Raw genomic sequence first — 52616 nt, 5'->3', positions numbered from 1 at the left:
TCGGTATACTTTAAGGTGGGTATTGGACCAATATTTTTGTATGTTACAAACATCAGCACAAACGTATAATACCCTCCCCACTATAGTGGTGTAGGGTATAAACAGCTACAACAGGAACCAAAATACATACATACAGATATATATGAAATGAAAATAGCGACCGCATATAAAAGCATAAACAAATATCTACAACAAAAACGTGCAAAAGTACAAACACAGAATATAAGAAAACCAAGAGTTGACTACATACATACATACATACATACATACATACATACATACATACATACATACATACATACATACATACATACATACATACATACATATCTAATAAATACAAGTATGTACTAATCAATGAATTAAAGAGTCGCAAATGGCAGACGCACCAAAATGCATTAAAACTTAAATACATAATGAAACTAACAGACTTTAAGTGTATTTGTGGAAGAATACAATAACACAAAGTAAATGGTGGAAGAGACGAAGAAAATTAAGAATAAAAATTAAACAATAAGATAAATAATAAAGTTCTTTACTAAAGTAATGTGAGAAAAAAAATAACCGGCAGAAATATCTTAAACGAATGACAAATGCAAAGGAATGAATAGAGAAAGAAGTCATAGAAAAGAGAAATTAGAAAAATAAAGATTGTGTTAGACAGCGGTTTAAAGGTATTATATCATCAAGAGTCTCCCAATGGAGATATCAAATTTTAACAGCTGATCCATATTGCTAAAGCTACCTCTGAAACATTGACTGTAATTTTTTCACCACTACGTTAAAAATCAGGTCTTATTTTCGTCAAAAAATCATTTTTGGCGATGTAGTCTGATTTCGAAAGTTGAGACCACACCATTCCACATACGATTCAAAAGTGTCCAATGTACCCCGAAAACTCACTGTTGGCATTGATTGAAGAAATATTAATGTCATGTGGCCACCAAAGTTTTGCTAAAAACATTAACGAGCCAACCCATATGTCAAATTTGATGGAATCGGTTTCCTTTCTTTCTATCATGAACATTGGACTTGCTACTGTATGTTTCTTTCTGTATATAAAGGCCCTGAGAATGCCTTAAACGATTTCAAATTTAAACTTTATCCTTCATAAAAAAAAACAGAAAGGTTTGTTAAGTAAGCATGGTTTCGAATGTAAGGTCCTACCTTTTCATGTGTAATTGTTATTAGGTTATACAGTCCTCGATTTCACCTGACAAAGGTAGTTTCCTTGTGTAATTATTTTTAGGTGATACATTCCTAGATTTCACTTGACAATGGTAGTTTCACCGAAATTGCCAAAATTCTCAAAAGAGCTGTCCAGCGTTCATGGCAAATTAATCTCTGCTTTAGAATTCGTACATGTTTTTTTTTTTTTTTTGGCTTTCAAAACTTTTGGAAGGGGAGTATTCGCAAATCGTGATCCATTAAAAAAACTTGCAAATCATTTTATTTTGGCGGTCTTTGGTTAATTTTACATTAGCATAGTGTTACCACATTTTCAACCTTTTCATCGTACTTCAAAAATGCTTTATTCATTTACAGCTCTGCCAGCTAACACTTAATGAAAGCAAAAATTGAAATTAACAATAATTTTAATTTACATGTAGAAAAACAGAAAATGTGAAAAGGACATCAAAAAACTCCACCAAACCATTTGGATACAGCATCCAAAAATAAAATCGAAATAAAAAGCACAAAACAACAACAATTATTCAAAACCAAAGAGTATTCAATGAGTATAACACCAACACAAGAACACTGAATGAGACTGGGAGCGAGAGCAATGAAACTGTGATGGGAGCAAGTAAAACGATGGGCTCCATTAGCTCACATCACAAAGTAAACGAGTATGGAAGTGTAAATAAATGAGTATTTCTGGTGGAGACATGCGCTCTAAATACAGCAACAAACTAAAAAATATGTTAGTATGACTGTAGTTGTAAATGTTTGAGTGCGAGAAGTTTGGATACAATCCTACGCTGATTGGCTGCAAAATAGTGCGCTCTGCATCATTGGAGCAATAACAAATACATACAAATATTGAATGCAAGTTTTACACACAGAGGAACCCACACAATGGGGAGCATACATACCCCTCTTTTGTTTTTCTATAAAACCTCATAGTTGAAAAAATGTCACCATTAGTACAATAGAAGAGAGAGAGAGAGTGATTTTTTTTTTTTTTGCTTTAGCCAGTGGATTGTATTCTCTAATTCACAATCTAGCTCTCTTTTGTATATTTCCATGAGTATTGCACTTCTTTTTTTTTGAACTGCAACAAATTACTCTATTGTTTTGCAAGGCGACATGGTCATCTCATAATCATCAGCCACCATTATCATCATTGCCGTCGTCATCTGTTGCCAACTTTTTTCAGCTTTTCACTGCAATTATTTGTTGTTTGTATTGGTTGCTTTTCTCATATTCTATTTCTTTTGCATTTTCTTGAGTTTTTCTTCGTCTTCCTTTTCTTTTTTGTTTTTACTGCCACAACCGAAAAATTGCTTGCAATAAGTACTTGTACTTTTTATTGTTGTTCCTCGAGACGTGTGTTGTTGTTGACTGATTCGAAATGTTGTTGTGTTTTCTTTCAAACATGATTTTTTGCAATTTTTGACTTTTGTTATAGTTGTTGTCGTGGGATTTTTGTCCAAAAATTTATCTTGCGAAACGTGCGTTGTGATAGCAATTAAGTGCGTGAGTGTTAATGAATTGTAATTTTTGACATAAATATGAATTATTAGAAAAATGATGTACGTTTTGCACGTTTTATGGAAAAGCCGTCGGTAAAAAGGAAAAAATTAAAGTGTTTAAATAAAAAATTTTAAATAATAATATGTGAGTTTAAATATTGTTGCTTAAATTTTAACAGTGTAAAGGTAAAGTTTAAATAAAAAACATATAAATTGTTAAATACGATTAGCATCAACATTTGGTGAATAAAATATTTTTTTTATTTATTTTATAGAATGTTACACTATCTGTCCAATTTAATGTCTCGGACAGTTTTTGTCATGTGCCCGAATTCATAAAGAAGAAACTACTCGGTTTTCGGTAGTGTTTTTCATAAAAATTTTAAATATTTTTTTTATATTCTTCTTTGTGAATACGTATCTTAGGGTTGTAGCACTAATTTGCAATGACAGGTCAGATTGAAGTGGAAATATATATGATATCAGTTCTGAATCAGTTATGTGTTCTATAACGTTGTAGGGTAAAACTTTTATTTATAGTGATCTATGAAAGTAATTATTATTTAATGTTCAGAAAATAATTTCCAGTAATCCCGATGTAATAGATGGAAAATATCACTCCTAAGATATTTGTAACAATTCTTGAACGAAAGCCTGTTCTCACCGCTTTATCATGTTGTACAGTTATGTCCTGTGTATTTACTATTATTAAGTAGTGAACTATTATTTTCTAATACTTATACTTAAGGGGTCGTGTGGGATGTTCAGACTTCGTTGCTTCAGATGATTTTATATGCGTTAGGTTCACTTTTTCAAAATCTTTTATTGTCCATTATCCTCTAATGGTCTGATACTCATATGATTCTGAGCTTCATATGAAAACTCTTTCGGTTATAACTGTCTTAATGTACTATATAGTCTTAGATTTAACCATATCCTAATTGCCTTCTGGTTGTCGGAAATACGTCAAACTCTACACAGATAGAAAAAGAAATATACATGTCTGGTACCAAATTGACACCAAAGTGCTTATATTTTTTTCTATAACATCTGTTGTCAAAGTATATAAATACGTAGTCAAAATTGTATGCACATCCGTTGTCTAAATGTTAACAAACGTGTTGTCAATTTGCCACCAGGCGTTTGTATTTATTCAGACGAATCTATTTTAATATTTAATCCTATTTTGTATTGTGATTAGGATGACAGTAGTATATTTCTGTTTCATAGTTAGTGGTTAGTGTTCTAGTCTGGTAGTCCAGAGGCGGTGGGTTCCATTTCCACCTGAGGTACTGGTTAAGTGGCGCACAACAGGCCCTATAGAGGCATTGGTGTATTTCTTCGGATTTGATGTATATACATCCTTCTTTTCAAACTAACTAACTAAGAACATATTTCAAATATTCTTTAACATGCTAGAATTTCTAAATACTAAAAGCAGATGGAAACTGACAATGGTTTGGGATTGTTAGGGTATATTAATACTAATATGTTTTTGTACCCCTGTGGCCTTGAGATAACAATTGGTTATTAAAACGAAACTTGAATAATTGACTAAGGTTGATGTGTTCATAGTTGCCTAGGAATCTATTTATCTTGAAAATATGGAGCGGACTCTATCTATATGTTTAAAAACATATATGTAAATTAATATTTCAATCTTTAAATACTCTTATCTTTTTAGTATAAAGTCAATATTAATCATGATTTTTATTAACGCCTGCTATAATTTTTAAAATATTGAACTAGTTTTAATGTAATTTATAAATTTTCTGATATTTGAAAATACAATTTTTCCACTTTGTATATACATATTTTTTCATGTATTCTGTAGTGAAAAATATACTTATATCCAACGTTACATGAATGTACGTATGAATATCAGGGATGCCAACAAGAACAATAGTATTTTAAAATATTGGGATGCATAAATGTGGTATAAGTACTTTTATAAACATAAATGGAACACAATAAAATCAATATTGAGGTCATTTTCAGTGAACTAATCAAATTATTATGTATAATTTTAAAAAACACACAATTTGCACTTTAGAAGAACCTCCGATAGGTTATTTAATAGTGTTATAGTCTATCAATCATAAAGTCGTAGGTTCTTACTTACTCTGAACATGCGATCGACCCTGGGTATTTCTTATTTAAGATTATAGAATTTTAAATACAAAGTTCCCGAAAATCTTTAACAAAGTAGGGAACTCACATTGTTAAAACCATTGTGCAGAAGTAACAACCCATAAAATAAAAATTCAACCCTCATCTTACAATAGTGACAAAATAACAACAACAATAACTGCTCTAACAATCTTCTCCTACAACAATTGCTCCAAATAACAATAAAAAACACCCAAAATCCCCTCTCACAACAACAAAAAAAAGTTTAAAGTAAAGTAAAAAAAAAAACACAAAAGCGATTGAAATTTTATGAGTAGAAAAAAAAAACAAGGACAAAAAAATTTCCTGCAGGTTAGGTGGGAGTTCAAATATTGGCTAGGAGGTACATTTTAAACGTGCGTACAATGCGAATAAAAAACAGAGAGCATGTTTTGAAGGGAGACAATTGCGGAACATAGTATGAGGTACTTTTTTGTATTTTATAACTACAGGACTTTAAAATATGGCAAGAAGAGGAGACTGTTCTTAAGCAATGATGCTCTTGTTTTATGGCTACGCGTAATTTCTTTTTAAATTGTCGGACGCTAAAATGTCCACATACAGGGAATGATTTTCTTTTCTTTTTTGTTCCTGCTCCATCAGTCGTTTGTCGGAAGTCAATCAAAAAGCGTGTCTCGTACCCATAAATTTACAAACAGTATAATATATAATATTGAACCATAACGATTGTGTAGATTTTAACACCCCAACTACAACAAAAAAAAAGGAAAGAAAAACACTTAACCAAGCGAAACAATTGGCTTTAAAGCAAAAAAAATCAATTTAAAAAAATATATCTAAGTATTTGTAGTACAAAAACTTTTTTAAACTGGTGTTACAAAAAACGGAACGAGTAAAAGTTCATACAGTGAAACATTTTACCGCCATTTAGTTGCAACTTGCAACAACAAGAAAAAGGCCATAATCAGACTTTAGTAAGGCAACAAGTATTAATACTTTTTTTCACGCAGAGAAAAATTGGTAACAGAAATCATATTTTAATTGCAATACCAAATATATAGTTGACACAACCTTATTGTGTGATTCATCATTTAAATGTCCTAATATACATATTTGATTATGCTGCAACAATATATAATGATCCAAAAGTTCAGTGGGATCAATTTATATGATTGTAGCATACTTTTGATTTCATTGCTGAGCTTAACATAATATAGACAAAAGACATGTTAACAGTGATCATAGTATTGTTAAAATTTACGTGTCAACATTATAAAGATTGCTGTAACTATGTCTAACCATATTTTTCTCTAGGTGTTCATAAGCTGCTGTTGCTGATGGTAAGTGAGTGCGTCAGTTTGTATGCGATAGTGTGAGTATTTTTTACGCGGCGTTAACTAAACATTACTTGCGGCTAAATTGTATGATGGCAGCAGTGGTTGTGGCAGAATTATTAAAGAAAAAACAACTTAAGATGAGAACGCGGTCGTTCCTTCAATTATTTTCAAACAAACAATTAAATTAAATCACTTCACATCAACAAGCCTGAAAAAGAAGAAGACTAGCCACAAACACAAAAAAAGAAAACCCACAAACGACGACCAACGTCAAAGTTACGCGTCTTTTTATTTTGTATTACGCTTCTTAAAAAGACGTTGACGATGTCGTTATTTAAACCCTTTTTCTGTTTTACAAACCTTCTTTATTAAGTATGTTGTTTTTTATTTTGATTACCCACTCAGTTTTTTCTTTCCAAACAGATCTGCCACTAAAAGAAAAACTTGGTTTCGTTGATTTCGTTTAGCAACATTATCGTCGTTGTCATCATCACTAGTTTGGGTGCGTTCTGCTGTTAAGTTTTTTTGTTGCCCCCATTCTGTTCTAGTCTCTGAGAATTGTTGGGTTTTTTGTATTTATTGTAGTTCTTGTATTTGCTGTTGTAGCTGTTGCTATTTAAACGTGTGAATTTTAACGCCAATATGTCTGACAGCGTCTGACAGACATGTCAAAATAGTAAAACATTTTAACGTCTCTCATTACAAGTGATTTTCACTGAACTTCTAGCAGAAAAAAAGAATATGGTTTTAGATGGATTAGATTTTTTCTTTGATTTATTAACGGTTTTAAGCATTAGAAGCATTTAACGGTTAGAACTGATTGGTATTAGAAATTTGCCGTAAGTAATAAGAGAAACATAATTATATTCACGTCTATCTCAGTTTTTTTATTTACTTTATCAATTTGTTTGTAATAATAGAATCCCAAAGCATTTCTTCTGTTAAAAAGAAGAACATATCTAAAGATCGAATAAAGACTCATAGTAAGACTTAGCTAGGACATTGTCATATTAAAGTAAAGGTCATCATTATCAGGCCAAATTCTTTCGAAATGAAACCACTTTCTGTTTTTAAAATGGAATTTTCTATGTAATTAATATTTTTTTTTTTTTCAATAAAAAACATTTTTTCTAAAATACGATTCTGGTTTTGTTAAGCTAAATAGAATCAATTTGGAATAAAATCAATATAATTTTATTTATTTGTGGATTGACTACATAACTCCGTATTTGGAGAAGTTAAGACAAATTGGATCGGAATAATAATAGAAAATAGTTTCAATTCCGAGCGAAATGTGTGACAGATAAAGTATTAGAACTAGAAAATATCTTTACCATACACAGATGGGAAAAAGAGGGGTACCAACAGTTACAGTTTTTCATTAACATCCCTTGTCAAAGATAGTTATTAAATCAACAACAAATATACACGACTTAATCAAATCAACAAGAAATTTATAATGTTTTACCAAAGTGACAACGATTTTTTATCAAGCAGAAAATTGCACTGTTAAAATGACGAAGTGATATAAATCGTAATCGAAAGGCGACAACAATGCGTTGTCAAAATTACAACAGTAGTTTTCGAAATGATACCAATCGTGGTAAGTTCTCTTTTGACAAAGTATTTCATTAATTTCGGTACTTTTTAATCGGTTTTCTCGCTCTGTGTAGAGCCTAATATAAGATTAGTTTATCGTAAGTCTTTGGTTATTCATATGACATTTTCGTACGTATTGACTGTCCTTTTGGTGACATATATTAGTCAACATATATAAAATTGTATGCAAAATATAATAATATTTTTAAAAACATGATATCAACACTGTTAGTCATTATCACCAGTATCAATTAAATTGTTATCTCAATTGAAAACCACAATATTTATCAAAATGTTAACTATCTTGTATGTTAATTAAGGCAATGACGATAAAAATGTGAAAGAAAAAATTAAAAAATATAATTATTCTAAGAAAACAATTAACATACAATCAATATACATACGAAACAATTATATTAATAACTTTAATGTGTATAAAACAACAACTATAACAACAAGAATACTAATATTTAATATGGAAAACAATAAAAAAAACAAACTGGCCGCCTTTGATATTGAAAATAAACTGTTATAATTGGCGGCATCACTTTAACTAAACAAAATCATTTTAGGGTTTCTTTAAAATAACAAAAAAATAATACAAATAAGATAAAGGTTTTTTATAGAACAAAGTTTACATTTAATGAAACAAATGTTTTATGAAGACTATAAATGGTTTTTCCCTGTTTAAAGGAAAAAAGTCTTTAATTTTAATTTTCCTTAACTGCGAACCCTTATAATGATATAAATATTTTTGCATTTCTGTTACTTATTTTAATTTTTTATAAAAACTGTTTTCTTTTTATTTATTCATTATTCTTGTTTCTTTTTTTTCTTCTGCTCAAATAATTGTCGGCAATTGTTTTTGACATGCAAACAACATCATCATCTTCACATTAAAAATGCTCGTATGTCACAGTGTTGACGATAAATTGATAAGATCGTTAGAAATATGTATGAAAAAAAAAACTTTTAAATGGTCTATTTGAAGCTCTTTAAGTGCTAGTAGTATGATAATAGAAACATTAATTGTTTAGAAGAAAAAAATACAAATTTACTATTTTTCGAAAATTTTATTTAAACATTTCACTCCACTTGAAATTTGAAAAAAAAAAATGAAAAACTAAAAGCAACACATTTTTTATGCATGTTGTTTAATATGTTTAGTTGAAGAGCTTATAAGTGGTGCCCTCTTTACCTCCAATCCTCCAAAAAAAAAATAAACTTGACTTCAACAACTTAATTGCAATTGTGCAAAAGTATTTGAATGTAAATTTGTTGAACATGTAACAGATACGTATTAAAAAATTATAGTTTTTTTGCTTAGAAATAATTAATATTAAATATTAACGTGATTACAACTTTATATTAATTTTTAAATTCTTAAAAATCTCTTGCTGGAAATTTAAACTACAGGTGTTTACATGTTTTTTTTTTTTGTCAGGTTTTAATAGTGCATGACTTTTCTTATCTTATCTACTTATTTGACGTTCAGTTTTACTTTTATGATTTTTAAAATGTTTATTTAAAATTTATAAAATGCAAATATTAGTCATTTGATTACAGGAAATCGATGTTAAAAAGGGTTATTTTTTATATTTGTTTTTATTTACAAACCTTATCAATAGGCAAATGTAACATTTAGGGTATTCACAGTTTTATTTAAATTTGCCAAGTGAATGTTATGGAACTCGATAGAATAAGAATTCAAGTCATATGAAAAGTTTAAAATTACGCCACACTTTTCCAAAACTATTAGTTGAAAAATATCTAATAGGTTCAAATTTAAAAGCTTTCAACAACACCTTCCTCCTACCACAAAAAAAGAGAAATAAACGAGACAAATCTTACTAAACACAGCTTTAATTAACAACAATTCATTAAACAGACGACGAAACACAAAAAAATACTCAACTAAAACCCAAACAAAAAATTAAAAATATTAAAAAACACCAGCCAGCAATCATCAACAAATTGCCACGGCAAAGGTCAACATCATAATCTGCCATGAAATTTGTTGTTCACACAACTAAAAAATAATAACAAAATGAAATAAAAACACCAGCGTTAAAAATGAGTGTTAAAAGAAAAACACAGAAGAAAAAGTAGCAACATAAATCAAAATTTATTTCAAACACTGAAGTGAAGATGAATTTAAGACAACTTTAGTAAAAATTTAAACGCGTACGCAAGCTGACAACACACACCCACACAGGAGCGCAGAGGCAAACTACTTGCAACACAATCACAATGGAAACAAAACAATAAGGAAACAACTAAAAATTTCATTATTATATAATCTGAAAATAAAGGGGCAATAACTTTTAATATTGGCCACTTAGGAGTTGAAAACGAAATCACAAATAACAACTTAATAATGTTGCAACTAGAGGCAGACAGACACACAGACGTACCAACAGACAGATCACACATTTGTACAAATGAAAATAAATGAAGAATGTTTAAAATTACCAAAATTATCATTATTATTGCAAACAGCAGAAAAAAAACCTGCCACAACAACGGCAGTAGTAGCAGCTACAATAACAAGTGACTATAAAAAAAAAACACAACAACAAGTAGCTTATAATAGTTTATCATCTAAAGCACCACCACGAGCAGCAGAAGCTGTACAGGCAAGTTGCAACATCATCAACAACACCTAGTGATGATGTAGTGTCAATCACTCAATCATCATTCCACAACCACAATCATCACAAAAGTAGACAAAACGTACGAAGTAACAAAAAAAAAAAACAACACAACAACAGCAATAATAACCTTGCAGTCACACATCCAAACACTTTGCAACACAATTGTTATAATGCATTTTTAACCTTCTCATCTTCTTTGACTTATTGCAGTTGCTGTTGTTCTTGTTATTGTGGTCGCCAACAACGTGTGCTAATGATCAAATTATTGCTCCAGGCAATTGCCGACAACGCATTTATTGCTAATGATAGTTTTAGATAAAGTGTCAGTCAATCAGTCGCTGCTGTTGCAACTGTTGCCTCTTCAATTACAACTTCTATTAGTTAAACTCATCGTACTCACGCTTAACTAACGCATTTACTCACTCACTCACTCACTTACACGCAGACCGGTTGATGAAGTTTCAATGCTTTATCATTTAAATTGTAATTGTCAGTATAATTACCAGAAATTGAATAAGAAAATTGCTTTGAATAATTGTTTAACTGCTTTTTATTTGCTGCAACTAAAGCTGCCGTTTCTTTTGTTGCTGATGATGAACTAATGTCACTTAATCCACCATCATCAATGCCGTTTATACAAGTTAAACAGGAATTTATGGGGAAAGATTATCGCCAACAGGAATGTAAAGTTTTAGTAGCAACAACAACAAACACAGCAGCAGCATCAATAATTATGGATATTAATAGTGAGGAATTTAATGAAATTAAAGGTGAGTTAGTGTATTTAATTTATATAATTTTATATACTAAAGTTTAATAAACAGTTAGAGGAATTTTTAAACTACTTTACTAAATTTTAAACCCTTATTTGGTCCAAGTGAATTTTGTCTTCAAAATGCCATTATTTTTTGTTTACTTACGGCATTATTATATAATTTTATTTTCCCACGTCTGTGTTTTCCTTTAAGTGGAAAAATAATGACTCAATCCAATTAATTTTAATGAAGCAACTTGTGTCTTCAATATATGTTTGGGCTTTGAAGAATCCTTTACACCCAGGCTACTATCAGGTCTGTCGTGCACTCTTGTAAAAACATTTATTTTAGCTGTATTGGTATTATCACCCATTGTTTAACAACTTTTTGTTTCCTTGACGTTGTTACTAAGAATTTACAAATGATGCGTCCCCAAATTTGGACCTAATTTCGACTAGAGGAGCCTCAAAATGACAAAGAAAATGTAAAGTTTCACTGTATTTTTTCATGTTCTTCATTCATTAAAATCTGTCAGTCCCACATTGTGTATAATTGTGACCGTAATTCTATTTCCAAGAATTTTAAAGTTCTGATGTAAAATCGAAATAGCCGTAACGAGAACTTTCTAACTCATAACTCCCCATTTGTAAGCGTGATAAGTACTTGCCTTTAATGTCATCCCCGTGTTAAAATAATGACTTCAAATGTTTCTGCATTTCAAAGTAAATTTTTGCGATGTCTTAAAACTTTTTAACACTTGTTTTAGGTTTTAAATTTTATTTCCCGAAAATTCTAATTTAAAAATGTTAATTCTTCTTATTAAATCGTATATCTTTAATTTTGTTTCCCTTCTTACACAAATCGCCTTAATTTCCGTTCGCGTGTTAAAGCTATTTAAAAAGAAGCTGTATACAAAACATAAAATAGACTACTAACTTAATATGTACATACATATGTATATCATTTAATACAAATTTTATAAACAAATGTTTGTTATACATACATTAAAATTTAGTTTAAGATTTTTTGTTAATTAACCACAAATTTGAAACTGGAATAAAATTTGTATTTCTTTAACAAATGATTGCATGTTGAAAATGAATTTCCGGTGGACCAAATGGAAATTATTATTTACATATACAAATATTTGTTTATGAAAAAACTAATTAAAAAAATATATATATAAATTTAAGAAGAAAAAAAAACAATCAAAATTCTTCCAAATTCGTTTACTAACAGAAACTATTTTCTCTTTGGCTGCTCTATCAACTCTTTCAAATCTTAAATACTCCCCTGAGGAATTTTTATTTCTGAATTCACTTATTTAAGCTCAACTGATAAGATCCTTAAATATGCTTAAAAACCATAATTTTTAACAATTGTCTTGTGAAACATAAACAGTATAAAAATTTCACACTAAATTTTCATAATCGAAAGAAAACAACAACATGTTGATAAAATAAAAAAAACACATACATGTTGCTTTTTTAAAATATGTACCCCTTTTTTAAAGGAACAGTAAAAATCTTGTAACAGGGGGGAATTTGAAGAACCTTAACAACATGTATTAACCCTTTTGATGTTAAAGAATGTAAGACAATATGTACGAGCAATAGTTGTTGTAAATGTCTATTTTATTTTCTTAAATTCACTTTTAATACAGCTCATCCTTATAAAGGCCTACTATTATACCTTTACAAAGGACAACCATCCATTTTACAGTTGTAACAGTTAAACATAAGGCAAATTTTTAAAATACATGTTTAAAACATTTTTAAATTAACCCCGCATATGTCATAGAACTCAATTTAAAATATTTGTGTTGTAGTAAGAAATATATTTGTCAAAGCAAAAAGTTGTAACCAGAAAAAATCTTGAAAACATCTTCAATTTTTATTACTTATTAAAAATGCTCCAGGGTGGTTTTGCGGTAACATGCATACAACCCCAAAAAAGGGTTTTATAACAATATATTTTGGCATTGACCTTCTGTTTTTAAGTGTCTTGTCTTATAATGTTTGAGTCTTTTTATGTCAAATTCAATCTGTTGAAACCTATTGTTGGGTTGGGAGTAAGAAAAAAACCTATAAATGTTAACACATTGTAAGTACCTTATTTTGCACTTAATAGGATTTTTTCTGCCATTAATCTAGAAATAAAGGGTGTATTTAAATATTATATTTTCGTCTTATCAATTGAATTATTACACGGATTTTAGATTTTTTTAAGTCGGAGTATAAGTAAAGATTATACTTATAAATAGACTATAAACAAGATTATAAACTAGACTATAGACTAGACTATAGACTAGACTATAGACTAGACTATAGACTAGACTATAGACTAGACTATAGACTAGACTATAGACTAGAATATAGACTAGACTATAGACTAGACTATAGACTAGACTATAGACTAGACTATTGACTTGACTATAGACTAGACTATAGACTAGACTAATAATAATACATGTATTAAAGCCTCAAACGTTTTATATAGGTTTCACAATAAGAAAAAGTGCCAACATTGACACTCCAGCACTTACACATGTTAAACGATTTAATTGTTAATTAAGTTATTAAAAAAGCAAAATACAAAATATAAACATCAAAATAAGAAAAATTAATAAAACACTTGCTGTGAGAAAATATTATATTAAAAAAGAACAAATAGCAAATGAAAAACACACATTTTAACAACTTCATTTATCATTAAATTCCTGGACAGAATCTTTATGCACTTTAATGAATTGAACGGAAATCAAATTAAAAATGAATTTAAATTTATCAATAAAAAACAAAAGAATGTTTTTGAAAAACGACTCAGCTTAACAGCAATTCAAACAAACATTTACATTGATTTCTAGCAAGAAAATGATATTTTGGCTTGATAAACTCTAAAGAAAAAACCCAAAATTTAATAAAATATAATGAAAAGTAAATACCACTGTGATTACTACTGTAAACTGAACAAAAAACATAATTGAAGAATAAAAACAGATTATCACAAAGAGAATAAGAATAATTATTATAATTGCATGCAACTAATTTGAAAATGAACCGCAGCATAACGCATCCTTAGTTGCTGGCAACTGACAACAAAACTAAAAAATTCAAAACCAAAATAATCAAATTTAATCTCAATAAATCTAATATTTTTTACCAACAAAACAATGCCAAAGATGTTCTTTGTTCAAATATTGAAAACGAACGAGTGAGTGAGTGCGTACAAGTGCGAGTTGCATGAATGTTTAATTATTATCTTAAAGGAAATTTAAGATTTTTTCTTTATTTTGTTGTTGTTGCTGCTGCTACAAGTCGCCAACAAATTACACATGCATTCTCATCTAGATGTGAACAACAATAACAAATTCATAGACACTTAGAAAAACAACAAAAACTAATTGTGGTTTAAGGTACCTGTTCGTTCCCAATGATGATTGAATGAAGTTGTGTTGGTAAGGTAAGGGAATAAATATATTCTGATTAAGCAACATTTTATAGTGCCGTTTATCGGACCATAATCTTCTGAAAACTTTTGATATTGACAAAGTACCTAAGTATCGTCTCTCTTACAGTCTGATATATATAGCAAATCTTATCAGAATCACCATAATTTTAAAAACAAATAAATCTGGCTTTTTTAATCAACCATTAGTTTTACCCCTACCTAATGTATAATTAGGAGGCAGAAGCAATCATATCATTTGTCTTTACAGACACTATAGCAAAATTTGAATGATTCTATTATTCTCCACAGTTTTTTCTTTTCATTCATTCTTTGTGCCGCTTTCGAAGCTCATCACAACAACTGTTACTCATTCATCATCATCATTTGACTACCTTTAGTGTATTTTGAATATTCCCTATTTCCATCTACATTACGGTTGCAACAAAACGTCAATCATTTTATGTTTTTTTTTTTTTGGTTGATCAACATCATCATCATTAAGAGTAGTAGATCGGTAGTGCATTCGGTATGCACCTGAAATCTTTAAAAATTCATTTAAGGTTTAGCAGTTATTATTTTCGGATTTAGTTCTTTTATGAATAAAAAATTAGTTTTTTCTTCTGGGTTCTTTAATGTTAATAATAAGGAAATTAGATCCTATTTGCTGCCATCGGTTAGATGAGAGATTTTGTTGATGATTAGCTTGTGAAAAAGAAATTTTAGGCGCTTGATTTCTTTTGATTTTTACAAAAGTGGTGGTTTTTGATATTTTTTTAACTACTTGTGTTAATTTAAATTTAATTTCATTTATATATATTTTTTATCGGAATGAATTATTTTGTTGGTTTTAAGATTTTCAGTAAATCAAACATTTATTTAAATTTGTAACACCAGCAGGAGGCGGTTGATGGTTATGATATGAATTGAGACATTAAAACTCTGCCTTTAAACCAATATTTCTTCCATGTGAATACATTTTTTAACATGAAATGACTGACATCGTACTTGTTTTAATGCGGACTTAGTCTCTATATCGAGATTTCTTATGAAAATCAAAAGAAACTGGTTATTTACTTTACAGTTTACTTATTAGATTCTTGAAATTACTGCTGATATAAATTTCTAAAATTATTTCATATTTGATTCGATTCAGCCTGAATACTTATATCAGAGTTTAGAAAGACTAATGGACCATTATCCTTGTTATTTTTATGATTTACTTGTTCGCTGTAATAACTATTCTGATTTTCAAATAATTTGGACACATCCATAAGGATAATCGGTTTATATAAAAAGCAATGTGAAAGACATCTACAAGTCAAGTTCATCAGTCGGTATCTCGTTTGATTGAGTTCGACCAGATTAGTATCCTCTGGTGGTATGAAGATCAAAATATAGAATTTCTAGTGTGCAAGTTTTAGTGCCCCTGAATATTGGGGATATTATTCCAAATAGAAGCGATGGCATTAAATGCATATCGATTTCATATTCCCCTTTTTATATCTTATGTCAAATGTCAGACAGAACAAATATGTTTGTTATTGTATATCTCAGAGCAATTAACATATAGAAAATGATAAGTATTTTGTCTTTTATAAGACTTTTTAATTCTTTAGATCAAAATTAAGACTTTACAATTGTTTTCAGATCAACTAGGTCCCATAGTACACATAACGTTCCTCTTCTAAAATGATCTTTTAGAAATGTTTCCTCAGAATTAAATAAAATTAAACTAAAATTATTTAAAATTAAATAAAGTATAACTTTGTACAAATGCTTATCCGTCTGTTGGAATGCCACTAAAACCTACAATTAAATGGAAAACCGGAAAAAGTATAAGTATAATTGCTGTAAAAACAACCATGTAAGAAATATATTTTCATGTTGATACAAATTAAACATCATTAATCAATAAATGTCGGCAACAACAATAAAATAAATAGAAAAAAATATTTTAGACAAAAAAAAAAAGACGCGAATAAAACTGGTATAGGTGATTAGTATATGAAAATGTAGTGACCACATGACGTATTTTCACACCTACCAGACAAAACAAACGAGAAGCTTCTTGTTTAAGAGTTGGGATACAGAGAAAGAAGACGAAACATATGTATGTATGGAAGCGAATGATATTTCTACCACTTTCAATTACCGCTATTACCCCTATAACATCCTGAATTCTTAAATATTAAACAGAAAACTACTTAATATCATTTTAATCGCTTTTAACCAAATTATCTAAAGGAATAAAATCCCAATTAATACTAAGTATACAGATCTTTTGGAATATTTTCTCATCGTTGCTACAACAACAGACGGTGGCTGTTTATGGACATCTAATATTTACAAAAAAAATTTAAGAGAAATGAATACGATTAATTTTATGAAAATTGTATGCTTAGTTAAGTTGTGTGTTTAACACGATCGCAGAAAAAAAGAAAATAAATAACTTTAGAAATTTAATATACGTTTTATATGTTAAACATTTGCACTTTAACATTATGCAACATTGCAGACCATGCTTCACCAACCCAATTCATTCTGCTTGATCCTTATGTTACCTCTCTCTCCCCCTCTTGCTGTTTCTTGTATACTTATTGAAAAACATCAAATACACAATGCTCGTGTATAATATTGAATGGTGAAGAAGAAAATTAGATTTTTAATTAAAATAATTTTGTATGCAATTTAGATAATCGCAATTTTGCTGCCGCGGTGGCGGCGGTATTGAAAATGTTTTTTGGGTTTTCATGAATGCGTGCGATATTTTGTTGGTTGATCACCGTAGTTTGTAGGGTATAAATTTAATAAAAATTTATGTATTTTAAGGTATTTTTAAATTTAGTGAATGAACACATTTATAATAAACTTGATATATAAGCTTTTCGATCACCACTATTATTCCTATAAAAAATAGTATAATGATCTTGTCAAAACCTCTATTTTTTCATTGTACATATTAAAACATGTTGATCAAGTAGTCTCTTTTCTACATCTCTAGTATATAAAGGTTCCTTGAAACCACTGTTCCCTAGTCAAACAATGTTGTTGTTGCTAATTTTAGTTATAAGTTTGGTAAGTAAGCATAAACGGGCGTTACATAAGGGCGTTTACCGAAACAGTGAAAATAAAACGAAACAAATTTATACTCAATTGATGTTGAATATAGGCTTTGGCCAAAACTTTTAAACAAGGAACCAAACGTAATATAAACATGATCAGCATATAACAGACAAAACAACAGTCAATAGTTTTTGTTTTTCTTATTGTTGGTATGCAATATCATTTTTAATAAGACTTCAAAAAAGAGCTCGTTCTTTCATAAATTCTACCCAAAAAGGAGCAACATACAGAAGGTAGAATATTTTAGTAGATACATAGAAGAACCTGGTTGTTCGGTTTTTGTTAGAGGCTTTATAGTTAAATATATAAAGTATGTTTAAGTAATATTAAACATTTTGTATTTTTTTTTACAAAAAATATAAATTTGTCTGTGTAAATAACAAGGCGTTTAGTTTATGCTTAAAATAAGTACAAGTACTTGGCGGTTTCATCTTTCACTTTGCTTTTTTTTGTAAATTTTTTTTTCATAAGATTACGTGCAGTAATTCTAAAGGTCAAAAGTAGCTTTACAAACATTTATTGAGGTTGGCAAAAAGTTCATACATATTTAAATTGCTCTTTTTAAAGACTGTGGTATATAAAATTTTTAAAATGGTCAATTGAAACTGTTAATCAGCAATAGCTTAAAAGAAAATTAGCAGATCTTGTTGCTTTTAAAATACTTTAAACAAGTCCGCTTGATGTTAAGTTTGGACAAGGCTTGGAAATTTTTAGGTCCATTGTCACCAACCAGACTAAAAGACATTTAGGACTAATACAAGTTAAAAATACATTTCGGATATCCATAGATTATTATGATCGAAGGATCGTGGAAACATTTCTCAATTGGAGCCTTTTTTGGGGTCAATTAAGTTATTTAAGGAGTTAAGGCCTTTTCAAGTTTTTATACCCTATACCACTATAGTGGGGAGGGTATTATACGTCTGTACTGATGTTTGTAACACACAAAAATATTGGTCCAATACCCACCTTAAAGTATAAAGTATATACAGAATCATTTTTTGAGTAGATTAAGACATGTCCGTCCGTCTGTCCGGCTGGCTGGCTGTACAGGTACAGGCCGCAATTTTCAAGATAATTTGATGAAATTTGGACCAAGCATTTTTGGCACGGAGATGAAGTCTACTGAAAATGGTTGAAATCAGTTCATTATTTCATTTAGCCCTCATACAACATACCTCCCAATAAGTTTTATATATATATAAATGTCACTGCATATTTTCGTAATGATCGGTCCTTATTTGACCCTAGCTCCCATACAAACCCCACTTTAAAAAATGTCTTAAACGTCTAAAATTGACTTGTAACCATTTGAATCGTAATGAAACTCAACAAAACTGTTATTTAATAATATATTCTATTCCCAAATTTACCGAGGATCGGTCCATATTTGACCTATATAAAGACCCATTTAGAAAATTTTGTATTTTTATCAATAAAATACTTTGCAATTAAGGTAAAATTCAACAAAAAAGTTTCTTTATGAAAAATAAAAATTTCGGCCATGCCCGACTATACTTTTCTACTTGTTTATTTAAAAATTTAAACCCCTACTAATAACTAATCACTTCGTTTGTCTATATTTATGATAATTTTTAAAAATATAATTAGTATTTTATTGCTAAAAATTAGACAATTTTTCATATCTTATTATACAAACTGCTGGTGGTCCTAAAGATGAAATCTCTTTCGAGGCATAGTATTAAAAAAAAAACATAAAAATGTAAATCAGCAATCTAGGAAATATATTTTAAAATAAAATATAACAGATTTTAGTTAAATTCATACAAAACACACAGCAGGATCGGTAAGGAAAAATATAAAATACAAAAAGTCATGAAATTTGATTTGGGCTCAAGATAAAAAATATTTTAATGAATAGTGACTTTAGGAAAAAGTAATACTTATATTACAAATGAATGAGTGAATAAAGTATGAATGTGTGTGAGATATTGTACATGATGATCCTTTTGGCAGATTGCAGTGATGACCCGTATTTAGATTAAGCAAGTCTGTAAGTCAAGTCACTCAAAGTATAAATACATATTTGTTAGTACATTGTAGGTGAGAAATAAAGATCAACAATTGGTATGCTAAGCATGATCCTTTTTTTTGGAAGAGCATCTCTGCTGTAACAGGTAAAATTTTGAGTATATAGCAAGACTTGCACTAATAAGAGCTGTGGCGCCGAAAATCCATTTGTTATACTAAAATAAACCGTTAGAATTAAGGTTAACTTAAAAAAAAATATTGTGTGTTAGATAAACAGATTTTTATGTCTTAAAGGACTAGTGGTGTTCTAAAACAAACATTCTGACTGCGTTACACACTATGTTATGGAAAATATATAATTTTGTATGCATTACAGGCATTTTCTAGATCTTTTAAATGTATATTTTTGTTGGTTTCTCGTTTTAATGATGTTTTCTTTAGTGCATTTTGAAATTTGCTTTTATTTTGCATTTCATTTTATTTGTTTTAGAAACGCATCATTTGTTTTTTCTTCACGAAATTTTGTCACCTGTACAGGCATGATGATGATGATGTGAGGAGAAGAAGCTGTTTCGAAAAGAAAAACTGCAGAGGAAAAATTTATAAACTGTTGCTTTAATTTTCTGGTAGCCTTTGTACTATTGTTACGCTCTGCTGGAAATCTTCATGTCCAGTTAATCCTCTGCGTATACATGTATGCATTTAACAGAACAAAAAACTGTCATTAATTCGTAATGAGAAAGGTGTTAGCTACACAAACACTCACATACTTAAATGTAATTTAAAATACTGCTTTCAAAATTCTCAATTTAAAACAATAAAGTTCAGGCTGTAAAAAATTTGAAGACAAATATTATTTGACACTCCTACTCAAAGGAGTATTGTTATGTTCATATTGTTTCAGGTTGTGCTTAAAATCAATTAATATTTTTTTATTGTTTAAAAATCTTTTATTTTTTCTTTTTGTATCTTAAAAATAATTGTATTTTTATTTGATTGAAGTAAAGAAAAAATGTGACAATTGTCCTGCAATAATAGAGACAATGAGATCAAGAAATTAGCCGACATTCGTGTAAACTTTCTTTGTTAGATCAAAGCGTATGATCACTTTATTTTGTTCATTGTTCCTTAAATATGTATGTATCTGATACGCCCATTTTTAATGCAACATATAGATGATCGCTGATTTTTTTTTCTCAATTAGAGCGATATTTAGGAATTAACATTCCGAATAAAAATCTATTTGTTAGTTAAAGTATTTTTTATTATTTATATATTTTCTTACATAAACTAAAAAAATTAACATAATTTTTCTAAAAATATCAACTACCACAATCTACATTTCTTCACTGGATTCATTGGTGAACCCAATTTACAATTAAACGCCTTCGCAAATTCCCATGTATTTCGTATTGGCAACAATACACGAAATTCATCGAAAACATGAAGCTTAGATTCATTAAGTTTTTCATCCATTTCTACTGCCCCATTACAAAAAGTCTGAGCAAATTTTATAAAAAATATTTGATTTATATTAAAATCGAAATTTCGTATAGGTTTCTTTAAGCCCTCGTGCCAACCACCAGAAAAATTCATATAAGCTTCAAAACTTAAATGTAACATGGCATTATCGGCCACATTTTCCTCCATAGACAGTTCGCTATCATCGATGCTTTTGCCCCGATAGTAGAATTGTTCATATTGATTTTTTAAACATAGCCAGCGTTTTCTAAAATGTTTCAATGATTGTTTAGATAGCCACAAGCTGTTGAAATATTTGTGCTGTTTTTCATCAAAATCATGCAGTTGTTTGTCAGAGTCAAAGGCATGGGCCAATTCATGAGCAATAAATACGCCAATGCCAGCAAATTTAAGAACAACTGGTAAATCCCGATGATATAAAGGCATTTGCATGACACCCATGCTTATATAAACCAGATTAAGCACGTTGTTATAAAACGAATTTAACTCAAAGGGTGACAAGAATGGAGGTACCAACTTCTGGTGCACGGATTGCTTTAAACGTAGCGTAAATTGAGCTTCCAAGTTTTGTAGATTTTCAAACCAATTAGAGGTTATTACTAAATCACCATAATGCTGTTGCATAAAATCCTCCGAAATTATCTTCTCGTTAAATCCTATGACAATTTCCAGATCTTCAAGTTTTTGCCTTACATTTCGTTTAGATTTTTCGCTTAGCCATTTATAGTTTTGAATTGAATTAAAAAAATATTGTTTTATAAAGTGTGCTATTTCGCTGATATCTCTATGATTAGCCCTTGTAAAAAGCTGTTGTATAAACCAGGGCATCATGGCATAACGAAAGTATTTTTCCGTTAAAAAACGACATTGTGTTGATTGATTTTCACGATCTGTTAATATTTTACTCCAGATTTTATAAAATTTTAAAACAGTACATAGTTGGACATAACTTCTTAAAGTTAAAAGTGGAGTATTGCTTAAAAAATCGTTTAATTCGTTAATATTATCAATTTCATTAATAACATACCAATAATTCTGGATTTGATTTGGAAAGGCTTTTTGAAAAAATAAATTCCAATTAAAAGAATCACTTTGATGATGTAACAAAAATTCTGCCAATGTTTTTCTCTCCCGTGGTTGGCGTTGTGTAGCTACTCTTGTTAAATATTCCTCAAATTGTAAAACATTATCCAAATCGTTTGTTTGTATTTTAAAAATTGCTAAAAATTCATTTTTTTGAGAATTATTAAAGAAATATGATAGCAGATAAGGTTCGGGTGGTGACAAAGTAATTTCGTATTCTCCACTTGCAGATGTCCATTCGTTTATAATCAAAGGCAGCAGAGGATAAATATTATAAGGAGACATAAAATTCACTTCTAACCAATCATATTCGCCGGTCAAATTAAAACTGGTGAATATCTCATATTCCTCTTGTAGTAAAAGATGTAAACCTGTTGTAAAATTTGGCTTAGTGTTGACACAGGATTTATAAAATAACTTAGCCTTTTCTTCACCTACATCTTGTGTTCCTTTGATTTTATTCTCCAAAAAATCCTTGGCCAAATCATCCAAAACATATTGCATGGTGTTTATTACAGACAATCTACGTCCATACTCCGGTACTTTTTCATTGTGTACCCAATTACCACAGGCAAATTCATAAAAGTCATCACAAGGATTCACAGATTGATTTAAATTGGAAAGCATGAAGAGCACGGCATTATTAACTAATTCATCTTTCTCCATAGTAGTGGGTAAATGGAAAATATTATCTTTATTTTCGTCGTAATTTAAAGTATAAACATTTTGCTTAGTTGGCATTGTTAATAGAATTATTACACCATATTGTAGTTTTGGATAAATTGTTAGTATTTTCATTTCTTGATTTTTCTAGATAACTATTCTAAATTTAAAGTGTTACTGAAATTAATTAAGTTTCTATTTCTTAGATGACACTGAAACATTTAACAAAGAAATAGCTGGTAGTTGAGCATAATCGAATCTGTTTTGTACCCTATTACTTGGATGTAGTCTAAAAATAACATTTTAGGAATCTATACAATTCTCATTTAGTTAAGGACATATTACACATAAGTACCCAGCAAAAAAATATGTATGTTAATATTGTCAAATTAGTTGTATTATATAATACTACAATTTCACTTCCTAATAGCTTCCAAAAAAAGAAACATAAAAATTAATTCCTGAGAATGACTACAGATGTAGTGAATTTGGAATCGAATAAAATGAACATCCCTCCTATGACAAGCCTGTGTTTAAATCATCACTTCTTCAGCTCTTTTTCAATACTTCCATTGTGTAACTACTACTTCTTTTTCACTTCTTTGGATGTTCTCTTTTTGCTAGATATTGTTTTTAGGATAACTTGTCAGTTTTGGTTTTTCGTCGAGTTTTAATATGTATTATAGAACTTTTTCTATTACTAAGATATGATTCACGTTGTTTATACCACTGAGTGTAGAGAATCGTAGTAAACTGAATTTTTTCAGATTTTCAACCATACTAATTACAATTTAAATGCCTGATATTTATATAAATAAATGTTATGTATGTTTTATTTATTGATATATTTCACTTGGGGTTAATAACCGTAAAAAGTTTAAATTTAAAATGTTATATAGTCAATAACATAGGTCTCTAACAGTTAAGCACAAATGCAGAGAAGCACTATTTCAATAGACAACTATTACTTTTATAATGATTCATTATATTTAATTTAGTCATCACTTTGGAAATACAAGTTTTTATACATACTCGCCTTTTTTCGTAATGGTTTGAAATTTATTGTAATCGTACATGTTCTATAGTTTTAAATTAAGTTGTAGATTGTCTGGAACCACAAGTCTTTACAAATCCAAATTTACTTTTAGTGGAGTTTTTTTATGAGCAAGGTTTTAATTAAAGCTTTCCATATTAAATTTTAAATTTAAAAAATTTAGTATAAGATGTCATGGATGTTTTTTTTTAATCACAGGCCTCATTTTTAAATTAACACAATTGAACATCTTTGCTCTCAAAGGCGTATTTAAGCCTTTATTAATAATTCAAAATTCTTGTAAGAAAAAACATGTGCTTCTATTAGCACTTATTCTTTTGAACCCTTACAAAAAACATTTTTTTTACAAAATTAACATTGAAAACGAAAAGGAAATATTACTTAACATTTAACACCCAGTTTTTTATTATAATCGATTAGTTCACCCTTTGCAACTATTTGCAGCAGATTCCATCTTAGCATCAAGACATTTATGAACATGACACAAGACAACCCTTTAACACCTTTGTGGCACATAAGAGTATACAAATATTACGCAAGAACAAAAAATGAAGAGCGAAGTGTGTTAGACACGCGTAACTAGTTGCTAATATAAACGAAAAGAAAATGAAATCATCATCATCATAATCTTCATCAAACGAGTACGAATAAATAATCATCTAATAAGTATTAAAAAAACATTTAACTTCCTCCCTAAACGCACGTTACAAAAAAATACCAGAAACGAAAGGGTGTTTTAAGAGACACATGAAGAAAAAAACGAAAGGATTGTTTTGTTTTCGTTCGGTTCTAAATCAGCATATAAAAAAATAGTTAAATGTCAATAACCGGAAATTGTAAACAAATCCTGACGCGTGGCAAAAGTTGCATAAACGACTCGAATTTAAATCAAATGTGAAAGAAAAGAAAGAGAAATCAAAAGATCAAATTTTATTTAAAAAGCAGATGCATTTTTTTCGTTGTCAAGAAATGTGTTGACAAGTTCGGCAGAAAAGGATTGATTTCCTTTTGATTTCGTTTACTTGAAAGGTGTTTTCTTTTTTTTTCATTTTCATGATGCAAACATTCACTTTTTAATGTCATGGTTCTTAACAAATAAAGGCGTTAAACAAATTTAAAGCTGTTTTGTTTTCTAAAATATTTTTTTTAAATTTCATAATTTTAAAAATCTTTAATGTTTTAAAAATTAAAGTAATAATTTTTAAAAACAAAAATATGTTGAATGTGTTAGTTAATCATTATCATTTTGCAATATTTGAGGTAAACTTTAAAAAATATGTTATGTATTCATTCTCTTACATTTTTCTAATGATGCTAATGACAAAAATAAACTATTTAATTATTAAGTTTAATTGTTTACATACATATATGTATCTCAATCCAATCAGATAATTACAGTATTTTTAAAATTATGTAATAATTAATATTAAATTTAGAAAAATTTTTTGTCAAATAATAAACATTGGTTTAGAATAAATTAAAATATCGAACAGTAAACAACAGTTTTAAAAAATCGGCAGAATATATTTGAATATCTAAATGTAATAAAAAGTAATTTATTTAAACAAAATTTAAATAAAATTCAGTGAACCATATAAAAAATGTGGCTAAAACAGTGTTTCGCTCTAATAGCTTTCACCTTGATATATTATATACAAAAAACTGAAGCCACACTAAATCCCTCCAAGAGTATAAACATATCTAAACCCGCAGTTTTTCAATTACCCACTGCCATAGATGAAGATGATTTACTATATGAAATTGCGCTATTTATGAAGGACAACATGAATTTATCTGTAGATCCTTGTGAAGATTTCTATGAATTTGCCTGTGGTAATTGGACGCGTAGCCCCAGAGTAACGGAACGTGGTCACAATGATACTCTACTACATGCCATACAATTGGAACTTAATGATTTAATGGTAGAATTTTTAAAGAATTCTACCGGAACACAAAACAACACCGGAGAAGCCAAGGCCAAACAGTTTTATAGTTCGTGTATTTTGGGAGGCAAAGATCTTAATCTGGGTGTGAAAACTTTATTGGACAGTGAAAAGGAGATTTTCGAAAAACTTAAATTAACTGGAGAAAATGATTGGTTGTTGATAAATTTAATGTCTCCCTATGGTGTATATGCTCTGCTGCCATTACATGTAAATTACAGCACCACTAGTAGACAATTTGAAATTTCCCTTAGTTTACCCATACCGCTGTTGCAGCATTTCCATAATTCTTCTAATTTTAATGACTTAATGCAAATACAAGGTTTAGCTAATGAAGAATACGAATTAATGTTGGAATTTGAGCGCAATTTAACCGCCAAAGTTCAAGAACGAGATACAGTGGAGAGAGTTACCATTAAGAAATTCTTAAGTATACACGAGCAAGATGTTATTAATTGGAAATTATTCTTCAAAACAGCGTTTCCTCACTATTTGGCTGATGACTGGTATGTGAGTAATAAAGTGGCCAACTTTACACAATTAGAACGATTTTTGCGCAAATCATCTACAGAAAATTTGCGTAATTATATAAAATGGCGCACAATTCTTAAATTCTACAATATTTGGAAAGACCAGCTAACGGGAGATGAGCAAAGAGAACAAGTCTGTCGCCAACATACCGAGTCGTACTTCACTTATGCTCTCATGCCTTGGTTTATAGAATACCTCTATGATGCGGAAAGAAGAGAAGATTCTTTGAAAATAGCCGATGCCATACAAAATCAGTTCTTTGAAATGATTGCCAATTACACTTGGTTGGATGAGGAAACTAAATCGAAAATCAGCACCAAACTAAGAGCCATGGATATTTCGGTGGGTTATAAAGATGAAATGCGCCATCGAACTTTATCAGATCAAATTTATAGTAATGTGGATATAACCACAGATTGGTTTAAAAATCTACAAAATTTAGAAGCCTATAGAGCCAGTATACGTCTCAACTCGGTACACAAAACCATAGTGCCGCCCATGCTATCACCTTTTAATGTTAATGCCTACTACGTGGACTATATAAATACAGCCTTTATAACCATGGGAATATCACAAATGCCTCTGTATCATATGAAATTCCCTGATTCTCTTAAATTTGGTGGCATTGGCATGTTAATTGGTCATGAAATGGCTCATGGTTTTGATTCCAATGGCTATCTCATCAACTTCGATGGTAAAAGGCATCAATGGTTGTCACCCTCCTCATTGCGTAACTTCAAGGAGCGTTATAGTTGTTTGGAAAATCAATATAATAAATTTATCTATCATGGTATACAAACTAATGGTTCTGCCACTATGCCCGATAATATTGCCGATAATGCGGGTTTACGTTTCGCCTATCATGCCTACAGAAAGCATACCTCAGCGGAAGAGTGTTTAGTAAAACCATTGCCTGGTTTAAATTTCACCAATAATGAATTGTTTTTTATTAAATTTGCTCAAACTTGGTGTACGGGCCGAGATGATTCATATAAAATGCGTCATATTAAAATTGATCATCATGCCTATGGGGAGTTTAGGGTATTGGGTCCTTTGCGCAATATGCCGGAATTTGCTAAGACTTTTGAGTGTAAGTTGGGCAGTCAAATGAATCCTTTGAAGAAATGTGTAGTCTGGTAATATTTGACAAAATTTTAATTGCCTAATTTGTAATAAAAATTTTTGTAAAAAAAAATGTTAAAAATGTTTTTGTATGTAAAATTCACCAAAAATGCTATTAAAATTTTAAAAAATTTAAAAAAAATGTTTGTAAATTTAATTTTTTTTTAATTTCCATTTTGAAAAAAGTGTAGACTTTACAGAAATGGTTAAGATTGTAGTGTAAATCCCCAAAACATATACATACGTGACAATATTTTCCGATGTATTTGGAATGACTGCGGTAACTAATCAATCTTATATATATAATTCGCACGATGGTAAACGGAAAATATTTTTTATATTTAAAAAAAAGTTCCATTTTAAGATCTTGAATATTTAAACAGTAAAAGGTAACATACAAATAATATAAAGAATAATACAATTGACGGAAATTTACTTTCATTAATACGACAGTTGTTAAAATATTATTAAATGTATCAATTTATCGGCAGAACAAAAACCCTGACAAACAATATGTTTCTTTTTTATTATATTTTTTTCTATAAAAAAAGAAACTATAAAGAAACCTTTAAAAAATAAATCATCACAAACTGTAACAATTTAATCCTTTCGCCAACGCATCTTTTAACCAAGACACACAAACACACACATGCTGCCAGTGGCAGTAGCGCACAGCTGTTGCACCACACATTTCAAACAAGACCTCAACAAAGCACAAGCCACAGGAACTCCACAAATAAATAAAAAAAGAAACACAATTTTTATATTGAAACATCCACATTAAATTGTAAAAAAAGAAAACAAAATTGCGCCACAAATGTAGCAAAGTGAATAAAGTAAAAGAAATCAGTTACAATTGTTAAAAAACTTTAAATTAAATCTGTGTTTTCAGGCTCAATTTAATTCATGTGCATGTGTATTTGCTCTTTCTCTTTCTGTATATCCTTTTCAGTAACAGTCAACCAGCCACAAACCATCAACAATTGAAAGGAAAACCCTTTTTTGTGTGTGAATAGAATAGTTCTTTTTTTATGTTTGTATCCTTTAAAATATTGATGATGCACTAGAAAAGACATCATCTTCATCATCCTGTTTAATGTTAAATACAAATGTAATGGTTAAATCCTTTAGAAGGATTTAAGGCAAGCTGTGAGTTAACACACTCCTAACAAATACATAAGCTGTGTTTTTCTACCAGAAAAAAATCCTTCATAAAAGCAATAATATTTTTTTATTAAAAAAAATCGTTAAATTTTGGCGGTTATTGCGTTAAAACTATTATTGTTACTGACGTAACGTATTTAATTCTTTACTAAAGAAGTTATGTATGATTTACCTGCTAAATATTAATTCAGAACTCTTTTCAAATGAAACCTAGAGTTGTTGCTATTAATTTTTTATTACTTTCTAGTATGAATGTGTGCGTTTTTGTTTTTTGTGGCATAATTCCTTTTATTCTATATTTTATTAGTATTTTCTCTTTTGTTTGTGTTACAGTGTATGATGTAATGCATTATCCTTTCTTTTTTTAGGATTTCAAAGGACAATGGCATTTTAGAAAGTCTGTGTTGCTTTTGTTGTCTGTAATAAATTAAGATTTTATGCAATTTTCAATGTTAAAGATCAAAATTCTTTTATGCAACTGTAGGCGGAGAAAAGTCCTTTAAGGGATTCGTTTCTTTTTGGTATGTATGTGTATGTTTTTTAATTTCTATTGTCTTGGGTGAAAATTGCTTGGCGGTTTTGTGGAAAGAAAATAGATGAATGGATAAATGCGATGTATTTATTAGAAACTTGTTTTTTAATTAAAATTTGCTAATGAACATATTTTTGTAGTTCAATGTGAGTATATCTGCAAGGAACTAGGGGACTTGTATAATATGTGGAAAAGTTTATCTTATTTCAAAGACTTGTATTTAACAAAAGCACTTTATATGCAAATAGATTTATTAAAAAACGATTAAAATAATTTAATAATTCAGTAAAAATGTAATACCCTACACCACTATAGTGGGTTCTAAATACAACTTAACTTAGTATTCCAAGAGGTTCAGAATATTCTGAGTCTGTCTGTGTGTCCATGAAAACCTTGTTCGAATTCTACAAGTTTCAAGATAATTTGATGAAATTTGCCACATGTTCTTCTTTTAAACCAAGGCCAATAGCCCCCATACAACTGTACCCCTGAATAGGGGTTTCGAGCTTATAAATATGTTCAATGTTATTTTATCTCTACAAAAATACGTTTTTAAATTGGTACCAAATTGACGGCAAAGTGTTTATAATTTTTCAATAACATCCGTTGTCAAATTACAAATATACGTACGTACGATAACACTATGTTGTCAATATTGAAACAATTAATTGTCAAGTTCCTAATTTTTTGCACATCCGCTGTCTAAATGCTTACAAACGTGATAAGCTCACCATTGACAATGTATTTTATCAACTTTGGTACTTTTCTACGAAATTTTTTCCTCTCTGCACACTACTTTTTTGTATTCGGTTAAGAAAATAAGTAGTAGTTCCATAAGTAGTAAGCCCTAAAAACACCCAATACGCAATATTGCAATATTAAAGCATTTTTTAATAAAACTACAGTCAAATACAAATTAATTTGTTACACATGTCAATATTTAACTAATGATTAATACTTCTATTAAACGACTACAACTAAATACCCAATAGAAAATTCATTTAAAGGGAGTTTTGCATTCTTTAAACTCTACATATATATAGTACTTACTAGTTATATAAAATGAAAATAAAATATCTGATAAATATACAATGTTATTTAATCAATCAATGTCATAAATTATGTATCTAAATACAAGAAAACAATAGCTAAACACAGACTGCTAAAGTCTTTTATAAGATTTCTAAATACCTACAGAAAAAAAGGAGTGTATAAATGTTGTAACAAATTCTCCTTTTGCAACACATATTGATGGAAATCTATGTGCATCACTCGTGTTGCAATTGTTTTGCTATGCAATGTCCGTAACTAAAAAAAGGGGTAAAATAACAAACTATTAAATGATGAGTAATTATTACGAAATTTATGGAAAAACGCAATAGATATTGGGGAGGTTTATGTGCCTATTAAATAAATATGTGGACGAAAAAAATCCACCCAAAAATAAAAGGGTGTTGATAGACCAATAATGTAATACTAATATTTTTTTTAGCTTCTATTTTTTATGTTGCTAACTGGTAACAAGTGTTAATAATGATGTTGTTATGATAATGTCTAATAAAATGTTGCTAAAAAGGGGTGTTAAAGGGTTAATAATATGCTGTGTTTTATTTGTTCTTTTTTTGTTTTGTTGTGTGTTGCATTATCTTATAGATTTTTGGGTTAAAAAAAGGAGTTTTTGGGTTATTTTTCTTTGTACTTTTTTTTTGTTTTTATTTGTTTACAAAATTTATGAGGTGTCATTTTATAGAGTTGATTAAAATGGTATTATGTTGCTTATGTTAACCCCTTAACATAAAAACATAGATTATTGAAAATCTGTTTTATTCACATTTGTGTTAGAAAATTAATTTAGTTTTAGTTACACATTCGCACTTTTTTGGACATTAACCAACACTGTGGAGTTGCTAAGTATAAAGAAAATAAAACTTTAGATAAACCAATACTTTTGTATATTCGATTTTGTAAAATATATCCAAGTTTATATAAATTTCGTCAAGCTTCTTTTATAATCTACAGCAATTATTTGAAAATTTCCCTATTAAATGAAAAACTATAAAAGGTCTTTTTAAAAAATATAACTTTATATCCAAGTTCTTCTCATCTCATGAAGGTAGCGGGTATTCAAATATGATTTCTACCTCGAGACAAATATACGGTTCATGGCAAAATTTAAACATAAATATTTGCTACTTTTTAAGGATAGATTAGGATTAAAAACAACTTAATTATTAGACTAAAAGTAATTATTAAACTAAAAGTAAATCTGATATTCCATCGTATTTCATGAAACTTAAATAATATAATTTGTCAAATTTTCATTATAGATTTTTCTACAATAAATGCTTCAAATAGTTGGTATATAAACCCAAATAAAAGCGAAAATATCAACCAAAGTACAAATATGGAAATTTCGAATAAAATAGAACATATAAAACAGGAACCCCTTGAAATTGAAGGTAATGAAAATCTAAAAGATGAAAATACCTGCAATGCGAAAAGTTACAAACTAGATAAGGAATATACAACAAATCAAGATATAAATAGTTTTAAAACCAATACTCAACCAATCGATAAAATTTGTGATGATCATGAAAAGATTAACCACCAGAATAAGCTTACAAATGGCCACTTAGCACATAGTATGAAACGTAAAAACGAACTTTATTTTAATCAAAATGATATAAAACAATTTTCTCATAAATACCCAATATATGAACCAAACTCTTTTCAAAGTAGAGAAAATCAAAAGAAACTTTTCCACAAACAAACATTTAAACAAGAGAATTTCCACAATCATGACAATATTTTAAATATTAATGAATTAATTAAACATCATGTCAACTCCTGGCATCTTGAACGTAATTCTAACCAATTAAGAGAACAATTTTCTAAATATCTACAAAATCCTTTGCAAGCATTCAACTCTCCAGAATCATTTATAAACTCGGATGATAATTCCACTTTAACTTGGTCACAATTGCTATCAAGCCAAATAATGCCAATTTGCTTACCAAGATTGACAAATGAAAATAGTAGCAACGTTGCCACCTATTTGGGGCCACATTTAAAGGAATACAATGAAAAATTAACAGAACGTGATTTGAAATCACAAATAACACCACCCCAATCACCGTTAAATATTTTACCGGCATTTTTATTACCCACACCAATTGTACTACCACAACAGTCAAGACAAACAAGGACACCAACGCCAACAACTAATACAACAGCTGTTAAATCTTATGTGATGGCAGAGCAGCCAGTAAACCATACTGCTATTGCTACACACTCATCTCCAATGTCTTGTACGGAGACAAGTGAAATAAAGGCAAACTTGGAAGCAATTAATAACATCAATTCCTTGGATGGCCAGCCATTGTTGTTACATAAAACTGTCGACACTTATACTGAGACTGCTGCTACTGCTATTAATAAACACAATGACAACTTTAACGTTGCGATTAAGCAAGAGCTTGAGGACAAGGAGGCAGCAGAAATTGAAAATGTCTATACTACTGCTAAACAACAACAACACGAAAGAGAAGTATTACTCTCTGACATGGAATCGAATACGAAATGCATGCAGTCTGGCATGTCTGCTGTAACAAAGTCATTAACCCAGAAACAGCAAAAACCAGACGACATACAAAAAAATGAAGAAGTAGAAACTCATACTCCAGAAACTTACACAACAACAGCAACAAAACAAAAAAACAACAATACTCATGCAAACATAAAACAAATACAAACATCAACAACTTCTCCACAGCAGAGGAAACAGCAGCAGCAGGAACATCATCATCGCCATCATCAGAGTCTGTGTTACGAGACACATCTACAAACGAATCTTGTAATGCCACAAGCATTGTGTGAGCCACCTAGAACCCCAACTCCACTACAACAACAGCAACAACTTAATACTTCAACATCCTTTGGAGAACAATTATTATTTGTGCGTAATTTTCATGAGAGAGATCGTCTAATACGAGAGCACCAATTAAGACAACATATACTTGGCAATAAAAACTATACAAGAAGTCTCAGCAGCAATTGCCCTTTGGAAACTACTAAAGAAGCTGCAATTAGTGGGTGTTTTAATGCTGCTTTTAACTCACGTGTTTTATCCGCAATACCAACAACTTTCCCAACACCAAACAACAGATTGCAACATTCAGAAACATTGCTAAACCTAGACAGTTTTAATAGACCCAGCAATAACAACTCTTTACGTTTAAGAGATTTTACCAAGGATGTAGACAATAATGCTGAAACAAACACCAACCCTTCATCTAGTTTCCACCGTAATTGTACTAATTGTCATGGCGCTGTCTACAATTGTGGGGACCATCATAATGATGGTTGTATCGAAATTGTCAAAACTGCTGCAACTACTAATGTTTGTGCAGCAAAATCATCTCTTTCTCCGTCGTCTGCTACTGAAAGGAAGGATACAAAAATCAGTCATTCTTCATTGACTTCAAGGAAGTCAACATTTTTGTCCGATTACATATGCTCTCCAGCTAGAAGTGACAACGAACTGGGGAATAAAGGTAAGTGTAAGAAAAGTATTTGATCATTATTCTTGAGTCGCTTTTTATCAGGCGTATAACATTACAATATCATTTTTTAAAGTATTGCCAATCATATATTATTTAAAAAATGGCGACTTGAGTTAATTACCCTAAATTTAATAATTCACCATTTTTTATTTTTTAACAACACTCTCAAATTAACCCTTTCCATCAAAATCACTTCGAACCGCCAATCCAATTTGAATATATTCAAATACAATTTTACCTAGAAATCAAAAAGCCTTCTAATAATATTCAAATCCTTTACGTAAAAAACAAACCACCCTTATTTTAAATAAAGTTATAAAAAATCAACCCCACTTTAAAAAAAATCTCAAAAAACATACACATGAATAAAATTTAAATCGCTTTAGCAATAAAACCATTTTCACAAAGTTTTTATTTCAAAATGGATTTATAATTTTTAATTCCTGCAACAAAGTTTTACTTTACTAAAGTGTTTTTTATTGGATTTGAACAGGAATTGAACAAACTGTTAATCGACATACATAGACACCCACATTAACAGTGTACAAAGTACTTTTTTTACTACAATAATCCTGACAGCTTTTCTTTACATAATTTTTATGTTGGTTAAATGTAAAGAATTGTATTCATACACCCAGCTGGTGGTGGTGGCAGTGGTGACACCAGTGTTTTCTTTTCCTTTTTTTCTTTCTTAAACTTAAATTTTATTATCTAAATTATTTTTTTTTTCAACTTTAGGTCCATAATTTTATTTTTTAGAAAAATATTTTTGAAGAGGGTGTTTTAGTGTAATATTTCTGGTCAAAGGTTAGCAACTGCCATACATAATACAACAACAATAACAACATAATAATATTCGTTTTGTGGCCTACCCCCCTTATGAGTTGCTAACATATTTTTCAGGTTGTAAGGCAGTTTAAGTTTGGAATTTTGAGGATAGTAAACCGAGAGCTTTTGTAAAGTGTTTTAAAATTCCATTAAATTTGATTGTAAAAGGTTTTTTTTCATACTTCTTTGATTCTTTATTTACGCACATTTTGTTCTCACTTTTGTAAATTAATATTTAAACATTTATTATTTGAACCCACCACACCGTTACACACATACATATGACAGGTATACAATTGTGAGCTGGCTGTGGGTGGACATGAGAATGAGATTTGAGATGAAATTTTTTACATACTTTTGGAAGGGGGAGTTTATTTCTGCAGGTTTTACATTTTTTTAGCAAATTTTATCGGTTTTTATTGAATTTAAAAATGTATTACCTTTGAGTATATTAAATATGTATGTTTTAAAAGCCATATAAAATTTATGTTTATGAAAAAGGGATTTCATGTTAAATTTTTTTAAACTTATTATACTAGGTTCTATGGGCTATAAATAATTAGCTTAGCAAAATAATGATAATGTTATATTTCCGATACTCGATTTTCAGAACATGTATGTTAAGGACGAAAAATGGGCGAACTAGCAATATGGAGAATATAAGAATTAAATATTAAAATTCGTTTGTCTGGGAAACTATTGGAGATAGAATCTTAACATTTTGCAGAAAGGCCTTTTACATCCATATTTATATTTAAGAGAATAATATTCGGATTTTCATAAAGGGGTATTTTTACCTCCCATATGGATGAATATAAAAATTGGTAATACTTTACATTTGGATAATAACTTGCAGAAACTTAGCGGAATTTTATTAGAGGGACTTGGCACCTTCCAATGGGAAATTATTAGAAGTAGAATCCTCAATTTTACACAAAGAACTCTAACTTCAATATAAATATTTGGGTAATAAATATATATAAATTAATCACAAAAATTCGTTTTCGGTACCGGTAGGAAAGTACCGAAATTAATACAATTCGTTGTCATTAGTGAGCTTATCACGTTGTTAACATTTAGACAAAGGAGGTGTATAAAACTTTGATTTAGACAACGAATTGTTGCAATTTTGACAACGTGGCGTTGTCTAACAAAGTGTTGTTGTCGTACGTATGTGTAAATTTTGACAACGGATGTTATTGAAAAATTATAAACTCTTTGGTGTCAAAGGTCTATTTTCCCTTTGTGTAGCAAGTTTACATATAAAACGTATTTATAATGGTGTCCTGTCGACCACTTTTTTAATAATAAAAACAGAATATTCTGCAATTTTTTTCAAAATTAATCACAAAACTTTAGTGAGCATATTGCTTAAATAATTTTTAGTCTATTAAGTTATATAAAGAACAAACAAAAAATAATTACTCAAAACCAAAAACACATATTAAATCTAAATATATTTTTGTGATCCAACGATAGCCTATCATATGCTATGATTGGTCCTTTAAGCCATAATATTCAAAACATCTTAATACTGATTTCCTTATTATAAAAAAACATCTTGATTCAATTATTACTTTCTTATCCAAACCGTGTAGTTTCTAATAATTTTCAACTCTTTTTATTCTCTTATATTACAATCATGACATTCCTGCCTTCTTTACTTTTAAAAGCTGCAAAGACATTTTTCAACAATTAATATTTACTTCAACTTCTTGATTTGGGTGTCAGATTTTTAAACAAAAAAAATACGTTAAACATTTTTTTAAAGAAAAGATCTTAAAAAACCCATAATATTTCACTTACTAAAAATCATACTAATAATTATACTCAATAACAAAAGAAAAAATACGTTACACAATAAATTGTCAACTCTTTTTAAAGTGAAAAATATCACACCTGGTTAAAAATCATTTACGCGAAAAACACAAGCCATTTTAACCGAAAAAAATTGAAGAAAAAAAAACAAACTTGGCGCCAAAAACCAGCAACCAACCAAAAAACTCTTTAACAACTGAAACTATAGAAAAAATTTAATAACGTTTAACTCCATCATCCACAAAATGTTTGCCATACAAAAGAGTTTCTAAACAATAAATGGAAAAATATCAAAAAAACTATAGAAATTTATAGAAAAAAAAAAATCAAACTATGAGAAAAGGTCTTTAAAAGTAAACGCTTGCTTGTTGAAATTTATTTAAAATTATAGGTTTTCTAACCCAAAAATCTAGACAAAAAATCAATATACTTAAACAACCCAAACATTAAAAAAATGTAACGGAAATAGGAAAATTTTAAACAAAAGGACCTTTTTTCAAAAAAAAAACTCTAAACAGAAGCCTTTAACTTCCTTTTTTCACAACTTTGCCAGCCAGCACAAAAAATTGTATTTTAATGAAAAAAATTGATTATTTATTAGAGATTTTCTTCAGGTCTAATAAATAATGACATTTTTAAAAGAAAATTGTAAAAGAAAACCCCAAAATATCTTAAGAATTTTAAGCAAAAAACTAACTCAAATCAAAGGTAAAAAATTTACCCAAAAAAACAACGAAATAATAGAAAATCATTGTCATTTTTAAGAGGATCTTTTAATAAACAAAGAAAGATTACAAACGATCTTCGACAGCTTAGCAAAAAAAATAACAGAAACAACTACACAAACACACACAGATATACTATTTAGGGGTAGTTGAATATGTATCTGAATTCAACTACTGATGAGTTCGATCATCATTTATCTCCCCTTAGGGTAATAATATTGAAAAATAAAAACAACCCTTATAAATTTTGTTAAAAAAATCTCAACTGTTTTTTTTACCCAAAATAATTTCTATTTATTTTGGTGCGTATGTAATTCCTTGATTACACAATGAGGGCACAAATAAATTTTGTAGTTTTTTACCCCAAAATTAAAAAATTCCTTGCAATTTTTTTACCTAAAACCTAACGTTTTTGCTTTAAATAATGTTTTTTAAGGCGTAAATCATTTCTGTTATTTTGAGCAAATCTATAAACCGCTACGCTTAATGAATCATAAGAAAGTTTTTTATTTGTTTCTTTTGTTTGGCAAAAGAATTGAGGAACAAATCTTTGTAAAATAAAGTAAATTTTTACCTTAAAAAATTTATAATTTTTTTCCTTGATTTTTAAACAATAGATTTTCTTTTATTACGTTTTTTTTATAAAATGAAGGTAATAGAGAAAGCGAGTATTGACATGTTAAATAAGTAACTGTCAATATTGCCAAAGAATTACCGTTTTAGTTTACGTATAAAAAAGGACTTTTGCAGATAAATAGTGAAAAAAATGAAACGTATTTTTTGCAAAATTTTCTCACAGTTAATCAAGGATATTTTTGGGTTAATTTCTAACGTTTTTGAAGGAGTTTTATTTGAGTTTTTGTTGTATTATTTATTTTTAAAGAAAAATAAGGATAAAGGATTGTAATTTTCATATAAAAAGTTGTAAATTAAATTCCCATGATTATTAGTACAGTTAGAAACATATTGCGAAATTACTAAGGAAGTTACTTTTGGGACAAGCTGTTTCTAAAATCTTCCAGAAATATTCTATAGATTTTTGCAAAAAAGGTTTTTATGTCAATTTATAATAAAACAGAATATTTCCTAGTACGTTATTATATATATTTAGAAAAAAACTTTCTTAACTTAAATAATCACTAAAACATTTCCCTTTTTATTTATAGCGCAACACCCTTCATAAGCAATTTATAACAACTAAAAATAGTAACTAACACAAAAACTTTCTACTTTCACACAGTTAAACATACATTTTCAATTAAATTCATAAACAAATCATTCATGCAAAATATCAAGCAACTATTTATTTGTACTCTATTGCAAAAACATAGACAAAATCTCCCTTCCTCCACAACACCAACCCATATCTCCTTGGCACAGACACATGTATCAACAAAAAAAAAGAAGGAAACAAAACAAAAATAGAATTGGAAAAAGTTCACTTAACGAACTCCATGCAAAACAAATCTTGGCCAAGATGATGATGGATACACAAATCTATCTAAGGGTTACAATTTTTGTTGTTAGCTGTTATGGGGAATCAATGTGTTGCTGTTGTTTTTGTTACTGATTAATTTTCTAACACAACTTGATTTGTATATTATTATTTCTTCTCGTCTATATTCGTATTTACTTTTATTTATTGCTCTCTCTATTCTATTTTGTTTTCCTATTTACATTTTAGTTTTTGTTTGTCGTTTGGAATTTCTATAAAAACGTTAGAAAAAATGTCTGTTTTTGGCAAATAATCTAAGGGAAACCAAAACAAAAACTAAAATTTTTACTTTGAAATGTTTTGTTATTAAAGGGAAGCAGTGTTATAAAAGAATAAAATTAACAATTTTTTAATTTAATATAATAAATAATCGTGTAACAGTTATATAGGATGATATTCTCGAGGCAGTCCTTTGAAATTTTGTCAGACATTTCATATCTTTTGTAATTTTGCTTATTTAATAAGTACTACATGAGTCAAATAAATTTTGTCGTAGACACTTTCAAATAAGAGCATAAAAAGTAATTCTAGAACATGTCCTTAGAAGCAGTGAACACATTCTCTGGAAGTATAAAGCAGATTTTGTTAGAAAATCGATGTTCCTACATTTTGTGACAAGACTGTGTTAAAATCATTGCTTCTGAAGCTTTATTTTAAAGCTACTGTGTTCAAAATGGCACTTTTTGTCACGATTAAATTTCTTTTCATGAATCGAAAGCTGTACGTTGTAATGAAAATTGCATCGTCGTCCCGGAGCAACTCGGCGAAAGATTGTCAAGTCAGCGTACTGCGGTTTCCCAAGAACTGTCGGAAAAAGTCGAATTGTTACAACAACAACGCATCAATATGTTATTGAATCTCGGAAATAGTTGGAGCAACCATAAACTCTATTCCTTTACGACTCTGCTTCTCGAGATGGCAAGACGTTGTCTTGGTTTCGGATTTTTTTGTATTGTTGTTACTTTTATCATTACCGTTACTATTATTATTATAGTTTTTGTTGTAGTTGCTTATCATTTGTTTACCACTCTTTAGTTTAGCCGTTGTAGCAACATCATTACTCGTCTCACAAAATAAGACCAAGTGAATCTTTATATGAATGTGTATATACAGACAAGTTTAATCAGTATCATGGTGTGCAGGAGTTTTAGTAATAGAAATAGACAACAAAAACAACAGCAAATATAAATACAAACAATGAAAAGGATGCTAAAGGACATTGCTTTAAATACAAATGTACACTAACATTCTTACATACATTCATACACATGTCCTGTGTTTTGTTTAGCATATAAATGTAGGTGTATGCATGTACGTACATACATATGACCATATGTGTGTGTGAGTTCCAAAGTTATTCACCCGTTTTGGAAGGGTATTGAAATTAGTTTGATTGCAAATGTCATTGAAATGTATAAAATAGTTAAGAGAGATACAAAAAAAGAAACTATTCGACATTATAAACTAGAAAAGAAACTTTAGTTATTGTTGTTATAGTTGTCATTGCTGCTATTGAAGCATTGCATGTGGTGGGTGTAAGTTGCAAATTTAAATTTAGTTCAAACGGGGACTGTCACATACAATGACAAATAAACATAAATTACTCAATAAGGGTATAATTGATATAAGGATTTCAAAAAAAATAAATAAATTCAAAGAAAATATCTTTCAAATAAAATCCTTAAATTAAATGTAAATGGAAACTGTATAATTCGTATGATAATTCGATATAACAAAGATACATATGTATAATTATTATCATATCTTCTAATCCAAAATTTACAACAACATGTTTATAATTAAACACGTTGGATACTTTAATGATGACAACAAATATGTATATGTATACCAATTATATTTATTAGCATTTAACTTAACAAACAAAGAATATAAGTAAATATTTTTACTCCATGATCTTCCTCCTTCCTTTCACCAACTTGAGACTGACTGTATTAATACTCATTTAACCTTTCAGTAAGGAAATGAAAGGAAAAAAGGAAGAATTACAGTTACATTTGACCATGATTATAAGCAATACAATCTTAAAGTCATGTATGGAAATTTATAAACATTGAACAAACAAACCCACGCTCCACACAAACCAACTGAACAAATGTATAAAAAAAGCACCCAAACCCCCAAAATACAAAATAAACATAAACGCAGCCATTGAACTAAAAATTAATACAAAGACTCTCATATTCTTACATTTATACAGACAAACATTGTAACTAGCTATGTATGTATGTTTAGTATATAACGACAAGTCCTTTAATAAATAAGTAAAAAAGGAATAAAAAGTAATTATAACAACATTGTACGAAGAAGGACTCATTTATACACATACATGCTTGTGCAAAAAATACAATTGTGGGGTAAAGAGAGGAAGTAGAGGAAATAAGTTGGAACAGACGGCTTGGTAGTAAAGACAATGGTAACAAGGTGCTGCTGTAAATGAGAATAATGATTATAATTGTCATGCTAATGTTGCCATTCCAAAGAAACAAAAAAATAGAACTGATTAAGTTTTATGTTGGGTTGTCTGGAATATTTTTAAGCTTAGATTTGCAAAATTTTTAGAGACTTATAGTCTTGTCTATGATTTAGTGTAGTACATTCTAAACAGTAGACTAGAGTGTAGACTAAACCAAAAACTAGTCTAGTCTCTAGACTATAGACTAGACTATAGACTAGACTATAGACTAGACTATAGACTAGACTATAGACTAGACTATAGACTAGACTATAGACTAGACTATAGACTAGACTATAGACTATACTATAGACTAGACTATAGACTAGACTATAGACTAGACTATAGAATAGACTATAGACTAGACTGTATACTAGACTATAGATTAAACTATAGCCTAGTCTATTATATACACAGGAATGTTCAACTTTCGATTCCTATTCACTATTTCTAAAGTCATACTTTAGAAACAATTTTAACTAAACTTGTTCTTTTTATTTTAAGTGTAAATTAATTTGTCTTAAATAGTATTAATTAAAATAATAGAATTAAACACAATTAATATAAAAATTCGACCATAAAAGATAGTATAGTACTGAGAAAGAATTTTAGGAACAATATATTTCATGAAATATTTTCTTTATACTTATTCACAGCTTCAGAAATTAACTTAAATAACCATCCAATAAGTTAGTTATAATTGAAGCCAGTTAAAAAAAAAACCAAAATTAAGAATGAAACATTAAAAATAGAATCCCTCACAGCCACCTTAAATTATTACATTAATTATAATTATAAAACAACTAGTAAAATCAAGAGAGAAAGTATCAAAATGAAAATATAACTAAGGACAATAACTCATATAACAACATACACATACATTTGTAACTGCATTAAAAGGTAGGTGGAGGTCCTTCGGTTATAATAAATAAACATATGTATATAGAAAGACCTACATACATACATAATGTTTTCTATTACAAACTTATGCAAAATGAAAAAGAGACAAAAACTCTGGCCCCACTACCAACTCCCACATTTGTAAATGTATGAGTATATGTCTATGTATGTATATGCATTATGCATATAATATGCATTTACATTATGTACAACAAAGCAGAGGCGATAGAAATGTTATAGTAAAAATATACATACTACGACGATATGTTTTTCATGACTTTTTTCTATAATGTTTTCTTTTTTGCTTTCTGCATAAAATGCTTTTTTATGCATAAAAGCCACACCCATTAAAGCAATAAAAATAAGCGATTTATAAAAAAAAATTGCTAGAAAATGCGCATTGCAATTGCGAATATGAAAAAACTATAGCATACACATGCTATACTAATGCGATATGTATGCTAATAAAAGCACAACGACAAATGCATATTTGTGTTTATGCAGAGATGGAAATTTGTTAATTTTAGACTAGTTATATCAAAAACACACTTTAAAACACCGTTCAAAGAAACTATATTGTTATTGCAATGTTATTGGAAAACAAAATATACAAATTCAAAGTCTTTAAACTTTATTATAATAATTACTAATAAAGAACTACTAGTAAATTTCTTCTATGATGAATTTGCTTGTGAAAAACTTTTCTTGAAGGTGTAAAGAGAATCATTATATAATCCGAAGTGAGAAGTCATTTAAGAAATTTTAAGCAAATAAGACAAGAACGAAAAAGTAGTTGAGTTAAAAAGGTATTGCGAAGGTGCTTTAGTATCAATGATTTTAACACAGGCTTTTAATAGCATAGATGTACTTTTTTAGATTCCTATTAACAGCTTCTAAAGTCATACTCCAGAAGTAATTTTTTGGTTATTTCCTGGAAGTAATTTGGAAGTAGAAAAATGGTTTCAAAACAAATTTTTGGTAACTATTTCTTATACTTAAACAGTTATAAATGAAATAACACAATTTTATACAATAACTAAAAAAGTATCTCAAAATATAAGCAAAAACCTTGTAAGAGGTCAAATTACTGAAAACATGACATATAACAAGAAGGTCATTATATCCCAACACTGTTATACGCTTACCACGCTCGCTTACTAATAAGGAGTTAATTAAGTACTTGCCACAATCGCATGCTTAGTCATAGAAAAATCAGGGTTTGGTAATAACAAGTCCGTACTGAACTAACTAGCTTATGATCTAGACTTGTTTCGTATTCAAAGTTGTCCTAGAATTCAATTCAATTATCGGATTTGGATTTGAAAATGACAAAATCATAATCCAGAACATTAAGCATCAATCCATAATCTACTGTATTTACATATGTATATGGTTTAATATAAATACAAACTTCGAATTTGTATAGTAGTAATTTATATATCCAACACGATGTAACCGATTTCCAATAAACTATGGCATTCTTGCTCAGCAAGTCCAAATTCCTAAAACCAATAAATCATTCGAATAAAATACGCCTGTAGCCGCTATAAGGCTTGTTGTGCGTCCCTTTACAGCAGCTCTAAAGTTATTTGTTTTTCTTTTTTAATTTGCATCATTTCTTAACAAAAATTTAACCAACAGAAACTAATTTTTATGCAGTTCTAAGATATATTGTAATGATAATTGTTACTCCATGTATATACACTTTACTAGACCTAGTTCGAGTAGTACTGATTGCCATATATGAATTGAACTAAAACATCCATTTACATTTTCAAATTCAAATACTCCAATCCTGATTCCTACACTAGTACGACATACACATGCACAATTGGAAATATGGTAATTTTATACAATAACAAAATAAACAGCATCTACAAGGATATAAACTCAAATAAATACAAGTCCCTTTGCAGACTGAAGAGCATACACAAAAAGAAAAATATTGAAAACTGTAAGAAAGTAAAAGCAAACAAAAGAACATGGATTCTTTTTAAGAGCAAAGAGGGGTAAAGGGAAGTGAAAATCTTATAAGAATTCATTTATTACAATTTAAAATGTGGAAGATATTCATACAACTTTACAACAGAAACAAGAAAATTAGGGGTAAAATTTGTAAATTGTCTGCAGAGTAAACTAGGCGCATGTATAAATGAGAGTAATTGTACGGTATAGTGTGGAAAAGGGGAAGAGAGAGTAAGAGGAAACAGTATGCATGTTTTTATCATAACAGGGTAGGTTTTGTTGTTATTGTTGCTTTACATTATGGTCACACTCATAACAACAATGTCATTCTTTATCAATAACATTTGCAGACACACACACACTCGTTCCCAAATACAAAATGCAAAAGAATTCAAAACGGAAATGTTATATGATTATGCAGATCTGCTGAGACACATAAACACACACACATTTATGATTTTCTATACAGGGGAGAATGTTAGAGAGAGGGGAATGCATATGCACTAAAGTGTTGTAGTTTTTGGGTATTTTCTTAACAAAAAAGTAAAAAAAAAACAGAAACGGTAAAAGAAAATTGTAGTTGTTTGTGTAAAAGAGAATATGTGTGTGTGTGTCTGTATTCAGTTTTCTATTGATAGTAAAACGAAAAAGTATTAGAAACTAGCAGAAATTTGAAATTGTGGTTCGAGTAAGATAGTTAAGTTCAAAAGCAAGTGTGATTCAGTTGCATTTTAACTGTGCACACAGCAAGACATACTTACAAACAAACTACAAATTACATATTTTTTAATAAATTATTAACAATTTAACAAAAAAAAAAATACAAAACTAAAGGAATATTTTAATAAGTTTTTTTTTTGAGAAATAACAAACCAATTTTAATTATTATAAAAAATAATAAATATTTAAAAGTGTTAAGAATATTATATACAAAAATTAAACAAAAAAGGATATTTAAAAGTGTTAAATTTTATTGAAAAATACTATAAAACTTTTTAAAACACAATGATGGTTGTACAACAACAAATGCTTTGGAATACTCAACAATCGTCTGCCTCAGCAGCACAAAATTCATCAAAAGATGATTCAAGATTATTGGATAACTCATCGCCTCCTTATTTAAAAACGGAAATATTAGATGATAATGAGGTAGAAGAGCTTCATCATCAACAGCTTTCAAATAATCACCATCACTATAATCATCATCATGTTAAACATGATGACGATGAAGAAGAAGTGGTCGATCGCGAACATGATGAACATCATCATGAATCTGTGGAACAACAAAAATTAACATGTATGTGGTTTTTATTTATTTTTTATTATATTTTTATTTATTTTTTTTTATGGAGGGAAATTTTGTATAAAATTAAAATTTATAGTTTTTATAAAAATTTTAGTTATACGTAATTTATGTAAAGTTATTAAATTTGAATTTAAAAATTTTAAATACCTACAACAATTTTAGTTTAAATAAATTTAAAAAAAAAATAATTTTTGCCGACGGCATTTTCCATACACTTTACATTTTTAAAAAAAACTTTACCTTAAAATTTTAAAAAATTGCTTTTGCAATATCCCACCGCGTTTAAAATAATGTTCGAAATCACCTGCGTTTCTTTACGACAAATTTTCCCAATTGAGCCCATTATTTCGTCTACACCCTCACATTCATTGTATTTCTCGGTTGTTACTTAAAAATTACAACATACATCCTGCTGCTGCTGCTCCTTGCTAATCTAAACCTTATTGGGTTTCAACCAACAATAGCATTTGCATGATAACCATGCAAATTTGTATATTCTTTAAATATAAAAAGAAGTCTACAATAAGAACTAGATCACAGGCGTCTAAGAGTATAAAAAATGCCCTCCTGCCGTTTCTCATGATCATTTATTTGGATTTTGTAAAACAAACTACACGATGAATATTCAAATTTCAAATTAAAATCAAAAACTGATAACCATTTGCTGCTTACTTTGCACATTTTGTGTATTTTCTTACTTTTTTTCTGATATATTTTTTTATTTTAAACATTATATGGAAATTTTTTTTACCTGTTTATAAAGAAAAGGTGTTTCTGATGTCCTTTTTTCAGTGTGTGTTTTAAAAAAAGACAAGCATGAAATTTTTCTCACAAAAAATCTTAAAATTTTCTTTTTTATATTTTTACCATAAAGGACATATGTCCTGTCTATGTGGGTCTTAAAAAATGCTTTGTATTTTTAGGTAAATTCTGTGAAATTTTTACGATTTTTTTCTCAAGGCTAAAGCTATAGGATTTTAAAGACCACAAAAACCTTAGATTTAGTAATTGCATTTAAATAGTAGGTGTGTATAAGAAATATTTTGCTAGATAATTACTGGGATTAACTTTTTAAAAAACTAAGGAAGTTATAAAACCATATAATTTTATAAGATTTTCCAAAAAAGGCAGGTATTATTTTTCTTTCTTTGCAAAAGTTATAAAACATATTAATTGACTTTTTAACAGCTGCATATAGTTAAAAACCTAGAATAGGTCATTTAGTTCTAACATCCGGCCAAAGTCATTGCAAAAAAAACATGAAGCTTTTCCCCAGATAATTGAAGTCTGTGTTAGCAAAATGTACTTGTATATTTATATATAAAGATTAAGGATAATCTAAATATTTATGTTTATTGTATAGTTAGTGCTTTAGCATATTTTGTTGCAAAAATATGTGTCTTTTTCTACAAATTTCCATCGGTTAGGGGGAAAAGCAAGTGTTAAGATATGAAAATATAATATTGTGTTTATGGTTTTGTCTTTTGTCCAAGCTGATACTCTCTCAAGGGAGCTATAAATTTAATAATGGTCCTTCTGACTAAGTAAACAGCAGCAAACAAACCTCAAAAAAAAAACAACATAAAAAATATGTAGTCATGTGTATGTGTTTTAAAAAAATCATTTTTTTGGCAATGTATTATAATCTTTATAAAACAATTTACATATGTAAAAAAACTACGTGATTTTTTGTTAATTTTAATAATTATTTTTTTCTCTTTCTAGATCTGAGACACATGTCAAAATCACCTTCACCCATACGTTCATTATCAGGTGTGTATTTTTTCACGTTATTCTTACTTTATCTTTCTTTGAACATCTATCTCCTCTACTGTCCTGACAATTAGTTAATTTAACAAAAATACCGTTTTGTGTTTTGGATAATCCTTAAATTTAACAATTTGCAACGGTACTTTTTTTCAAATCCTAGGAAATCAGTTGACAATCAGAAATCGTGTAACAAATGTCTAATTTCTTTTAGTTTAAAAAAGACACGTGACTAAAATTTTGTATTAGGTAACTACCCCTTCTTTTTATATTGAGCCTTAAAGAGGTTCAGCTCCTATAAAAATTTTATAAAAAGGATGTCTTGTCTTATTAATCAAATCACAATTTGAGGTTTCTTTGTTTTTGCTTAAAATTGATGAAAAATCTTTACGCGTGCCTTAAGTAATATCATTTTCAAGGATCGCCTTTACTATTTGCTTAGTAAGATTGCTTACAATCTTTTTTACAACCCCATTTTGTTAAAGATTTCGAAATACATTTGTGTAAAAACTATTAATATTTTGAATTTTTGCTAAATTTTTATATATTTCCAAGCAATTAATTTTATGTATAAATACCAACATTTAAACATAAAATAAAATATATAATAAATTAAAAGTTTTCCATTTGAAGCAGATGATCAAATACAAAAGTGAGACTCTAAACAATTGACCTTTTCATATGGGACAAGTCACACATGACCCTAAAAACTGACCCACACACAAACTACACAAAACGCAAAATTCTTTACAACAATTTGTCACATTCTAAACAATAAATTTCGCACAGATTCAGTTATATTGAGAAAAATTCATTGAAAAATCTTTTTAAACACCCCCCAAAAATGCAAAACAGTATAACAAAACCACCCTAATTTTATAGGGAAATATATACATAAATACATTTCAAACAATTTAAATAAAACACCTTGTTTAGGTTTTCAAATAAAATTTAAATACTTGTGTCTCTTATACAAAAAACAACATGCTTAAGTGTCATAACAAGGTTACAACCCCTAAAAACTAGCAATACTTTTGTTTAGAAATATTCAAAATTTTACAAAACTGTTTGGGTATATGTTAATAAAATTTAAAGGTTATGTAAATTATACGCCATTTAAATGATAATGACACTTACCTTTAAACACAACGTGTTAAATATTATGACAACAATTAATTTTATTTAAATTTGTGAGGTTATGTTTGAACAATTAAAATCCTTTTAATAAAGCGATAAAAAAACTTTAGAGGGGAAAAAAGGAAAACCACCATTTGTTAGCACCCTTTTTTTATTATTATATGCAAAATTATTTAAATAAAGGGTTATATTACATAGACACACACAAGCACTTTTTCTATTAATCTTGCCTAATTTAAATGTTAAACCACCCTGTTGAAATTTGTTTAAAAAACGCAACAATTGGCTTGACTTTTGTTGGGTAAAGGAGAAGAGGAAAAAGGTGCTGCTGTATTTAAATTATATGCTAAATCATATACACTTATTAGCACAAATTATAGGCCTCTTTATAAAAAAGTGTAAAGGGTTTTTTATTGAGTACCTTTTTTTGGTTGAAGAGGGATTTACCTTTCTTTTGTATGGTAATTGACTGAAATTGCATGCTTTTAAAGATTGTGTTTTGTTTATTTATTTAAATATAATGTGAACACAATAAAAACAGCAATTTGATTGATTTAGAAATAAAAGGGGTTTTAATGATCATAACATAATCATTATGTAAATAAAAAAAGGATCATAAAAAGGAGGTGTGTTTGAGAAGAGGAAGAGTTTAATAGCAATAAAAAGAGCAATAGTTTAGGAGTTTAAATTAAAATATGGTTAAATGATAAAAAGCTAGTTATACCAAATTCAGTTGCAGTTATTTTTTTTATTATAAATGTCATTATCCCGTTTCATATTATATTCTCTCAAATTTCCATGAAATCCTTTTAATTTTTTAAATAAAAATAAAACAAATTTTTATGCACATTTCATCTTTATGTAAAGAAAACATCTGCCTAAATTTATTATAAAAATTCGTAAAAAAATCTAAAGGACAGCTAAAACAATAAAAAAACGAATACTCACACACTCCCTCCCTCAATTACACAATAAGCCAACCAAAAATCTGACTCCGATTACAAGGCATAAAAAACTGTCTATAAAAATTAAAACAATAGAAAATTTGTGTAAAAAATTACCAAACAATAGTTTACAAAATATTAAAAAAAACTTCAAATAAATTCAATAAAAAACGGAAATGTCATAAATTATGGAAAAGTAACCAGAATAACATGACAGTTAAAGAATTCAACAATAAAATTACATGGAAATATAAAAGACTATATGGCTACTAATATAATATTTAATTTTTTCTAGAAAATAATTAAATTTTTATAATTAACAAATTTTTTTACTCTGTTCAATTTATTCAAGTGTTTTAAAAATATTTTAAAATCCTTTCATTCATCATCATTCAAACACAAACACAGATTTCGAAAACTGTATTTTTGAAAATAAATAAACTCTGACATATATTTTACAATTAGACACATGAAATTGTCAATAAATATTGAAAATCAAAAATTAGAAATACAGCTGCTCTTTGCACAATATATGTATGTATGTACATACAAACATAACAATATCACCTGGACATCACTAACACAGTGTTTCGCTCTGTATAATGGTCTGTCCCTCTTTCTCTTACAATCCATAAAGTAAATAAAACATGTGGCTTGTAGCATGTAGCACTTTAGTGGTGCATCTCATAGACAATAAACCTTAGGAGGTGTAAAATAAAACTTAAACAAATGCACTATTACTCTCTTTTAAAGAAAATTTAATGATTTATTTCTTTTGATTAAGACTTTTTCACAAAATTGTAATACGAGCTCTCAAATGTAACAAAAAAAAAAGTATTTTTAAGATCCTTTTTTTAACACTTCTTCTTAAGAAATCAAAATTGTAAATAACAATAATAACAAAACAAAAATAATAATAATGTTACTCCTGGTTTGACTTCTTGTTAAAATTAAAAGTTGCAACTTACATTGTTCGCTTTGATTTCATTGTCCTGAAACCTGCCCCTTGCAGTATTACAAGGAATATTTTTTTTATATCACAAACATATAAAATTATACATTCGTCTAGTTTTATTATAAATATTTTAGAAACTGCATGATATGCTGTGATTTATCTTTTTAAATATGGTGGCAAATTAAACATTTGTTATTGTATCGCTCTACTCCCCTTTTAGTAACTTGTATGGCTTTAGGGTGTTTTTTTACTCGATCTACGGCCAATTTATATATAAGAAGAATCACCCTTTTAATCAAAACACCAAAATTTTGAATTTTAGAAACCATGTTTAAATTATAAAGTATTGTCGTTTTAACAAATGTTTTGCATTGTTTTTAATCCTTCAAAATACAAGGGTTGCATTTCAATCATTTTCATTCCAACGAGAAACGTAAAGGGTGAGATTTGAAATTTGTCTAGATTTTTCATGATTTTTATCTAATGTAACGAATTTTACTAATTTTACATGTGGAATACAACATGACAATCTCTAATTTATGACTTTATGTACAATGAAATCTTTTAATACGATTATTTTTTTTTAAGAACTGTACTTTTGAACACTTGATAATTTATATCACCACTATTCCTATTATTTTTTATTTCTTAAGTTTTTTCTCTCATTCAATTAACTAATAAATTTTCTTCTTTTTTCTAATTTTAGGCTTCTCTTCTTACCACGAGCCCCAAGATGATCTTGAAAAATATCGCACACCCTCACCCACCAATTTGAGCAATAAACGCTCTCGTGAATTGGATTCTGAAATGGAAAATGAAGTTCTGAATTTAGCTCGTCATACACCGAAACGTGTAGCTAGATCACCTTCACCCATTACTGAAAAATCGGCCAACTATGAAACTGAAAATCCCTTAAACCCAAATTCTCCTAATCTATTGTCAGCTCTGCAAAGTCCTTTGGCTCCCTTGTTGCTACAAAATCAATTGGGTTTGGCTGCAGCAGCTACATCCTTGAAACCCGAAGAAATGCAACAAGCCTTCCAGTTGCAATTACAAGGTTATATGGAAATGATGCGCCAAATGTCACCTGAAAATCCTGCAGCTGCTCAATTTTTGCTGCAGAATTCTTTACAAGCCATGTTGCAATTACAAGCTTTACAACAAATGAAACAACAGCAGCAGCAGCAACAACAAGTACAAGAGGAGATATTGCGCAAGAGTCCTTTAAATGAATTGAAAAACTATTCTACTCCTCAAGATAAATCGCCTTTGAGAAGTCCTTCTTTGAGTCCAGTCTCCAGACATGGCAGTGCTCGTTTACAAACACCTAATGGTACACCAGCCTCTACCAACCAACAAACCACACCACCAAATTCAGCCAATTTGCCCATGAGCCTGAGCAGTGCTGCTATGACTCCTAATACTCCTGGTATGCCACCAGCTTTTCCTTCCAACTCTCTATCACAGGCAGCAATGACATACTCCAGTACTCCCCAAAACTCTAAAGGCTCTGGTGCTAATACTCTCTCAATGACAGCACGCACTCTAGATCAATCTCCCGAAGAAACCACTGATTTAGAAGAACTCGAACAATTTGCTAAAACTTTCAAACAAAGACGTATTAAATTGGGTTTCACTCAAGGAGATGTAGGTCTAGCTATGGGCAAATTATATGGCAATGACTTTTCACAAACCACCATTTCCCGTTTTGAAGCCTTAAATTTGAGTTTCAAAAATATGTGTAAATTGAAGCCTTTACTACAAAAATGGTTGGAAGATGCTGACAATACCGTATCAAAACCAGGTGGTATTTTTAATCTTACTGCCATGACTTCTTCCGCCCTTACTACCCCGGAAAATATTATGGGTAGGCGCCGTAAGAAGCGCACCTCGATTGAAACCAATGTTAGAACTACTTTGGAAAGAGCTTTCAATATTAACTGTAAGCCCACCTCAGAAGAAATTAACCAATTGTCTGAACAGTTAAATATGGATAAGGAAGTAGTTAGAGTATGGTTCTGCAACAGAAGACAAAAGGAGAAGAGAACTAATCCTTCCCTAGATCTTGACAGCCCTACTGGCACTCCTCTCAGTAGTCATGCATTTGGTTATCCTCCACAATCACTTAATCTTACCTCAGGACTTGAAGGTTCCTCTTTGTGTGGCAGTTCTATAAGTTCTCTCTCCCCTCACTACAATGGCAAACAAGAATGATGCTGGTACACCCCCGAAGATTATCACAACGGTTATATAGATAACATGGACTTAACATATCGTTCAGGGACACATCTGACAGCCGCTAAGCTAGATGCCTTAACGTCTGTTCCCGCAGGCGGCTTTCAGAGTCCCTTTACCAGTTCCTATTCACAGGAGCCCAACTCAGTTACATCCTCATGGCACACTCAAGCTCAGGATCATGATCTTCAGTATC

At 29.2% G+C, this 52616-nt stretch overlaps 1 protein-coding gene across 2 annotated transcripts; it reads left to right on the top strand.

Moving 5' to 3' along the window:
• Positions 1–9353: 9353 nt before the first annotated feature.
• Positions 9354–52399, top strand: LOC111690339 (probable serine/threonine-protein kinase DDB_G0282963). Of its 2 annotated transcripts, XM_046956631.1 has the most exons (6): positions 9354–10905; positions 10986–11186; positions 31638–33863; positions 45140–45373; positions 47108–47155; positions 50892–52399. In XM_046956631.1, exons 1-6 carry the CDS (start codon positions 10881–10883, stop codon positions 52397–52399), a joined length of 4242 nt encoding a protein of 1413 aa, XP_046812587.1. In that variant the 5' UTR covers positions 9354–10880. The 2 variants fall into 2 exon arrangements, with proteins under 2 accessions (XP_046812587.1, XP_046812588.1); XM_046956632.1 differs by lacking the exon at positions 45140–45373.
• Positions 52400–52616: the final 217 nt, after the last annotated feature.

The sequence above is a fragment of the Lucilia cuprina genome, chromosome 2, assembly GCF_022045245.1.
Source record: "Lucilia cuprina isolate Lc7/37 chromosome 2, ASM2204524v1, whole genome shotgun sequence".
In the NCBI taxonomy this organism is placed as follows: domain Eukaryota; kingdom Metazoa; phylum Arthropoda; class Insecta; order Diptera; family Calliphoridae; genus Lucilia; species Lucilia cuprina.
This window is presented reverse-complemented; position numbering and strand designations above follow the sequence as displayed.

What these genes read in the sequence shown, in the direction of transcription:
- LOC111690339 (XM_046956631.1), top strand. Translation starts at nt 10,881, where the DNA reads ATGCTTTATCATTTAAATTGTAATT. An exon ending in CAACGAACTGGGGAATAAAG is followed by an intron (nt 33,864 to 45,139) that starts GTAAGTGTAAGA and finishes CTGCCTCAGCAG; the next exon opens with CACAAAATTCATCAAAAGAT. An exon ending in GGAACAACAAAAATTAACAT is followed by an intron (nt 45,374 to 47,107) that starts GTATGTGGTTTT and finishes TTCTCTTTCTAG; the next exon opens with ATCTGAGACACATGTCAAAA.